We start from the raw sequence: 72089 nt of genomic DNA on the forward strand, positions 1-72089 counted from the left end.
GCCAGTTCTCTGTCTCTCTCTCTCTTTCTCTCTCTCCCTTTCCAAGAGAGATTTTTATAATGTGAAAGTGCTGGAATACACAAACAATTACACTTTGGAGGCTTTATTTTCTAAAGGAATCACAAAATGGGTGAGGTTGGAAGGGATCTCTGTGTTTCTCCACCTTGTGAATTGCCTGGCTACTGCCAGAGGTTTGCAGTTGAACATTCAGTGTGTATGATGTCCAGCAATTGAAGCAATTAAGCAAAGCCTGGGGTGAGGTGGAAGCCTCACAGGCCAATGTTGTTTCAAGTGAGTTGGGAAAACAACCTATCTCTGTACTGAACGTTGGCCTCACATCGTACCCCTCTTTTCTTTGTAACCGACAACACAACAAGCCTTGTTGAGAGCCAAATGGTACATGATTAATGACTTTGTCCCCCTCGCCAAAAGTATAAACCTGGCATTTGGAAAACTCCACTTTGAGGATGAGAGCTCCAGTTATCAGACAGGTCTATGGGCCTCAACCTTTCTCCTCACCAAGTAGGGACGCTTCTTTGGTAAGCCTCTCGCCTCCAACAATGTTGGATGTTACCCAGGAAAACATTGATAACTAAAGCACTGAACTATTAACTCAAGCTCAGTTATTGCCATAAATGAATTAAAAAACAGCAATTCTGAATCTGTTATATCTGTTGCCTTAATAAATTACATATCTTTTCAACTTCGTGAACCTGTCTCAGTGAAAGTCCTTGGTAGGGCTCTGAAACAGGCAACCATTGACTCTCATGAGTATCTATATCCATAATTCTTTACACATAAAGTGTTGACCAAGTCTGGGACTAGGATTGGATCCAGCCACACCTTGACTCCTCTCTGAGAAGGAGTTTGAAAGTGAAGTGGTCCTTTCTGAAACTCATGACTCAATGGGAGGGCCACCCTCAACCCTCAGGTATAACATAGAGAAACCACACAAGGACCCTGTCCTCATTTTAATAGACTCTAGAAAATGCTTCCTCCAGCATCTTTGGGGAAAGGTTTATATTTTGTTTTTGGTATAAAGTAAGGGCAGCTGCTATATGACTAGGAACATCTAAACTTGGAGAGTGGGGAAGGGCAAAAAATAAAATGGGACAGAGGTACACTTGAGGTTTTGCTTTCTGAATTTTTGGACTATTCTTGTTTATTTTTTGGTCTTTCATGAAAGAAGACTAACAAAAATGGTTACTGTACTGACATTTTTGTTAACATTTTTGCAGACACAATATAAGGAAAATATAAAGGTGGGTTTTTTTGTTTTTTTTGTTTTTAAATAAACCTTTTAAAATCACAACAAAAAAATTGTTTTAAATATGTGCAGTTTATACATATTTAATAATCATCAAAAAAATGTATCATACATTAAAACTATAATAATGACAAAGAATTGTGATAATACAATGTTACTTTACATAGACATTCATCAGTTAGAATGGTGAATTCATCATTTTCATCAAGATTTTAATATGGTTAAAAATATGCAATGTGCCTTTCATATACAAAATTACCAAATAACTGTGTACGTATTAGTTTACCTAATTTCAGTTAAAAATACTGAAAACAAAGGTAAAAGATATTGAAAAGAACAAGTCATGCTGTTGACTGAAAGTAATAAAGCTATAGTGCAACAGTTGAAGAAACCAGTGTGGGGTTTTCTAGGTCAACACAGAAGAATACATTCAGCATAACCAGATGTTCTACTTTGTCTTTGCAATAACATATTCTGAGATACTACAAAGGGTCCAGTTATGCTGAAAACTACACAATTCTTCAGTGGGCATTCCTGGATGAGAAGATTCCTATAGCCAGCTCCCGTGTTCTGCTCCATCATCTGCAGACTCTTTTATCTCAACAATTTCACCTGCATTGGTTGCATCTCCTAAAACTACTACTAAACTTGACAGAGTGGTGTGAGGATCAAGCAGTTTCGGGAGAGGTATGTCCACCTTTCTTTCTTGAAAGACACGGTTCTGAATTGTCAAAGCTAACATAGAGTCTATGCCTAATGATGAAAGATGTGTATTCATGGTTAGTTCGTCTGGGGTCAATCCAGTGAGCTCACCCACCAGTGAGGTAATATAGTCTTCAGACTTGACTAAAGCAGGACCTTGGTCTTGAGTTTTCTCAGATATTTCAGGCTTGTTCCTGAATTCTTCTATCATAAGTGACCTGAAGCGACTTTTGAGTGTTAAAATCCGAGAAAAAACATGATTAACTAAAGTTTGCAAATTGAACTTGACAACAGCTTGCTGTCGGTTATTTGTAAGTAAGCTCTTCCTGAGATACTCGTGAATTTCATGCACTTGGAGGACATCTATGCCCTTGGATGCCAGAATGTTCTGAATCTGGTCTTGATTGAACAATATGCCGAGGTTCAAAGCACCCCAGTTAATGGATTGGCCTGAAAGCCCACAGTTCCTCCTGTAGAGGCAGAAGACATCTAGGAAAGAGTTTGCAGCTGCATAGTTCGCCTGCGTGGCATTTCCCAGAAAGGAAGTAACAGAGGAGTAGCACACAAAGTAGTCAAGCTCATGGCCCTTGGTAGCCCAGTGAAGATTTACAGTCCCTGCCACTTTTGGGCTCAGAACTTTCTGAAAGTCAGCCAACTTCAGAACTTCAAGCCGACCATCGTGTAAAACCACAGCACTTTGAAAGACCCCTTTGATTGGACTGCCTACAAATAGTTTTACAATGGACTGGAAAGCTTTCTCAACTTCATTGGCTGAAGTAATATCACACTGCACAAACACTATTTTGCTCCCTTCATACTGCTGCTGCAAAGCCTTCATCTCTTCTTGCTTCTCATTACTTGGATTTTTCCTGGAAAGTATTGCAATACACCCTCCTCCATTCTTGGCAATAAATTTCACAGTTTCAAAGCCAAGTCCAGTGAGACCCCCTGCTACTACATAAACAGCATTCTGCTTAAATATCTTCTTCTGGGGTTCATACACCGGTATATCTGAAACCATGGTGATGTTCCTCTGCCTTCTCAGTACAGCAAGTGGGACAGATTTGCATGTAAAATATGACGCCAGAGAGTGCACACTTTCAAAGTTCTCATTTTGTTGAAAAACAGAAGCTGGCAGAGACTTAAACCGTTTCATATCTATTGAACTGAGCCACGCATGCATAGTCTTTCGCAATTCCTTTAGAGATGCTTTCTGGAAAATGCTGCTAAGTGTGAGGATATGAAAGCTGATATTTTCATGATCAAATCCACTGACATTCTGAATACATTCAGACTGTTGATTGCCACATACTACCACCACATCTTTAAGAAAGTTCATATGGGCCAAATCCTGCTGAGACAGTCTGTGTACTGGAGGAAGAACAACAAGGGCATGACATGAATTTATATACTGGAACTCACTGGGAGACGGCCTTGCAAATACTACTTTCCAGCCCATCTCTTCTGCTGCTGCAGAAAGAACTTGGCACAAAACTGACGATGGCTCCTTCGAAATAATACCCAAAATTCTGCCATGTTTCCCCTTCGGTAACCTCTGACTTAAGATTTCCCATGCAATTATAAAGTATGACACACAAGGAACATTCTGAAAGCAAGGAAATTTCTTTACATTGAAGCAAACTGTTCCTGGAATCTGAATTCTGGATGATGCAGCAGCTGGATAACATGAAACCACGTGATCTCCAACTTTAACTTTCTTCACATCAACACCTATTGCTGTTACAGTGCCACTGAAATCAAGAGCTAAAAGTCTGTGTTTGTCTATTGCTTGGGAATTCCAGTACAGTGTATTACCAAAGTTCCGACTAGAAACGCTAAGAGGAAAATAATCTTCTGAGTGGAGACACACTTTATCCACTTGAATTTCAATGCTCTGTTTTTCAAGCTGAGTAGCAGTGCTGGTGGATAACTCAGCAGACAAGTCTTTGGCTGTGTACGGATCAGCAGTGTACAAAGTGAACGTTTCTGAATTATGGAGAGATCTTACAGGTTGGCTGTAATCTGAATCTACAAACGGTGTGCGCCTGACTTCAGTCACATAAATTCTCCCTTGGCTGATGTAAAGTTCTGGGTATTCCTCACCTCTGTATTTGATAAGAATGTCTGATAACGCTGAGATGTCCAGGGAGCTGGAAGAGCTGAGGTCAATTAGCTGAAATGTAATTTCTGGAACTTCAACAATACAAGTTCTGGTCATGCCATAGAGTGCAAACGCACAGTTAATGTGGTCTACATTTCTTTCTGTCGTTCTGTAGCTGATAACTCTGATTGAACAGCGGGACCTCTTCTCTCTTAATGCCACAATAACTTGGCGATAGGCTTCACAACACTTTGCCAGTTGGTCTACCATTTTGCTTGGGAACTCTTCGTTTAACTTTTGAATTCCCCACAAGAACAGAATTTCATCATAATCCTTGACTTCTGCTTTCATTTTATTCTCTCTGTGGACTTCCAAGAGGGCTTCCCATTCCTCATACATAACATATCTGGAATAAGGATGCAAGTATTTTCTGAGCTGTTCAGCTATCCCCAGTTTGTCAGCAAACACTAGGACTCTGGGCGTTGCACCTAGATGTCCGATCACCTGTGAAGAAGAGACTTCTACCCACTTGTTTTCAAACATGAACTCGTTGTCTCTGGAAGATGCTTGCTTCATGAAAGTGATGGCAACACGTTTGAGTTCAGCCAAAACGGAGCCATGTTTGTCCATGAAGCATCCGCAGACCTCTAAGCAGTTCCCAATGGATTTACTTGTTCTCATATAAATCATCATTTCTTCCTCCAGCGGTCGGAGCACCACCAGGCTGCCTATCCCTGATGGAAAGCCTGCTCTGGACTGGAACGTCTTTGAGGTCATGACAGCAGTCATCTGCAGAAAACAGTCTAGCAGCACTGGATGAATACAGTAGCTGTACATCTCTTGGACAGTCTCCTTGTTCACCTTTATGCTTGTTATAGCTTCCTTTAGTTCTTGGCAATAATGCACATCGCTGAGCTGCCTGAATATGGAGCCGTACTGAAAGCCAACCTGAGACAGTGCTTCATAAACCTCCTCTGTGCTAATCACTGAACTGCATCTCTGATAGACGTCTTGGAAGGAGATGCTGCTTTCTTCCACAACAGCATCAGACGTTTTTGTAACTTGGCCTGAAGCATAAACTGCATTGGAGGACGAGAGTATCTCAAAGGCTGTCACTACGTTATCTGGACTCAGCTTGATATTCAAGACTTGGGAATTCTGTGTGAGAACACACGGTGCTGAAAAGCTGATACTCAACTGGCAAGAACTCAGAGGCACTTTAGGTCTTGAGCTGCTCATCACACAGGACAGACCAAGCTCTACATAAAAAGCACCAGGGACTAAAGCCACACCGTTGTTCTTATGCTCGTACAAGTAGGATGTCGTGTCCTGAGAGAGCAGGCAGCCAAATTCTGTGTTGTCACTGTTCATGTCATAAATCAAAGGATGACTGGAGCTGACACTTCTTTGGTTTGCTTGTGGACGGGTAGCTGGAGAGGTGAATTTTTTACGATCAAATTGGTACCGTGGAATGGCCACTGGAACACTTTGATAGCCATTATAAAAGTGCTGCCAGTTGGGATTATATCCCAGTTCAAACAGATTTCCTACCAGGCTAAAGAGTGCCTGATACTCCACATCAGACTGCAAAGAAGAGAACACAGGAGTGGCTTTCCCTAGAGTTTCTTTTATGCTTCGCTGCAATGCTCGGTGAGGACTTATTTCCACAAACACCACATTTTCCCTGTCTCTAGCTGCAGTTTCTATGGCTTGAGTGAAAGCAACAGGCTCGCGAGTATGCCGGGCCCAGAATTTGCCCTGAATGAAGTCATTTGCAGAAGCAGCCATCCCAGTCAGCGTTGAAATTACTTCAATTTCCCCCTTCTGTTTTTCTAAAGGCTGTATGGTCTCTTCCAACTCCCCAAGTATCATATCCATGCTGGGGCTGTGGTAGGCAGCTGGGACATTTAAAAGATGAAGAAAGATGTTTCTTTGGCTGAATGTTTGAGCTAAATCTTTCTGGACCGCATCCACAGCGTCCGGATTTCCAGACAAGGTGCACATAACTGGGCTGTTGAAAGCTGCAATGCACACCTTTCCTGAATAGGGATGCAGACATTCAGCTATCTCTTGAACAGGGATGTTTCCAACCACCAACATCCTGCCACTGGGAGTCTTTGCCTGCAGCCTGCTCCGGTGATAAATCACTTTGACAGCATCTGCCAGGGAAAGGTAGCCAGCAAAATGCGCTGCTGCAATTTCCCCCACTGAGTGGCCAACAGCAGCTACTGGCTTAATGCCCCAGTACTTCAGAAGGGAAGCTAGGGCAACCTGCAGGGTGAAAAGCATGGGCTGGGAGAGTTCTGGATTCAATAACTCCTTCGAGCTGTGACCTTTTCCTGGCAGGATGCTGATGGGGGCGTGTTTCTGAAAGAGCGCTTCTATTTCCTTACACTTGTCTCTGAACACTGGCTCTGAGCTCAGCATTGCCTCACTGAACTCCTTCAGTGTTACACCATTGCCGCAGAACACAAACACCAGCTGTGGCTCCACCTTCGACATGGCAAATTCAGTGCTTCTTGCTGACATAACCTCTTGCTGCAAGTGTTGGAGAGAGTTTGTGACAAATGCTTTTCGGTACCTGTAGCTGGCATGGCTTCTTCTGCAGGCAGACGTATAGGCCAGGCTTGGGAGAGTTATGGAGTTTCTCGTGCTCAGCTGGTCAGCTGTATCGGCGATTGTCATCTGAAGGGACTTAGTAGATGCTGCAGACAGCAGAACTAATTCCAGTGGCCTCTTAAAGGCAGGAAGAGGCTCTGGCTGCTTAACCTGCCTGACTACAACGTGGGCATTGGTTCCTCCAAATCCAAAGCAGTTGATGCCAGCTACCCTTCCGTACTCACCGGAGTCTTCCCAGGGCTCAACACTTGTGGGAACTGCAAGGTTTAACTTCTCTGTATCAATGCTGCTCATCTCCTTTGAGTAATGCAAAGATGGAACAATCTTTCCGTGATGCATCATCAGAAGCACTTTGATTAACGCTGCTGCTCCAGCAGCTGATTCTGTGTGGCCAATATTTCCTTTCACTGAACCAATTTTCAGAGTGGGAACTTGTGAAGATCTGTTTTTACAAATGACGCTACCTAGGCTTGCAGCTTCAGTAGGGTCTCCGGCAGCAGTTCCTGTACCGTGTGCTTCAATATACTGCACAATGGAGGGGTGGACATGAGTTTCATAAATGCTGCGCAGTAAGTTCTCTTGCTCTATTTGAGATGGCCTTGTGATTGGAGTTATAGACCTACCATTCTGATTTACTGCACTGATATTTATAACACCCCAGATTTTGCTGAAGTCTTCCATTGCCTGTTTCACAGGAAGAGAAAATTACCTTTAATAAGCGCATGCTTTTTCTGTATAGGACAAAAGAATCAAGAACAGACAGACGGTAATACTAACTTTTAAGTTTGTGATGTCTTTCCCATGCTAGGGGAAGTGCATAAATGTTTTCTTAATATTAATATAAAGCTTGACTTGGAAAAGCCTTTTTCCAGAGTAATTATTAGACTGGGAAATACAAAATTCAAGAAAGCAACCAGTCTTCTTTTAGGCTGCTTCACAATCTTACCTTTTTCAGTGGTTTGAGGAAAACAACACCGCAGCCTTCTCCCCTTCCATAGCCATCTGCCTTTTTAGAGAAGGGTTTACTTATTCCCTCTGGAGAGATCATTTTTGCTTTACTGAGAGATACAAAGGTGCTGGGCTCTATTATGCAGTTTACACCACCACAAATAGCTGCTTCACAATCTCCTGGAATAAAGCAGAAACATAGTCATGTTGAGACTTCCAAGATGATAGACAGAAACATTTTAATTATCTTTAAGTTAATGGATTGAAAAGACTGTTATTATAGACAGACTCTATTAATAACACTAACAGTTCTTTGAGATATTTTAATTTTCAGGATTGGAATCTGTCACTGAGGTACATCATTGAAAAAGTACCCAATACAGATCTCTAAAACTACATCAGGATATGGTTAAGAAAGTAACACTATTCCTTATAGGTTTTTTTCTACAGGTACGGTGGATATTTCTGAGGCACTAGAATCTTTTAGTTCTCTATCAGTAAAGATGCATCTGCAGAAAGTTTTATTAATTCACTGAAGCTATTTTAAAATATGAAGTAACAATACTAATTTCTTTGCCTACCATCTCTTCGGTCCCATTACCTGATTTAATTGCTTGCAAGGCATAGTGTAGAGCAAAAAAAAACGATGAACAAGCGGTGTCAATTGTCAGTGATGGTCCCGTCAGATTAAACGTGTAGGACACCCGGTTAGCAGCTATGCTCATTGCTGTTCCTGTACCAGCATAATGATTTATTTCTTCTGATGATCTGCTTCCTAAGATTTCATAGTCTCGATTCATAAGACCTATAAAAATATCAAATGTATGTCACATTAACCTTAGCAAACAAAAGGGATGTACAGCTCTGAGCTTGACAATGATTTTGTTTTTCTGTTTCAGTATTAACCTATATAGCATTAGGACTGCTGTGGTGATATTTTGCTTCTACTCAAAACAAAGGCCAGACTCCCAGCAATTTCCACTGGACCCAGCTTACGCAAATATACCTAACACATGATTTTTTTTTTATCTGGAAAAATACAGGTCTGTTCTGCTTGCTTAGCTCATTGTATGACACAGTTAAGGTGTGTGTAGCCTGTTTAGACCCTTGTATCTCAGTTTAAGCAAGGTTGGTTTCACTTCCTGTGATCCACTAAGCAAAGCAGTAAGAGAAAAGTACAAGGCCTGTGCCTCTGAAAGAAGTCATTTCCTCTCTCTGGAACACACATGCTTGGAGTACAGGGGATCTCGAGTCTATAGGCATGTGTGGAAAATGCAGTATGTTTATTCAAAATAGGTGTACTGTGTAAGGAGAGCATGTCCGAGACTAAGAGGCAATCTAACGAGTTTGTCTCTATAGTTTCATCAGCCTAACTATCCCAGAGAACTCCTCTTAAAACAGACACACATTTACACCAGGAAAAATGGGCTAGCTTCTTGACACAATCAGCAGTTGGACAAGTGCACCTTGGTAGCATGCTACTATTTACATGAGAATTTCTGCTGGTTTCAAAGGATCTTAACCTCTACAACACCTTAACCACCGTTATACTGCAAAACATCAAGGTGTTGTTGGTCTGAGTTGAGAGTATCAGTCCTGGAAAGGGTTGCTGTAGGTGGACAGTAACTTTTTCCTGCGTCAACTTCAGTGCTGCAAGACACTAACACAGACACAGACACCTAACAGTACATACATTAATTATATGATGATCTTCTAGACTAGCCTAATACTCTTTCTCCACCAAAAGTAACCAGTTGTGTCATAGTACTGTAGCCTTAAGTTCTCCAATGCCAGAGATACATATAAATTTTACAAAGGGGCATTCCATTCTTTATGAGGTTAAAATGGACATTATTCACCGTGAAATGTTCTTACCAATAAAAACACCTGTTTTGGTGCCACTGATGGCTTCTACAGGTACTCCTGCATCCTCCAGTGCTTTGTATGTGCATTCTAACAGTAACTTCTGTTGCGGATCCATGAATTCTGCTTCCATGTTATTAATTCCAAATAGGTGGTTGTCAAATGTATTAAATCTGTTAAAAATAGAAATCTCTTAGAAAATGGTACAATATGTATACAACATGCATTTATTTCTAGATCCAAAGTACGTATTTTTTGTAATGTCATGAAAAGCAAAGACCTAAGTGATGTTGAAACCACAGTTCCTATTTGTGAAATTCAGAAGGAAAAGATTATAGGCCAAGGATGCTTTATTTCCTGCCACAAGATATGTACTTTTATCAGCTATTCCACATTTCAGAGTTCTAAGGCCACCCCTCAAAATTCTTATTCACACGGGTGAATTATCCCACTGGTACCGATAGGACTCCTTCATTATGAAAATAATGAAAATAATGAAAATTGGCAGAGTAAGACTCTTCTGCAATGTCATCATAGGCAACAAATTTTAAATAGCTATTGTCTTCTAAGTTATATAAAGGCAATGTAGACCAATGGCTTTCTAGTTTAAAACCAATAGATATGGGACCAGCTCAGATGCTTCCAAGAGATGCCCATACCCCTCTAATAAGAAATTTAAAATAAATGTAAAATATTTTATGTGTTTATGTGTGGAGGCCATAAGTCCACACTTTCAAATAACCAAAGTCAGACTCAATGTTGTATCCTATGATGACATTCATATGGCCGTCCGTCTTTTCTTGATTTCAGTGGAAAATTAAATATCTAATACGAGACTATTTTCTTAAGTAATTCTGGGTCTTACAATCCATAACTGTTAAGTTTTGCTAAGTGTAAAACTGTTAAATGTTATTCTCAGGAGCCAATAAGATTACTTCTGTGCATGTCAGCTTCTAATTGGAAAAAAGGCATGAGGATTTTCAGGAAATGTGGATTTAAAACTAAAGACACTTATACTGATCTGACTGTAGCTTGATATTCTTAGCACTAGCAATATCTCTCATACAGCTGTGCTCATATCTCTGATATAATTTCACATGAGACATCAGGGCACAACTAAAGGGATACATACTGCAGGTTCCTTCTCCATGTCTTTTCTGTACACTAGGATCTTTACAAGATATTTATATATACATAATCCCCCAGTATGTTAAAGGACTGGCTCAAATAAAAAGAGTGAATAACAAAAAAAGTTTATTTTTGAATACGTAACAGTATGAGACTAAGTAAAAGCAGGATTATTATTAAATTATGAATAGTTCAGGTTTACAAGCAAGTGTAACACTCCAATCAAGCATAAGATCCCTTTCTTGACCATCTAGCAAGCAGACTTTCTTGTTTTGTCTCTAAATTCTCACACCTTCATTTAAATTAAAGCCAGCACAAGATTAGGTCCTAAGGTCCGGCAGAGCTGGCCAACCTTCAATCTGGAGCCTGACAAGATTCACCAGGCAGTTCATATAGCTCAGAGTCCATTCTCTGCCACCTTCCTCCAGAGTCTGTAAGTGGACATACAAATTCTCTGGCAGGCTGTAGCCCACCTCAGATCTGGTACATACCACCTCGTGCATAGTGCACTTGTACTTATGTATACCCAAAATGCATACACGTCCGCTGTGTGACAGGTGACATCTCAAGACACGATGAACTTACAAGTTGGATTATGCAACCAAAGATCCTATGTGGCCTGTGAATAAATGTGCTCATAAATGGCATATAACAGGAGCTCCTGCAAATTGATAACTGCAAGTTTGTCATGTGAGAAAACCTGTCATAAAAGAAAACCTGTTCCTAGGTCCAATTTGTAAGGTCTCCCTGTGGCTTGTACTCTCCGAAAGGCTGGACGCATTCGCCTCGTTACAGAAAAAGTCTGTGCCACAGCACAGGAGCAGACTTACTCATTGAGAAGAGCAGCGCGTGTTGTGCATGCTTTTCCTGGCTTGTTACTGTCTGGATCATACCACTCTTTGGTGTCAAACCTCTCTGGGGGTATTTCTACTGTGCAGTTTATGCCTTCCTCCAGGACTTTCCAGAAATTGTCAATTCCTTCACCTGTTGTACAAATATTTCAAAGAAGATTAAATTATGTGCTCCCTTTCTCCATGTATATGTAGAAGAGTACACAGAATTTTACATGGAACTCCCATGTATTTATCTGATTTACTGAAGAAGAAACACCACAGATAAAGAAATGAGCATTCTTTGGTGACAGAAGGATGGAAAGGAATATCTGATCTTAAGCACTTCATGCTTAAATGTAAAGTTACCCCACAAAATTCTTAACTTTTGTAAAACTCAAGAAGTTTTAAGATGTTTTTCCAAGCACGTAAAATATCTCTAGCAAGTTGGCCACCAAAGAATCAGTGAATGGAGTTTAATCCAGTTGGCAGTGAACCAGCAGTGACTCCAGATAGTCAAATGAAATGAGGTTTCAGCAAGGAAGGTGTCAGTCTCGTTCCTCAGGTGACAAGTGATAGAACGAAAGGGAACAATCTCACATTGTTCCAGGGGAAGTTTAGTTTGGATATTAGGAAGATTTTCTTCACAGAGAGGGTGGTCAAACATTGGAATGGGCTGCCCAGGGAAGTGGTCTCCATTCCTGGAATCATTTAAGAGACGGGTAAACATGACACTTGGGGACACTGTTAAGTGATGGGACTTGGTAGGTCATGTTGATAGTAGGATTTGATGATCATGAAGTTCTTTCCTGACCTAAATGATTCCATGACTCTGTGGTTGAGATCCAGAACTCCAACTATGGGCACTGAGGCTATGTCTATGCTATCCTCTTAGCCCTGAAACCAGCTATCACGGCATCCACACTGTGTCCCACATTTACCCTCCTCCCAGCTTCCACTTCCCTGTGGCTGACCTGTGGCATGGTGGTGCTAACCTCTGGCACGCTGACCAAGGGAGCTCTGATGTGGGCCAACACTGGGGCTGGAGACTGGGATAACAGTAACAATGCCTGCATGACAGCAATCCCACCTAAAGTTAATCATCCCTGGTTAGTCCATCATCATAGACAGCCAAGGACATTAGTTACACATGGAGTAATTTAAGAGTTCCCATCACTCAACTTCTTTTGAGGCAGGTTCTTTAAAAAAGCTCTGAAGATGTGCAGTGCAGGATCAGGACACGTTGCATGTATTGCATGGAGATGTAACTAAGAACAGTGTATCTGAAGAGAGGCTCTTTACTGGGATGTCTGGACCAAAACATGGCTTGAACCAAATTAGCGTTTAATGCTGCAGTATGAGACTGCTGCTACGGATTTTATAGAGCTTTACTAGAGTACTGACAGCTTCAGAGCAGCAGAAGAACCTAGCGAGCTCTCACAGCTATCTAAATATCTCCTACCATCTAATCTCAGAATGCAGAAACCTCAAATCACCCTTGACACAGTCTGTCTGCATGAGTTTCACTTATATAGCTCAATGCCCTGACCGCAGCCAGAACTGCAGGTCTCGCCCTCAGGGGACAAATTCAAACCAACTGATTCTCACCACAGTGTGACCTTTTAAAAAGATCCTACAAGTAGCAAAGCAATGAATTCTACAAAAGTAAGGGAGACATATATTCTTTTACATGTACATGTTCTTTTACATGAATTGCTCAACTTTAATAAGTGACGGTGCTTTTCAATGTTCATTCAGCATCCTGCTTTGTATTTACCCAAATCTTACCTCCAGGAAAGTTGCATGCTATTCCCACAATAGCAATTTCACCTCCAGTCTCCATCTCCATTCTCTGGGCTGTACAATACAGGTATAAACGTCAATCAGATCAATCAATTATACATTTCTCATTAGATAAATATTAGTTTAAAGGGTGAATTTCCCACAAGCACATACACTTGTTCAAAGGTAGATTAATCCTGGGTGATGTGCCTTTGGCTGTGATGACAAAGGACACTCTCCAAAGGTGACCAGACCTGCAGGGTATGTTTCTGTCACATTTAGAGGAAAATCCCAGACCAATTCCCCAGACTTCCTTATTCACAGACACTCCCTTTTTACTGTTTAACCTCTGCTACTCCCATCACCAGATAATCTGCTCTTGAGACTTTTCTCTGATCAGCCCTGCTTCGTACTTTGGGAACAGTAGGGAAATACGCATTGACCAAGGCACACTTTCAGCTCGATCATCTCCATCCTTTTCAGAAAATACAGTCCCCAAGCAGACTCTGCAAGTTATTGGTTAAAATCAGACAAGCTAAACAGGCAACAGGTGTCTAAATCACCCTCCTCTGTTTTCAGAGGTTAACCCCCACTGACCATGCTCAAAGACACCAACAGCTATGAGATTGCTGTTTTGACAATAATGAGCATTCTCCCAGTAGCACCACTACAGCCACACAATAACTTCCCTTTCATCTCATTTCTGGCTTCAAAGAGAAAGCTTATTGTTGGGAAGAAATACAAAATGAAAACGTGATATTTTTCAACAAATACAATGGCAAAGAAAAGGACATTACACATCACAAGAAATACCTCAGCATAGACTTTAAAGCTGATTTTTTTTTTTGTTTAATTCTGGTAAATTAAGTAGGGAGATAAAAATCAGTACAATATAATTAGAACTCACTAAGATGCCTACCTTAGAGCTCTTGCTGGACTTAATTCATCCTACAAAGGGAAGAAGGGAAACATTGAAAAGGATTTTTAGCAATGTTTGAGAATTATAAGAATCTTATCTCAGTGATTCCACGGTAGGTCCTAAAGGGCCCTTCAGCGTTACTGACTGCAGTGAAGCAGGGATGAGGCTGATTTACAGCCCCAGAGATCATCCATAGCTATGATTTCTAGAGGGTTAGTCTTGAAATGTGAAATTATAAGCCACTGTTCAGAATCATACTTTGAAAAATTTACTTCACAGTGCCGAGACAGAGTTGGAGGGCCACCTAGTAAAAATAAAGAGACTAGGATATGGTTTTCTAGGTGTAAGTTCTATTTTAAAAACAATAATTCTAAAATGCCATAAAAGTTGTTTCTTCTGGCTCGTTCAAATTCATCTCCATCTAGAAGAATGGAGATCTGTTCCAAGAAGTCAGAAGGAAATACGATCATACAAACATGTAAAAGTATTTGTGACTTAGGATCTTTTTTCCCACACTAGACTCAGATTTTAGTTTCTATTTCTATCAATTTCTTCTTTAATTTCTGTTTTGTATTTCAATTTCTATTTCATTGCTATTTCATACTTTAATGTATATTTAATTTGTAATTAAAATCCATTTAATTTCTACCTGTGATCTATTGATTTCTGTTATTTCTATTTCATATTTTAATTTCACTGCCAACCTGAAGCTGCAAAACTCAGCATAGATACTCTTACCACAAAAGTACTTTGAAGCATTTTTTTAAGTTAGCATCTAAAGAGCATATAATTGAAAAATAAGGGCATTCTGATTTTAAGATAAAATATGTCATTGGCATCTATAGAATTATCCAGTGAGATATTTAACTCTTACCTTATATCATCCCAGTAGGGTGTACTAACAGGATGAGTCCTTGGAAGTCCTTTATAAAGGGTTCTAGGAGGTTTCATATTCAAATCCATGCTAAAATGTTGTGAAATTGTGAACGCCTTTACAAGGAAAAAAATGAGTCATTGTTATTAATCATTAGGTCAGACTGAAGTTCAAAACCCCTTGCCAGAAACAGCAATCTTGTCCGTGATGGTACCATTAACATCCCCTGACAGAGCAGAATGTGGGACTTCAAGTGAACTAGTAATGCACTCTGGAATCTCCATTACATTTTCATAATTAATTCTGAAAACAAGAAATGCTAAGCAGTATTTGAAAGTATTGATCTGGTACTGGAAGAAGTATTGAAATGAATCCTGCACCTCTGTGAATTTCAATACAAGTTAAACAAGTCTGAACAGTAGTGCAATACAAAGAAAGTGCTGTTAATGTCACTGATTCAAAATATAAGACTGATGCAGTTATCAGTTTATGAGTGTTGATGACTTGCATGAGTTTTATCACAGTTGGTGTATATTTATAAACCCAAAGTAAGGCAGTAATTGCTCAATCCCTCTGAACAATGCCAATAACAGAAATATGAGCTCAGTATGGAAACACGTAGCAACAAAGGATCAAGTCGGTTATTGACATAGGCGACCTATTTAACATGAATTTACAAGAATTTCTTTTGGCAATTCATCAAGTTTATTACACAGTTTTACAAAAAGTTAAGTTTGAAATATTACCGCTGTTGTTGTTATTGCTATAGTAACAGTAATGATCCAATGCACATAGTGGAGCTCTGCTATGCCAGGAGATATACTAACCCTCAGGAGGGAAAAGACCTCACCACAAAGATCTGACACCCCTAGCTCTTCCTCGTCCTAGCTTCCAGTGCTGTGCACTATGAATCTAGTCACAGTACATAAACGGGAGAGGAATAGCTGCTTCGGGCCTCTGGCTTGTCCTGAATGAAGTCTGTTCCAGGTTAATAAACTGAGGACTGAGTCCTCAATTAACAGCTCAAACAGCTCAAAACTGTTTCTTTGGGAAAAACTGGTCTTCTCCCTGGTTCGAAAGACCTGTTGACAACCCTCAGCTCAAGCATACCTAAGAGCCTTTGCATACTGTCCGGTTCCTGTAGGATTACAGAAGGCAAACAAGCTTGTCAACTGGAAATTGTTGAGGCCTAAGGAGCCTAACCTGTTCAGGCCTGAGGCCTTAAAAATCAGACACTGAAGATATAACTAGGTATGTAGACTAACACTTCACTGTAGACATACCTGTGGGACTAAGGTGCGGGCAGACTAAGAGAGAGACAGAGTTTTCGGCTAATAAAGGAATTCCTAAAATGGATTATGTATTACTGGCTCCTAGCAAAGCAAGCTAAACATCTACCTCAGACTTTTGCAGCTGAAGGTATACTTCCAGCCTTTTTAATTCTTAACAGCACTGGCTCCAATACAAAGAACCAGCAGGTGTACAACAGATCGGAGAAAGACTATTGATGACTCTTCTGCTTAGCTGTGGGCATGCCTCCCTGATTTCTGACTTACCTGCAAGCACGATGAAGAGGCATGTCAACAAAAAGATGTGGGAAACACAATTTTCTGAAAATCTCAGCTCATAATACTATGCATGGATACTGGCTCTTACGTTAGTATGGTAACCAAATAGGTAGAGGAAAAGAGAGAGGAACAAACACAGCCACATGGAAAAGATGTTCCCGGGTGATTCCAGTAGCACTTTTTTTAATCGTATGGGAAGAATGTAGATAGCCTGTACATGTCAAGGCTGTGCTACTGTCATGCATCAGTTTCTTGATCCACAAACAAAATACGTTTGCGAAGGCACAAACAGAATTTCAATTAGCCCCACAATCTATGAGGCAAGGGAAGCAAGGAGGGATACTGGAGTGAGAAAGGCCAAATAAGAGTCATATTGTGTGACTGTCCGGAAACAAGCTCATAGCCCTTGATGTGGAAAGCTGATACAGTATATATTCAAGAGAAATATCATTAATAACTCTGTCATTCAGGTTATTTACAGTATATATTCAAGAGAAATATCATTAATAACTCTGTCATGGAGGTTATTTGAACCAGAAGACACATTACTGCCAAATTCCACTTTAATTTAGTAGCTGTTATAATGTGTGATCTTTCCTAAACCTATCACTGAAAGAAAATAGTACCATAAAACACAACATAAAAGCCAAAGAGCCCAGACCCTTTCTGTTCACATCAGACAACTAAACAAAATTGTTAAATGATAAATGTAAAAAGGGATATAAATAGGCTGCACTACAAACCAATAATTATGAAGTGCAAAGAAAATCACCGTAGTGAAAAAAATGCATAGCTAGCTCTTTTTAAATTGTAGGAGGCTTTTAAAATTCATTAATTGATCTATCAATGGCATTAGCCTGTTATTAAGTAAACAGAATATATCTGTATGTAATGAGAACAAGACAGAATATATCTGTACATAATGAAAACAAAACAAAGTATATCTGTACGTAATGAGAACAGTTAAGGAAAATCTTAAAACATTTGTCATTTGCCCTTCAAAAGATGTGTGTGTGTAATCTAAAAGAAATGAAGGACCGTTGACTCCATTAGTAAAGCTAATGGCTGTTTTTACCTATATCTACTATATGCAAAGTATTTGTATCAGCATATCAGCAAGCCTCTGATGATTCTCTCATGCACAGAAAAAAAAAAAAAAAAAAAAAAAAAAAGGATCAGCACTAATTCCCCATTTTTATTAAGGTTTGAAAAGCTACAGAAATTTTAGAACACTGTGAATGGTGATCACAAAGTAACATGAGGGTTGAAGTCGGAAGGGACCTATGGGTCCATCTGGTCCAAAACCCCTGCTCAAGCAGGGACACCTAGAGTCAGTTGCCCAGTACCTTGTCTGTTGGCCATTGGTAGCTTTGAGTATATCCTTTGCCTTGTTGCTGTACTTGAAAGGAATTTAGATGGGAGTTAGATATCAGGTGATTGAACCTGGATGTGGGATTATTCTGGGTTGTGCCTGCATGCACGAGGTGCAAAACCCCAGGATTCTTTACATGGTTTGCCTGGGGAAGCATTGTTGGGACGAGGGAGGTGGAATACTCCGCAGGAACAATTATTGCTGCCGCAAGCTGTGCTTATTGCCGCCACTGATTTGGGCTGCAGAGCATTAGAGCAGAAGAATGCTGTAGTCAGCCCGACTCCCAGTTATCTCCGTATTCGGCAAAAACCTGAGGAACATTTTGGGCGCTTTGCAGACAGGGTGCAGACAGCTGTGGCAAGCAGTAATTTACCACCAGAAGCGCAAGATGTTGTTTTGAGGGAATGCTTAAGAACGGGAGCTCTGCCTGAATTCAAGGCTGCTCTTGCAGCGCTTCCAGCTTCAGCAAGCGCGGGTGAGCTGATCGCTCGTGGCTGTGCGTTTGGCAAGGCTCAGGAAATGCAACCTCTTGCTGCTGCCCTCAGTGAGCAGATGATGGGAGTCACGTCTGCCTTCACAGAATCACAGAATCACAGAATTTCTAGGTTGGAAGAGACCTCAAGATCATCGAGTCCAACCTCTAACCTAACACAAACAGTCCCCACTAAACCATATCCCTAAGCTCTACATCTAAACATCTTTAAAAGACTTCCAGGGATGGTGACTCCACCACCTCCCTGGGCAGCCTGTTCCAGTGCCTAACAACCCTTTCGGTAAAGAAGTTCTTCCTAACATCTAACCTAAAACTCCCCTGGCGCAACTTTAGCCCATTCCCCCTCGTCCTGTCACCAGGCACGTGGGAGAACAGGCCAACCCCCACCTCACTACAGCCTCCTTTAAGGTATCTGTAAAGAGCATTAAGGTCACCCCTGAGCCTCTTCTTGTCCAGACTGAACAAGCCCAGCTCCCTCAGCCTCTCCTCGTAGGACTTGTTCTCCAGGCCCCTCAGAAGCTTCGCTGACCTTCTCTGGACCCGCTCAAGCACCTCGATGTCCTTCTTGTAGCGAGGGGCCCAAAACTGAACACAGTACTCGAGGTGCGGCCTCACCAGAGCCAAGTACAGGGGGACGATCACCTCCCTAGCCCTGCTGGTCACACTGTGACCATACAAACCAGGATGCCGTTGGCCTTCTTGGCCACCTGAGCACACTGCTGCCTCATATTCAGACGACTATCAACAATCACTCCCAGGTCCTTCTCTGCCTGGCAGCTCTCCAATCACTCATCTCCCAGCCTGTAGCTCTGCCTGGGGTTATTGCGCCCCAGGTGCAGGACCCAGCACTTGGCTTTGTTAAACTTCATGCAGTTGACCTCAGCCCATCGGTCCAGCCTATCCAGATCCTCCTGCAGAGCCTTCCTACCCTCGAGCAGATCGACACACGCACCTAGCTTGGTGTCATCTGCAAACTTACTGAGGGTGCGCTCTATGCCCTCGTCCAGATCATTGATGAAGATATTAAAGAGGACCGGCCCCAGCATCGAGCCCTGGGGGATGCCACTAGTGACTGGCCTCCAACTGGATTTGACTCCATTTATCACGACTCTTTGGGCCCGGCTGTCCAGCCAGTTTCCAACCCAACAAAGCGTGTGCCGGTCCAAGCCAAGAGCAGCCAGTTTCTTGAGGAGAATGCTGTGGGAAACGGTGTCAAAAGCCTTGCTGAAGTCAAGGTAGACCACATCCAGAGCCTTTCCCTCATCCACCCAGCGTGTCACTTTGTCATAGAAGGAGATCAGGTTCATCAAGCAGGACCTACCTTTCATAAACCCATGCTGACTGGGCCTGATCGCCTGCTTGCCCTGCAAGTGCCGCATGATGACTCTCAAGAGGATCCGCTCCATGAGCTTCCCTGGTACTGAGGTCAAACTGACAGGCCTGTAGTTTCCCGGGTCTGCCCTCCAGCCCTTCTTGTAGATGGGCGTCACGTTTTCTAGCCGCCAGTCAAAGACGTTTGCCCTCCAGATGCATCCTGGTGGTTGTTTTCGCTGCAGACAGTGTGGTCACGTAGCTCGTGAATGTCCCAAGAAAAGGGAACCCGTGGTCGATGACAGTCTTGTTCGTTGTTGGGTGTGTGGGCGGTCTGGCCACCGTGCTCAGGAGTGCTCGGGAGTGCTCACAACGCAAAGGGGAAGTGAAAGAGGGAAAAAGGGGTGGGCAGTCGGGAAACGCCAACGCCGGTACAAAAAGGGACCCGCCGTCTCGGCCCCAAGCATGGGTCCCAACCTCCATCAAGCAGGGGTGGACAAGTCCGCTGTCCAGTCTCTGGCCGGAAAAAAATTGGTACAGGGAGCTATTATTATTCTACATCAGGGCCAGCTGCAGCGCCTACTGCTTTTTGGCTACGTGTCTGTGCCCCACGTTGCGTTTCCGCAATGGGATGAACTCCTTGCCCTCGCTATAGAGTGGGCTCGAACGAAGTGACTCCTGCTTGTCCTCCCTCGCCTTGTGCCCTGCAGTGTACGGGGGCTGCTGGCAGGAGTATGCTGTGGGCCACCGGACCGCTCCACTATTGCCAACGCCATACGCTTACAACCTATGGTCTGCTGAGCCAGTACCCAACGGGACACTTTGTGGGCTGTTCCCGCCTGTTGCTTCCCGGGGAAGGAAACTGACTACCATCCGTATCAATGCCACCGTGCAGGCAGGTATCAATCTGACACATGAAACACACTTGTCATCGGACGGCACCACGCATGCGATGGAGGACAGAAAAGTAGCCGTTCTGTTGGGGACACAATTGTGCAGAAGACAAAATAAAAGAAGAGCAGCGTGACACAGAACAGAATTGGCTGGGGGCAACTCTCGAGGGGCTAGGCCTTCACCAAGGATGGCTTAAATCGCTTTTGCAAACAATATTGCTACTAGTAATAGAATTCATTGTGATAGGGCTATTATATGCATGTATTAAAGCAAAAGTAGCTAGAAGCAGTGTAATGAATTGCAGCATGCTGACCATTCTCACCAAAAATCATGAAGGGTTCCCATTATCACCACCTGTTCCTGGGACGGATACTCATCCCTAAGTAGTTATGATTGAATCACGCTTAGCGTAACGGGTTAAAGGGGGTGCATTACTGCATAAAGAGGGGGGAGATGTGGGATTATTATGGGTTGTGCCTGCGTGCATGACTTGAAGTGTCTGGGGTGCCTGTGAGCACAGTGTGAGGGGTCCTGGGTTCCTGGGTGGGACGCTTTGACACTATATAAGATAATGTCACGCAGCAATAAATTGGCTTACGGCACAGAACGCTGGTTGTTGTGTCTGTTTGTCCCAGGGCCTTTTGGTCGGGTTATCGGACACATGGATGCTGGTAGGCATGCTCAGAAATGCAAGAGTAAATGAGCTTTCATAGTAAAAAGAGAGCTCTATGGTCTCCTAGTTTGCCTGTAGATTTAGACACAAAGAATTAACATTTATTTCATGAGAATTGTGATGGCTGGTGACTACCTCTGATTTGCAATGCAGAAATTTAATTCTGGCAAATGTATGTATATCTTTCTTTTTTTCTTCTTTGATTGATTTGTTTTCTTTTGTGACTGTTCATTAGCTCATAAATTTCTCTTCCTACTTCTCTGGATAAGCTTCTTGTACTCCATAGCCTGTGATGAGTGAAGGATTGTCCCTTTCTTATGGCTGTGGTTCCCTGTATTTCCTACAAATGTAGGAGAAAGTTCTGTTTTGATGAATAAGTAACATTCAAATTGTTTGTATTTTTGGACCCCCAGAGATCTTGCTGAGAGGCAGGAAGAAGCTAAGTTGCTCATATCTGAGGGGCACTGGCTATCCCTCTCAGCTCTCTTCCACATATGTCAAGTATGTCTGCCTTTCTTGTCACTGTTTCATTATTATTAGGAAACATGAAGAAACGTGATATTGTGAATAATGAACCAGACTACATCCTGATACCACCTTTGCCTTTCCCTCTACCTTCATCTTCACTCTTTTGTTTTTCCTCACTGGTCACCTACTGAAATATTGTTCAAGGAAATCACTCCTGTTAGGTTAGGAATCTTTTGAAATTCCTAAGTTTAAAACAAAAACCTAATCCTGGCATTCCTACTTGCCATTTCCTTGTCTTGGATACAAATTATCCTTTTACTGAGAACCCTTTTCCTCCTTTTTCCAGACAGTTCCTCAAGTGCTCAATGACTCCACTTGGAACGGGATTGGTGACGTTAATGTCACCTAACTTTAGATGACTGAGGTGTTGTTTTATCTTTATGTTTTGTCTCTAAGTTTTATCTTAAATTTTTATCTTTATCTGAGTCAGCTGACAAAGAATGGACGCTTACCTGCATTGGTCAAATGACCAGCTCTCTGCAACACTCTGCTAACTTTGTTGACCAAATGTCCATTGACCGTAAAGGGCACTTAGATGCTCATCTCCCATACTAGTAAATGCCTACACTATCATCATCTAGAGGCGGTGGGCAATTCTAGGTAAAGACACTTAATTTTATGAGTGCTACATTTAGTATTTAAATCTACTGTTGACTCCCATCCTCACAATCCACCTGCCTGTCTACTGTTTCCATAATGTCTGTTCACAAAGAAAATTTCTTACAAAGGATAGGTCTGAGATTAAAGCAAATGTTAAGCTGTCCAAATTCTTCTGGCTTTTTCTAAGATTATGGAAGCAAACTTTCCGGAAGAACCAAATTGCCAGGAACTGTGTTGAATTCCTTTGATGTCTCTTGCATTACTGTGAATTGGCAAAGATAAGAAATCAATAAACAGAAGATGAGCAAAGCAATGCATTCTTCTTCTTTAGCAGGGACGACTGTATATTGTCAAGGAACAGAAGCTCAGGAGGCTGGCAAACATACTCTCTGAAGAAGGAGTGACGCTGTCATCACACTGAAATACATTGTCATACTTGACATACTTGACATACATGACAAATTTCCCTTGAACATACGCTGCACCTGTGCCAGGGAAATCCCATGCATGAGGACAAACTGGGAGAAGAACTCATGGAGAGTAGCCCTGCAGAGAAGAACTTGGGGTTCTGGTGGACAAAAAGCACGACATGAGCCAGCAGTGCGTGCTTGCAGCCCAGAAGGGCAACTGCATCCTGGGCTGCATCAACAGAGGGGTGGCCAGCAAGGGACGGAGGTGGTTGTGCCCCTCTGCTCCTCCCTTGTGAGGCCTCACTTGGAGTCCTGCAATCAGGTGTGGAGTTGTTAGAATGGGTCCAAAGGAGGGCCATGAAGAGGATCAGAAGGCTGGAGCACCTCTCCTAAAGGCTGAGAGAGCTGGGGATGGCCAGCCTGAAGAACAATAGGCTCTGGAGAGACCTTATTACAATTGAGAGACCTTATTGCAACGGAGTGCAACTTTTTGCTCAGGCAAACAATGACAGGACAAGGGGGAATGGTTTTAAACTAAAAGAGGGGAGATTTAGATTAGATGTTAGGAGAAAATTCTTCACTCAGAGGGTGGTAAGGCAGTGGAACGGCATGCCCAGAGGAGCTGTGGATGCCCCATCCCTGGAGGCGTTCAAGGCCAGGTTAAACAAGGCACTTGGCAATCTGATGTAGTGGCTACTTCCCTACCCATGGCAGAAGGGTTGGAACTGGATAATCTTTAAGGTCCCTTCCAACTCAAGCCTTTTTATGATTCTATGATGTCTTATTATCTGTCTTCCATTCTCAGTTTTCTGATTGCCCGTCTCACAGAATTCTTGTCATGCAAGATAGCATAACCCTAGTAGGGAGTGGGTGCTGAATATTAGAATATGTTTCAATCTAGGTTAATTTTCTATTAACTATAACACTGTAAGGTGTCAATAAATGCCATATCATTTGACACTTTGAACCTTTTTTACAGCTTTCAGAAGAAGACATTGTCCTGGTTTCAGTTAGGACAGAGTTAATTTTCTTCCTAGTAGCTGGTAGAATGCTATGTTTTGGCCTAGGATGAGAAGAGTGCCGATAACACCCTGATGTTTTAATTGTTGCAGGACAGTGCTTACACCAAGCCAAGGACGTCTCAGCTTTTTGCTCTGTCCTGCCAACAGGCAGGCTGGGGTGCAGCAAGAGCTGCGAGGGGACAGACCCAGGACAGGTGACCCAAACTAGCCAAATGGCTATTCCATACCATCTGACGTCATGCTAAACAATATATAGGGGTGGCTAGCCAGGGCAGGGGGACCGCACTGCTCGGGGTTAGGCTGGGCATCGGTCAGCAGGTGGTGAGCAATTGCATTGTGCATCATTTGTTTGTACACATTATTAGTAGTAGTAGTAGTATCATCATCATTGTTGTTGTTATTATTATTATTATTATTATTATTATTATTATTATTTTCCTGCCTTAATAAACTCTCTGTATCTGAATGCACGGGCTTACTTTCCCATTTCTCTCCCCCATCCCAGAGAGGGAGGGGGGAGGGTGACTCAACGGCTGTGTGGTGTTTAGCTGCCAACTGGGTTAAACTACGACAGACATAAAATGTTTGTACTTTGGTTGACATTTCTCTATAATAAGGTAAAGATATTCTTTGGTCTTTTCAGGAAGCTGTTTGATTTCATGTGACTTCAGTACCAACTCTGCAGTTACGGTCACAGGTAATTTTATGTTTATGATTTTTTATTTTTATTGATTATGAATTTTATGACTATGTTTTTGCACTTTCAAACTAGTTTTATTGATATTGGATGTTATAAATGATTTAAAAGGGAATCCCCCATTGAATTTGCAAACCAAAGTATGGCGTAACTTTATTTTACCTTCAAATAGAAACTTCTTACTTAGGGCAGGCACAGGCTTTCAAAGCAGCATAATGTGATTTCTGACCGTTTCCTGAATGCAGCAGAAAGAGTTTTTGTCCTCAGCCCAGCCATACCTTAGTTGCGTAAAAACCCCACCATGGACTGGAGAAAAAACTTCCAGTGAATTTTGGACAATGCAGGAAACCCTAGGCTTTTTTCATGTATACGGTATACTAAACCAAAAACTGTGGTATTACCTGAGGTCTGAACATTAAGAAGATTCAAGGCGACAAACAGCAGCAGAAGTAGAGCTTGTAGAACTGCTGCATCTTTTGCCCAAGACCCCCTTGACCACCCACTTCAGGCTGACTGCTGAGCTGAGCCCATACAGTGAGGCAGCTAGATCTTCCCCTGTACTTACATCCAAGGCTGCATGGAGCAAATTGCTTGCCCATCTTTTTTTCTGTCCTAAAGATTTACACTCTGTAGCAGACCTTTGTGTTGTGCTCATTACATGTAGCCATCACACTTTACCAAGGGTCTTAACCAAATACAAAGACAAATGTCCCTCTGACTTTGGCCCTGGAGCAGGAATTGAAGTCCACACTGTCACATTATGAGGGTGTGCTGGGTCTGGCTGGGATGGAGTTAACTTTCCCTGCCAGTATGGTTCATGAGGGGTAGGTCCTGTTTAACAGATTTGATTTCCTTTTATGATAAGATCACCCATCTAGTCGATCAAGGGAAACCAGATAATGTAATCTTTTTGGATTTCAGTAAAGCTTTTGACAGTTTCCCATAGGATCCTACTGGATAAAATGTCCAGCATACAGCTGGAAAAAACATCATATGATGGGTGAATAACTGGCTGACAGAGCTCAAAGTGTTATGGTAAATTGGGCCGCATCAGGCTGGCGGCCGGTCACCAGTGTGGGGAGCTCACTGCCCACTTCCCTGGACTGCCCATTCCAATGCCTCACAATCCTTTCAGTAAAGAAGTTCTTCCTAATATCCAACCTAAACCTCCCCTGGTGCAACTTTAGCCCATTTCCCCTCGTCCTGTTACTAGGCACGAGAACAGGCCAACCCCCACCTTGCTACAGCCTCCTTTAAGGTATCTGTAGAGAGCAATAAGGTCGCCCCTGAGCCTCCTCTTCTCCAGACTGAACAAGCCCAGCTCCCTCAGCCTCTCCTCGTAGGACTTGTTCTCCAGACCCCTCACCAGCTTCGTTGCCCTTCTCTGGACTCACTCGAGCACCTCGATGTCCTTCTCGTAGCGAGGGGCCCAAAACTGAACACAGTACTCGGGGTGCAGCCTCACCAGAGCCAAGTATGGGGGGACAATCATTTCCCCGTCCCTGCTGGCCACGCTGTTGCTTATGCAAGACAGGATGCTGTTGGCCTTCTTGGCCACCAGAGCACACGGCTGACTCATTCAGCCAAATATCAACCATCACTCCCAGGTCCTTCTCCTCCAGGCAGCTTTCTAACCACTCCTCTCCCAGCCTGTAGCTCTGCTTGGGGTTATTGCACCCCAGGTGCAGGACCCAGCACTTGGCCTTACTGAACTTCATGCAGTTGACCTCAGCCCATCGGTGCAGCCTATCCAGGCGCTGAGCTCTGCTCTCTGGGGACAGCAATAAGACCCAAGGAAATGGCTTGAAGCTGCGACAGGGGTGGTTCAGGCTGGATATTTGGGGACCTAGGAATTGGACTCAATGATCCTTGTGGGTCCCTTCCTATTCGGGATATTCTATGGCTCTATGATTCTCTGATTCTTTTTCCCAGTGCAGCAGAAATTTCCAGATATTCCAAGCACTGTCTGAATTCTAGAGGCAGACCCCACTGACTGCTAGAAGCCTCATGGTTGGAGCCACACACTGGTGATGGTGAGGAGGCCGGCAGGCAGGTGTTTTCACAGCTCTTGCTCAGCCTCAGGTCCAGACCTCAGGGAGCTCCTTCACCAGAGCACTGTCATCTGGCCCACAGACGGGAGTGGCTTCCCCTGTGTTTAAGGAGCCAAACTCACTGAGGGAGCAGATGAGTGTCGGCATGCACAAGGGGAAGAGTTAGGGGGAAAGGTCACAGGAGGAACAAAAACAAGACCATGCCAGCCAGCGACAAACAGTTGTTGGGCTGGCACAGTTGTCACAGGAAAGCTTACGTCTAGTGCAGAGCTGAGGCTACAGGTCACTGTGGGGCTGGTGTTTGGGATCCTGTGCCTGAAATTCCCTGCAGCAAGCCAGGTTGATGTGAGCCCTGGGTGTGTGGACAGTAAACAGGCCGGGGAAGAGACTTTCGCAGTGTATATAATGGAAGTGATTGTAATATACAACAGGCTGACATTACTGGATTAAATCCAGACCTAGCTTCTGGGTTCTGAGGAGGCCGTGGGTGCCCCGCCCAGGTCCCTCTCCGCCTGTGTTCAAGGAGCTGATGAGCTCACTGAGGGGTGGAGGAATGTGGCGAGCACGAGGGGAAGCGTTGGGCAGGCAACGAGCAGCTGTTGGGCTGGCACAGTTGTCTGAGGGAAGTTCAGGCAGAGTGCAGAGCTGAGGCTACAGGTCACTGTGGGGTTGGTGTTTGGGATCTGGTGCCTCAAGCTCCCTGTACGCTGCTACACTGCATGCTCAGCCTGACCGTCAGGCTGCGTTGTGCTGCACAATCCCCTTGGCTGCAGGATAAGCCCGCTCTGCTCATGGCGACAGAGGAGCCTGCAGGCAGCCCCCGATCGCTTTCAGTGATCCTGCAACCTACACTTCATCCTTTAGACCTCCTCCTCTTGGCCAGTCTTGGCCATTCCTTCCCCCCAGTCTGCTGCTCTTGTTCCTTCAGTAGTAGCATTCTGCCCGGGAGCACAGCATATAACCTGCTGATGTGCTTCTTACTGTGCTTCCTCGTGTGGTAAACAAGTTTACAAAACCGGCACGAGAACCGAATAAATAAAGGACTTGGGAACAAGGTTTAGTGAGTGCAGTGGGCAAGCCACAAAAATCTCAATGTTACGGTACTCGGGAGTTTCGTGCAGTAACAATGATGGAAAGCATCTTCCCAAGCCCAAGAAATGCCCTGCAGCCTGCTATTCTTCACTCTCTTAAGTGATGCTGATTTGAGTGTCCCCTGGCCGAGGAGAAAATTAAGCATGGATGTGACACTGCAGCATAAGCATACAGCCAAATAACTCGCATGTCACAAACAGGCACTTCTTCTTGCCTTTCCTTCTTTGAAGGAAGCAACTGTCTCCTCTCCTACCAGTACTCCCAAAGAAGTTACCTGATGTCATGCAGACGCTTGATAAATTATTGGCAAAAGGATCCTCTCTGACATGGAGATTAACTCCAGAGGAAAATAGAGCTGTATATGCAAATAAGCTTCAGATATGCTTGTGTTGTGGGTTTACATGGCAAGGTTTTGGTAGTGGAGGAGGCATAAGGGTAACTTCTGCAAGAAGAATCCAGAAGCTGCCCCATGTTAGATAAGGGCACTGTCGTTGGCAAGAGCCGAGCCAATAAGAGATGTTGTTTGCACCTCTGTGAGAGCATATTTAAGAAAGGGGAAAAAAACTGCTTGGGAACAGCAGCTGAGAGAAAGAGAGGAGTGAGAAAACAGCCTTGCAGACACCAAGCTCGCTGCAGAAGGAGGGCAGGAGGTGCTCCAGGCACCAGAGCCGAAGTTCGCCTGCGGCCTGTGGAGAGGCCCCTGGTGGAGCAGGCTGTCCCCCTGCAGCCCATGGTGTACCATGGTGGAGCAAAGTTCCATGCTGCAGCCCATGGAGGAGACCACGGTGGAGCAGATGGATCTACACTGGAGAAGGCTGTGGCCCGTGGAGGACACCCGCAGGAGCAGGCCCTGGGCCAGAGCTGCAGCCTGTGGAGAGGAGCCCACACAGGAGCAGGTGACCTGGCAGGAGCTGCCGCTCGTGGGGGATCCAGGTAGGAGCAGTGTGCTTCTGACGGATGGACCCCGTGGTACAGACCCATATCTGGAGCAATTCTTGGATTGCTGCTGCCTGTGGAAAACCCACTCAGGATGAGTTCGGGAAGGACTGCATCCCGTGGGAGATGGGGAAGAGAGTGGTGGAGGAGAAGCACTTTAGTCTGACCGCAGCCCCCATTTCCCCGTTCCCCTGTGCTGCACGGGGGTGAGGAGGTGGCAGAGGGTAGATGGGAAAATATGTTTTTGTTTGTTTGTTTGTTTGTTTTTCCTTTGTTTGATTTTCCTTTGTTTCTCACTCCTCTAGCTTGTTAGCAATAGGCAATAAATCTTACTATCTCCCTGCTCTGAGTCCGTTTTGCCCGTCATGATAATTGTTGAGTGATATCCCCATCCTTATCTCAACCCTTGAGCCCGCCAAGTCAGAAAGCTTTGAATATTTTGCCAAGCCATTCACCCAGCCCTGAATTTAGAACTGATATCAGGAAAGTCACTGGAGGAAAATGCAAGCAACTGTGGGCTGTGGAACAGCCAATGTCAATTCTTTGAGGATAATTTTTACCATATTAATTTTATCAATGTGGTTCACAGACAAACACTTCTGATCCACAGTAAGATATTCATATTGATGAGCAGCTTTGGAAACATGCAACCCATACAGTTTCATAATAAATATACATTAGCAAAATATTTTTGGTGAGTAAAAAAGACCTTCGGAATTGAGTCATCAGCAAGTGGTAAATATGAAACAAAACAAGTTGCTCAATGTTTTAAGAAATCAAATATAGGGCTTCAAAGCTTCACATAAATAAAGAACTAAACTATTCCATGAAAACAGCCAGAATTACAGCAAAAAGGGAGGTATGGAGAAGGAGTGCAAAGCACTAGGAAAAGGTTTTTACACTAAGTGTAAGTGCTGAAACAGGTTACTTAAGGGTGCTGTGGAGTTGCCATTGCTGGAATTTTTCAAGGATCAGCTACACAAGTATCTGTCAAGAAAGGCTTCAGGAGAAAGCACCCTGCTTTGGATTCTCTCTTAGGATCTTGTCTTTGATTTTCTTCTGTACGCTAAAGAGAAGAAAAAATCCTGGAACAAAACTCTTCTACATTTCCACACACCGTCAAGGGCTGAGTTTGCTTTTAGTTAGAGGTTTTATAGTTGCTTCTCCTGCTAGACCCTGCTAGCCTCCCTTCTTGTTTTTGTTTCCCCAGTTTTGACATGTCTGGTTCTAGCCAACGTTTTCAGTATTTACTTTTCATCTGGCTTGTCTGCTCATGACAGCTACCCCAAGCTTCAGCCATCAGATAAAGTGCTGCCAAGGCCTCAGTGGCAAATAAACATCAAATTAAAAACAGAAAAAAGAAAAAAAAAAAAGGAAAAAAAAAAAAGAAAAAAAAAAAGGTTATAGAAAATAATAATAATAATAATAATAATAAAAAGAAAAAAGAAAATCAAGCTACTGACAGCTAAAATGTTTTCAGGAACTTTGTTTCCTCGAGCCAGCATCTCATCATTCTTACACCCAGCTAATGGGCTGCCTGCCCAGTGCTAGTGTGAGGAAGAAGTGCCTGTAGTGGAAAGTTAAGGGGGAAAATGAGGTGGGAATGGTTTGCCTGGCCCATTGCCACCGTTCAGCGCCGGGTAAGGCTCCGTCAGCAGCTCTACAAGGTGGCGTCAGCCTGCACCCAGCCCCAGGCTCCGCATGCTGCCGACCTAAACGGACTCCTCCAAACAGGTAAAGCAGTGTTTTCCTTCCAAAACTGTAAGTTTGCCCTGGGGAAGTGATGCAGCTCAAGTGTCCTCTCAGCTCTTCCATCCCACTGAACGGCATGTCCCAGCTGCTCCCCAGAGTCTCTCACCACACTTCCTTAATTGTGAGGAGGACTAAAATCATTGAAAAATACAAACAAAACAAAAATTAAAGAAAAAAAAAAGGGGGGGGGGGGGTCAGAAAGGTAGCTTGGGAACAAAAAGTAAGGGTGAAAGATAAGATGGAGAGCTGGAAGAAGACAGACTCGTGGCCACACAGCTGAGACGTCCGCCCGCAGACCTTTCCAGGCAAGCGGGCTGGGAGTCGGGGATGGTTTTAACTTTGTTTAACATGGCACACAAAACAAGCTGGTCTATTCATCTGTCTCACTCTCTCCCCCCTCTCTGAGACCTATCCTTTTATTGCATATTGAACATTTCATTCTGTGGTTTTTGTTCTTTTTCGAAGGTGAGTTAGCCAAATTTATTTTAAACGGATAAACAGTCAACAGAGTAAGGCTTCAGATGCAAAGCAGGTTTTAAGAATTCACTTTTCCTTGCAAGACGGTCCAGAATCATGCAAGAATTAAAACCTCGTGGTGCCACGGGGAGTATGTGAATTCCAGGACTACCAAAGTAATTTTCCTTGAGGTTTCTGGGCAGTTTCTCTGAGGACAACTCAGCAGAAAGCAGTTCACCAGACCAGCGTTGCCATACCACCTTCGCTGCTGGTTATTTCACTAACACGGGGAAGCTGGAGCCCAGGAGAACAGCAAAAATGCACGGCATCTCCCAGAGAAATGAGGAAAGCATCACAGGAGGAAGGAAGATGTGCATGGTCGAACAGGTCACGTTATGCTCCTCAGTGGAGTGGAAAGAAGCAAGAGTTGGAAGCCCTCTGCCTGTTGCTGTACATTAACTTTCTTCGTGGTTCATTGCCATAGAAGTTCCTCTCCGTTGACATGCAGGGAGCTCTGAAACCTGCTTCAGAAGTGGACACCTATGTTCTTAGTCAAATGAACCCATCAGCCCAGGCAAAGCTCGCTCATGGGTGAGAACCGGATTTGAGTCCACCGTTTCAGCAGGTTTGATATATGATGTGATGTTAACTCAGTCTCAGTTTACCCCTCGTTTTAGCCCCCATTCCCCGACCCTCCCACATCTCCGTGCTTCCCCTGCACATTGCCCAGCAAAGTGCTGTCCATGGAATTTCACGGTTCAGACCCTGGCACACCAAGCTAAACCTTGGCCTCACACATGCTACTTTGCGTCTTGGCAGCACTAATTCACATTGTTATGTCCATCAGGCGCAGCTGCAGCATTTTGTGAACGCTGCAAAAATTGTGGAGGAAATCAGGTTTCAGGAGACAGATCTAGGTGATGCTACAAGCACTGGCAGTAGTGAAAATTTTCAGGTTTCATTTCTGTTCCATAAAAGCACCCTAACTGTTCAACAAATTGTATTTTGACATTCAGATGTTCTGCACCTGTTATTTCTCTTTATTTGATGAATGCAGTAATGGAATTTATGCTAAGCAAAATGCCAATTTGTATTTAGCTTTTGTATTTTTGCAGCTGCAGCCTCTGTCTTTGAAGTCCAGAACCGGTGATGTAAGAACCTTTGACAGTTCAGCAGTCAGTCCTCCTCAGCAGCAGAAAAGTCCAGACAGGCCATGAGTTTTTTTATGATCACAGCGGTGCATTGGAATGGCCACTGACACTCTCAGAAATGATTCAGGTAAAGAGCACGGACATGCTGCCTATCAGGATTACCTCCCACCTCAGACTTCTTATATTCAGAGTTAGTGTTCATGGAGGAGCAATCTTTTTTCATCAAGTTTCTGTTACATATCACGTACCCACTCTTTGAGGACATGTTTTCTCTGTTTGTCTCCTATATTTGTGTGCTATTTCTGGTCTGAAAACAAGAGAACCTCAAGTCTTTCGTGCATTGCTTGCTGACCTCCTCAGCAGTTGCAGCCATCCTAGGCAGCATCGAATCCAATTCTGTTGCGTTAAATTCAGTTTTCTTTTTCCATAGTTTCCAGTACTTGATTCAAGTTGTGGAATACAACTGGGACATGTAAAAATGAAGAAAGGCATTTCTTCAGCTGAGTGCTAAAGCCAATTATTTTTAAAAAGAGCTAGCAAATGTGGCATTTCCATGGGCAAGCAACTTGGCAAGTCAAGAGCCAGTGATTGATTTCTTGTGTTCAGCTACTCAGCTGTGTTTTCTATGCTCAATTTGAGGTATTAACTGGCAGTGCAGAAAGGAGAAATAATTCCATTGGTTTTCTAGAGGGATGGGCAGCCTGTGTTTTCATTCTCAGACATTGTTTCTCCTAAACCTAGCACAGCTCATGGCCATACTCATAGAGTCATAGAATCATTTAGGTTGGAAAAGACCCTTAAGATCGTAAATTTCAACTGCCTGCCTAACTACCTAGTCTGCCAGTAAACCATGTCCCTAAACACCATAAACACACATTTCTTAAATACCTCCACCATTTCCCTCGGCAGCCTGTCCCAATGCCCAACCACTCTTTCCATGAAGGAATTCTTCCTGATATCCAATCTAAACCTCCCCGGTGCAACTTGAGGCTGTTTCATCATGTCCTATTTTACTCTCCCAAACTCTCTACCTCCTTCTCATTTGTGTAGAGATGCTTAAAACAGGAGGCTTCACTCCATGCTCAAAATCTAATGTAGAGTTTGAGATCATAGTAACAGATTTCATCATGAGGAAGACAGCTCACATTGGGCACATTTTTCCCTGTGTAGTTCTTACCTGGATCATAATATTTTGACGCTAAATCTTTCAAATCGCATTTCCATAAAATGAATTGTATCTGCTTCCAGAAATTGTCAGTTCCACTACCTATTGGCTTAATTACTGAAAAAGGAGAAGAACTAGAGACTTTCTCCTCAGTTCATATAGCGACATAAAGGCCTAGTGTGTCGATATGAAACACTGCATTATTTGTATTCCCAAATGGCTTAGCAATAAATTGAACTGATGGTGAGAAATTACAGTTCTGCACAGGATCCTGTTCTTCCTATCTTTATTATTGGCAAGAAGTCCAACACCTGGATGAAGTCTTCCTGTGTTTCTACTCTGAGAAATGTAGGGGTGTTTTTCTAAACCAGCACAATGGCTCAGGTGGGTCCTTTGTCAGACATGTCATGAGTAAATAAAGTTACTTTCCTGCTGAGGGCTGACACATGTAGACTTGACATTAGTAACACCATCATGCATTTTGTCTGGGATTTCCCATGCACAGCCCCCAGCGCATACCCTATGCACAGTTGCATAGATTTTTGCCAAATGCAGGCCATAAGCCTAGAAATATTTTATCCATGTCTACATAGGCTGCATTTTCCTGAATGTTCAACAAAATCAGTTTGGCTGTCTCCACAGGAGCAACAAACATCAGCTAACTGCACTGGTTTCTTGTTACACTGGGGAAAACGGGTTACTGAGAGAGGGGGGTCATCATACCTATTGTAGATCTCCCCTTCTGGATCAGATAATCACGCCTTATAGTGCCTGTTAGTCACAAGTGACTATAAGGGGAGCCCAGGCTTATCAGCTGGGATGGAGACATCAATTTTGGAGCACAGGCATTTGCTCAGATCAATCACACCTTCATTTGCTCTGTCAAAATGGCTCCAAGAGTCGGTCTGTGCGAACTCTCCTCAAACTGTCTTTTATCATACAAACATGGAGCATCTTCCCCTGCATGAGGAGAATTCACACATCTCGGTAGTCCTTCTGGACTTGTACAGATTTTTCATCATGTCTGAAAAGCCCTTTCATTGTTGCTCCAGGTGCTGCCATTTGTTCTTTAGTGGCCCTACAAAACCCGTTCCTCTTTTTCTTTCACATCACCCCCTACCTGTGTTTCACACCTCCAGACTCCTTGCCAAAAAATTGACTCCTGCCTCATGTGTTTTGAAGGTGTCCTGGTTTAAGCTTTGTTTTCAGCTTAAATCCTGGCTACAAAATGGGGATGCATGGGGATGCATGGCCTACAGGGGGTGCCAGACACAGTGATCCCAGTGGGACTACAGTTCTAGCGAGTAAGGTGCATTTATGTGCTGTTTCCAACTGTCTTAGGACAGTCGTTTGAGCCCAGAACTGGTAAAGACTGTCGGGATAGATACCGTCCACAGACACTGAGAACAGAATAGAATATAGATTTCAGAACTGCAGTCATGGGGTTTATCTACTTACTTTCCCTCAAAGTCCTTAAAATTTTTCCCCCACTTTGGAGGAAGGGGATGTTATTATTTATTGTTATACTATTATATATTATTATTGTTATTATTGTTGTTTTGTTGTTGTTGTTGTTGTTGTTGTTGTTATTGTTATTGTTATTGTTATTGTTATTGTTATTGTTATTATTATTATTTTAACACGGCGATTAGTAAACACTTCCAAAGGAAGAGAAGGAGCTTCTTCAATAAAGAGCAAACATTTTGCACTTCACCTACAACTCAGTCTGTTTCATTCCTCTTGGATGTATAATCGTATGATATTAATGGTGATTTTCTGAAACAAAGTTATTTGTACATAATTTGGTGAGAAGATTTGGAATATATCTCTTATACATAATTTTCTGAGAACATTTAACACTCAGTTTCTTTTACAGCATAGGATTAAGGACCTTTTAGAGGAAAAGATACATCTAAAATATTGATTCCTACTTGATCAAATGAATTTAAAATGTCTCCTGTGTAATACAAAGTACTGTTCTCACCATAAACTAATCAGGAATGATTTGATCTGAGCTGAGGAAATGAACTGAGGAGGATCTGTATCTGAACCAGTAGATAAGACTGATATCTGTTAATGGACTTCAGGCATTATACAGAGTCACAGATAATGACTACCTGCATAAAAATTGTACCCTGTGTTTGACTTATAGTGTTTGCTTTTAGGTTTGCAGTAGACAAAGCTTCCGTACAAGTATGAAAATGTTATATTATGGTGAAATTTGAAACTGAATACAATGCTATGATTTTTAACTAAAATACTTCTAAAAGTATGCTGGGATTTCCAGAATTCACTCACTGCTACATAAGCATCAATGGAGAAATAAACAAAAACAAACAAACAAAATTTCTGACATGTCCCAAAGAGTGCTACACATGCCTCCCTTCAATTTGCCTCTCTGGGCTCTGCTTTCAAAAATGTGGGGTAAGACTTCCCCTAGAGCATGAAGGGTGGTCAGAAGGGAAGTAACGAGGAGGAGGGAGTGAGACAGGGACTTCTGAATGGTTGTGTTCTTTTTTTATTATTTTTTTTTAATGAGACTCTATTTAAGGTGGAAATGTCAAAGGTTTCCCAAAATTTGAACTAATGGAGGTGATCAAACCCACCTCCCAATGGATTAGAGGCATCCATTTGTATTTGGTTTGGCTGCCTGGGCTCAGGGCCAAGGCAGCTCAGCTGCTCAGTGGGAAGAGGCTCGTAGAGGTGCCATGGGGAATCATGGCCACAGCCAGCCCTAGTCTTGGTGGTGCTGCTTTTAAACCAAGGCTTCACCACCTGGGCCTCACCACAGCTACAACCACCACTGTGTCATGAGCTTGGCCTGGCCACAGCCCCTGATGTTCTTCTGGACTATATCTGCAGGCTGACCTGCATGTTGTAAGGTGTTATATGATCCAGGCAAAACAAGACATTGGTGTACTTGCATGAAAGTGAGGTTGTTGGTTCGGGCAGAAGAGTCCTTCCATACAACGGGTAGATGTTTTGATGAATTGCCTGGGGCAGAAAGCAAACTGTACCTCTGTGAGCAGGTTTTCTAAAGAAATGTTGGGTCTCTTTCTCATTAATCATGTTTTTATGTCTCAACTGCTGTTGAGAACATATCTAATTGCATTTCTGGGTGTACACAGAGAAAAGGAGGTAGGCATATTAGCAGTTTGGCTAAATAAATCATTTCAGGATCTGATTGGAAAAAATAATCTTTTTCCATGTACTGTGCTAGAGTCATGATTATCTTATTATTGATATGCATCCCGCTAATGGGATCCTTCCTCTGATAATGGGATTGAGAGTTTGGAGGCTGAGAGTACAGAATGTGTAGAAATAGACCCCATGTGCTTAACATTATCTGAGATTAATTGCAAAGACCAAACAACGTTGTCACTAAAAGGCTTCTGTTAAACATAGACTTCTTTAACAAATAATTTATCTAATTACAATCCAGATTTTGAGCAGAACACTATTTTTCAGGTGGAAAGGACAGCTGCAGCTTTCTTCAAACTATCATATGTTTGCCAGTAGCTGATGAAGAAAAGAAGACAAAAAAAGGAAAAAAAAATCAAATTCAGAGGCCTGAGCAAGATCTGCAAGGTCCTGATTATATGCTCCAGCTATGATATTTGGTACTACAGAACAGCACGCAAGCCATGATCACTGCTCCTAGAACAGTGCAAGTTGTTTTTGTGGTTTTCTCAATCCATTTTTTTTTTCTTGGATAACCTTTCCTTCACTTCCAGCTGCTTCCAGGTTTCAGGATGTCAAAGATCTGATCTAGCGTGTCATCTGCATGCATTTTCCATGCTATCTTTCTACTCCCATGCCCTACATATTTGTCAGACAAAGCTGTCGGATAGTCAGTGCTCTGCCACTGCTGGGTTACCCTGCACTGCAACCTGCTGCTGCCAGGATGGTCAAATGCTCATTGCCCCAGCTGCAGCTAAAACCCACATCTCCAGAGCATTCTTCAAGATCAGGTTTCTTACTATACTTCTGGGGACTGGCAATGGTCTTGGTTTTATTCAAACATTCTGGCCCCTTGGACCTTCATGGTAGATCCAGTGAAGCAGTCAAAAGCAAAGCACGTAGAAGACAGGAGCTGCTTTAGCATCACCTCAATGCAAGTGCCATCACTAGCAATGGAAACCCAGTTTTTGAAGTGCGTGGCTGGGCAGTGCTGACCAACATTGAGAGTTCGGGCAATAGAAAGCCAGAAAGCAGCAATGGCTGCATTCAGACAGAGTTGGTGCTTCTGCTTCACAGAATCAGAGCTGCCTTGCTCAAGACTTCAGTCAATCGATTCAGTTGCAAGTACACGGTGGGGAGATGTATGGGAGATTCCCACATACAGTTAATGTAACTTGAATGCCTGCATTGCTCAACGAATTGCCAGGAGCTGGGGATACAAGCTCTGGAGTCAGTGTGACCCCCTTGCACAGGGGACAAATAAAACACCCAGCCAGGGCAGGAGCAGGGGCATGATGGTAGCCAGTTCTCTGTCTCTCTCTCTCTTTCTCTCTCTCCCTTTCCAAGAGAGATTTTTATAATGTGAAAGTGCTGGAATACACAACCAATTACACTTTGGAGGCTTTATTTTCTAAAGGAATCACAAAATGGGTGAGGTTGGAAGGGATCTCTGTGTTTCTCCACCTTGTGAGTTGCCTGGCTACTGCCAGAGGTTCCCAGGCAGGGCAGGAGCAGGAGCATGATGGTAGCCAGCAAAAGCACTGAACTATTAACTCAAGCTCAGTTATTGCCGTAAGTGAATTTGTCAACAGCAATTCTCAATGTCTTGGCCATTGACCAAGGCGATCGGCTCCGGGGCAGACACGTTCTGCAGCGGAGCGGGGGATCCGGCCAGGAAGGGCTCATTTTCCGGCATCGAGCCTACTTCAGGGAGCCGCCAGGACCCGGCAGCCCTCGTGAGGGAGGCTGACGAGGCGAAGGCGGAACCAGCAGCGCCCCCTCCCCGGCCGTTCAAAAGCTGCCCCTAGGGAGCGCGAGCGACCAGGAGCGCGTCGAACAGGACAGGCAAACAGGGCGTGGCGCGTCAGAAGGGAGTAGCGCGGCAGTTAGCGCGGCAGTTCGCGCAGGCAGGGCGAGCAGGAAGGGCGGAGAGCAACCCCCGCCCACACGAACACCTCTTAATGACAGCCGTTAGCTAGGTGATAATGGTCTCCACCAGGCACGGTGCGCTCTCCAGGAGGTCGGTACACACCCAGACCGACTGCCCGTTAAAGAATGCGGCGGTTCAGGTCACCGGATGCAGGGAGTGTCAGAGCCTGCTGCTGCCATCGGCGGGAGGCAGAGACACTGCGTGCGTGAGGTGCGAGCAGGTGGAGGACCTGATCCGCATGGTGGCGGAGCTCAAGGAGGAGGTGGAGAGGTTGAGGGCCATCAGGGAGTGTGAGCAGGAGATAGACTTGTGGAGTAACTCCCTGCAGGGCCTCAAGGAGAGGTATCGAGGTGAGACACCCCAAATGGGGGTGGACCCCCTGCCCTGTCGCTGTCGGGCAGAGGGAGGGGATCTGGGAGTTGAGGAGGAATGGAAACAGGTCTCTGCTCGACATGGCAGGCGATGCCCTCCCCTTCCAGCCCCACCTTCCCAGGTGCCCTTACGAAACAGGTTTGAGGCCCTGGAGCTTGACAGACCAGTAGCTGAGGAAGAGGTAGCAAGTGTTCCCAGGAGGAAGCCTAGGGCGAGGAGGTCGACTCCACGCCTCAGGACTGCCTCCATCAAGAAAGACAGGAGGGTTATTGTTGTGGGAGACTCTATCCTTAGGGGAACAGAGGGCCCTATTTGTCAGCCTGACCCTACCCGTAGGGAAGTCTGCTGCCTCCCTGGGGCTCGGGTGAGAGACTTGGCCAGGAAAGTCAAGCGCCTGGTACGGCCCACTGATTACTACCCGCTACTGGTCTTTCAGGCTGGTAGCGATGAAGTTGCAACGAGAAGTCCGAAGGCGATCAAAAGAGACTTTAAGGATTTGGGGCGACTACTTAGAGGATCAGGGGCGCAGGTTGTGTTTGCCTCTGTCCTTCCGATAGGGGGGATCGAAGCTGAAAGGTGCGCTGTTCACATAAACTCGTGGCTTCGAGACTGGTGTGACCGGCAGAACTTTGGGTTCTTTGATCACGGGAAGGTCTATGCTACACCGGGCCTCATGGCACCGGATGGGATGCGCCTCTCTCAGAGAGGGGTAAGGATCTTTGGTCAGGAGTTGGCAGGGCTGATAGATAGGGCTTTAAACTAGAGTCGAAGGGGGAAGGGGCTAAAACCAGGCACGCCAGTGAAGACCTAAGGGATGGTACGCTAGAATCAGAGGGGCTGTGTGCCAGTGAGGTCCTTCGGTTAGATCCACAAGGTGCTGGGTGTAAGGAGACGCACCTGAAATGCTTCTACACGAACGCACGCAGTATGAGGAATAAAATGGATGAGCTAGAAGTCCTGGCCCAGTCCCGCAACTACGACATCATCGGCATAAGCGAAACCTGGTGGGATGAGTCCTGTGACTGGGGTGTTGCGATAGATGGTTACAGGCTCTTCAGGAGGGACAGGCAGGGTAGGCGAGGTGGTGGGGTGGTGATGTATGTGAAGCAGGGGCTGGACTGTGTGGAACTTCAGGTCGGCGATGGCAAAGTTGAGAGCCTCTGGGTAAGGATCAAGGGATGAACGAATAAAGGGGATGTCATTGTGGGAGTCTATTACAGACCGCCTGGCCAGGACGATAGCGCCGATAACTTATTCTTTACAGAACTAAGAGAGGCCTCGAGATTAACTCCCCTTGTCCTTATGGGGGACTTCAACTTGCCAGACGTTAACTGGGAGTGCCACACGGCTGACACGAGCAAGTCCAGGAGGTTCATGAAGCACCTAGATGATAACTTCTTGGCGCAGGTGCTAACGGAGCCAACTAGGAAAGGTGCCCTCCTAGACCTGTTGCTAGAAAACAGAGAGGGTCTGGTGGGAGATGTGGTGATCGGTGGCTGCCTCGGTCATAGCGACCATGAAGTGGTTGAGTTCAAAATTTACGGTGACAGAAGGAAAAGTGCCACCAAAACCTCATCCCTAGATATGGGGAAAGCGGACTTCAGGCTGCTCAGGGAACTAGTCAGCAAGGTCCCCTGGGAAACTGCTCTTGAAGGCCTCGATGTCCACCAGTGCTGGTCATTCTTTAAGCGATGCCTCCTAGAAGCACAAGATCAGGCAATTCCTAAATATCGCAAGTCAGGCAGGCGGGGCAGGAGGCCGGCGTGGCTAATCAGGAACATTCTAATGGAGATTAGGCGGAAACAGAGAGTGTTTCGCTACTGGAAGGAGGGCCAGGTGTCATGGAAAGAATACAGGGATGCTGTTCGTGTTTGTAGGGAGAAAATTTGTGTGGCTAAAGCACACCTAGAGTTGAAGCTGGCTGTGTCTGTGATAGAAAATAAAAAGGTTTTTTTTAGATACGTGAATGGAAAAAGGAGAACTAAAGAATACATAGGGCCGCTCCTTGATAGGGAAGGTCTCCTCACAGACAATGACATAGGCAAAGCAGAGACGCTTAACGCCTTCTTTGCCTCTGTCTTCAATGCCGATGATGGGCTTCGGGACCCAGGGTGCCCTGAGCTGGAGGACCGGGACGGTGGGGATGACAAACTCCCAACCGACCCTGAACGTGTGCGGGGTTTGCTACTCCACCTGGATCCCTACAAGTCCGTGGGTCCGGATGGGATTCATACCCGGGTGCTGAAAGAGCTGGCGGACATCATCGCGGAACCTCTCTCAATTATTTTTCAATGATCCTGGGAATCTGGAGAGGTCCCGGTAGACTGGAAGCTGGCAAATGTTGTGCCGATTTTCAAGAAGGGTCAGAAAGAAGACCCTAGCAATTACAGGCCTGTCAGTCTCACGTCAGTGCCTGGTAAAATCATGGAGAAGATGGTTCTCGAACGTATTGAGGCGCACCTGGGACAAAGCAGTCATTGGTCCCAGCCAGCATGGGTTTGTGAAGGGTAGGTCCTGCCTAACTAACCTGATTTCCTTTTATGATAAGATCACCCATATGGTGGACCAAGGGAAACCAGCTGATGTGATTTTTTTGGACTTCAGCAAGGCTTTTGACATGGTTTCCCATAGGCTCCTACTGGACAAAATGTCCAGCATACAGCTAAATAAAAACATCATACGATGGGTGAGCAATTGGCTAATGGGCAGGGCCCAAAGGGTTATGGTGAATGGGGCTGCGTCAGGCTGGCAGGCGGTCACCAGTGGGGTCCCTCAAGGCTCCATTTTAGGACCATTACTTTTCAATATTTTTATAAACGATCTGGATGTAGGAATAGAAGGTATTTTGAGCAAGTTTGCTGATGACACCAAACTTGGAGGAGTTGTGGACTCGAATGAGGGTGGAAAGGCCTTGCAGAGGGATCTGGATAGGTTGGAGAGCTGGGCGATCACCAACTGCATGAAGTTCAATAAGAGCAAGTGCCGGGTCCTGCACCTGGGACGGGGAAACCCTGGCTGCACATACAGACTGGGCGATGAGACGCTGGAGAGCAGCCTAGAAGAGAGGGATCTGGGGGTCGTGGTAGACAGCAAGTTGAATATGAGCCAGCAGTGTGCCCTGGCAGCCAGGAGGGCCAACCGTGTCCTGGGGTGCATCAAGCACGGCATCGCTAGTAGGTCAAGGGAGGTGATTGTCCCGCTCTACTCTGCGCTGGTGTGGCCTCACCTCGAGTACTGTGTGCAGTTCTGGGCACCACAGTATAAAAAGGACATGAAACTGTTGGAGAGTGTCCAGAGGAGGGCTACGAAGATGGTGAAAGGCCTGGAGGGGAAGACGTACAAGGAACGGCTGAGGGCACTGGGCCTGTTCAGCCTGGAGAAGAGGAGGCTGAGGGGAGACCTCATCGCAGTCTACAACTTCCTCGTAAGGGGGTGTCGAGAGGCAGGAGACCTTTTCTCCATTAACACCAGTGACAGGACCCGCGGGAACAGGGTTAAGCTGAGGCAGGGGAAATTTAGGCTTGACATCAGGAGGGGGTTCTTCACAGAGAGGGTGGTTGCACACTGGAACAGGCTACCCAGGGAAGTGGTCACTGCAGCGAGCCTGTCTGAATTTAAGAAGAGATTGGACTGTGCACTTAGTCACATGGTCTGAACTTTTGGGTAGACCTGTGCGGTGTCAAGAGTTGGACTTGATGATCCTTAAGGGTCCCTTCCAACTCAGGATATTCTATGATTCTATGATATCTGTTCCCTTAATAAATTACATATCTTTTCAACTTTGTGAAACTGTCATAGTGAAAGTCCTAGGTAGGGCTCTGAAACAGGCAACCATTGACTCTCATGAGTATCTATATCCATAATTCTTTACATATAAAGTGTTGACCAAGTCTGGGACTAGGATTGGATCCAACCACACCTTGACTCCTCTCTGAGAAGGAGATTGAAAGTGAAGGGGTCCTTTCTGAACCTCACGACTCAACGGGAGGGTCTCCCTCAGCCATATACCCTTAACACAACAAGTACCTTGTACAACAAGGTGAGGGGAGTGCAGAGAATGTTATTTACCTTCTTTGTAGGTGTTCAGATGAGCTTCTGTCACATAACCTAACACAAGTGACCTGGGCAGGCTACAGGAATGAGCTGAAAGGAACTTCATCTGGCATGCATAAAAAGGAGCGTGGCCAGCAGGTCAAGGGAGGTGATCCTCCCCCTCTACTCTGCCCGGGTCAGGCCTCACATGGAGTACTGTGTCCAGTACTGGGCTCCCCAGTACAAAAAAAAGACAGGGATCTCCTGGAGAGTCCAGCGGAGGGCAACAAGGATGATGCAGGAACTGGAGCATCTTCCCTGTGAGGAAAGGCTGAGAGACCTGGGTCTGTTCAGCCTTGAGAAGACTGAGAGGGGATCTTAACAATGTTTACAAATACCTTAAGTGTGGGACACAGAGGGATTTGCCCAACCTCTTTTCAGTGGTTTGTGGGGACAGGACCGGGGCAGTAGCCACTAAATGGAGCACAGAAGTTCTGCACCAACAGTAGAAAGAACTTCTTCATGGTGAGGGTGACGGAGCACTGGGACAGGCTGCCCAGGGTGGTTGTGGAGTCTCCTTCTCTGGAGATATTCAAGGCCCGTCTGGATGCCTACCTGGGCAGCCTACTCTAGGGAACCTACTTTGGCAGGGGGGTTGGACCCGATGATCTCTTGAGGTCCCTTCCAACCCCTACAATTCTGTGATTCATGAAATTCAGTGGAGACATGCCAAGTCCTGCACAAGAAACAGACTAAGCCCTGCAGTAGTACAGGCTGAGGACTGACTGGCTGGTGAGCAGCTGGGATGAAAAGGACCTGGGAGTCCTGGCAGGAAGTGAACTTAAATAGGTCCTCGGTGCATGCTGGCACTGACAAAGGCTAACAGCATCCTGGACTGCAGCAGCAAGAGCACAGCCTGTAGATCCAGGGAAATTATTCTCTCGATTTACTCACCACTCTTTACACATCTGGAACAATGGTCCAGTTTCGGACACCCCACCTCCACCCACCCAGTATGAGAAACATATTGATAATCTTGAGTGAGTTCAGCAGAGGGCCTTCAAGAGGATTGGCGGCTGGAGCACCAGAGCTCTGAGGAGAGGCTGAGGGAACAGGACTTGTTCAGCCTGGAGAAGAGAGCTTCAGGAGCACCTAATACCAGCCTCTTAATATGTAAGATGTTACCAAAAAGAGAAAGGAAGGCGCTTTATGGAGGTACATGGTGGATGAACATTCACCTGATTATAAGGGGAGAAAAGTCACTATGAGGATAATTAAGGACTAGAACATGTTGCTCAAAGAAGCAGTCGCATCTCCATCCTTGAACATTTTCCTGACTTGACTAGACAAAGCCATCAGCAAACTTGTCTGAATTTGGTATTGATCCTCCCTGAGCAAGAGACTGGACATAGCAACCTTCTGAGGGCTCTTCCAGCCACTTACTTTAATGACGCTATGAATAAAGGCTATTCCTCCCCAACCATTTGATCCTGATGTGTTGTCCCTCTAGGTGAAGTCAGCGCTCCTTAACAAAGCAAGCAAACCATGCCTTTGTTCTGTTATTTCAGAGGTCCCCTTCCTTCCCAGCCAGGTGCTGTGCTGTCCCTGTGTTAGGGTACAACTCGATACTCCATGCACCGGGGAAAACTGCTGGAACTTCCAGGAACATCTGAGAGAGGAATGGTAATTAGGTATAACATAGAGAAACAACACAAGGACCCTGTTCTCATTTTAATAGACTCTAGAAAATGCTTCCTTGCATCTTTGGGGAAAAGTTGATATTTTCTTTTTGGTGTAAAGTAAGGGCAGCTGCTGTATGACTAGGAACATTTAAACTTGGAGAGTGGGGAAGGGCAAAAAATAAAATAGGACAGAGGTACACTTGAGGTTTTGCTTTCTGAATTTTTGGACTATTCTTGTTTATTTTTTGGTCTTTCATGAAAGAAGATTAACAAAAATGGTTACTGTACTGACATTTTTGTTAACATTTTTGCAGAAACAATATAAGGAAAATACAAAGGTTTTCCTTTTTTTTTTTTTTAATAAACCTTTTAAATTCACATCTAAAAGAGTGTTTTAAATATGTTCAGTTTATACATATTTAATAATCATCAAAAAAAGTATCATACATTAAAACTATAATAATGACAAAGAATTGTGATAATACAATGTTATTTACATAGACATTCATCAGTTAGAATGGTGAATTCATCATTTTCATCAAGATTTTAATATGGTTAAAAATATGCAATGTGCCTTTCATATACAAAATTACCAAATAACTGTGTACGTATTAGTTTACCTAATTTCAGTTAAAAATACTGAAAACAAAGGTAAAAGATATTGAAAAGAACAAGTCATGCTGTTGACTGAAAGTAATAAAGCTATAGTGCAACAGTTGAAGAAACCAGTGTGGGGTTTTCTAGGTCAACACAGAAGAATACATTCAGCATAACCAGATGTTCTACTTTGTCTTTGCAATAACATATTCTGAGATACTACAAAGGGTCCAGTTATGCTGAAAACTACACAAAGTGGGCATTCCTGGATGAGAAGATTCCTATAGCCAGCTCCCATGTTCTGCTCCATCATCTGCAGAATTTTGTTCCTCAACAATTTCACCTGCATTGGTTGCATCTCCTAAAACTACTACTAAACTTGACAGAGTGGTGTGAGGATCAAGCAGTTTCAGGAGAGGTATGTCGACCTTTCTTTCTTGAAAGACGCGGTTCTGAATTGTCATAGCTAACATAGAGTCTATGCCTAATGATGAAAGATGTGTATTCATGGTTAGTTCGTCTGGGGTCAATCCAGTGAGCTCACTCACCAGTGAGGTAATATAGTCTTCAGACTTGACTAAAGCAGGACCTTGGTCTTGAGTTTTCTCAGATATTTCAGGCTTGTTCCTGAATTCTTCTGACATAAGTGACCTGAAGCGACTTTTGAGTGTTAAAATCCGAGAAAAAACGTGATTAAATAAAGTTTGAAAATTGAACTTGACAACAGCTTGCTGTCGGTTATTTGTAAGTAAGCTCTTCCTGAGATACTCATGAATTTCATGCACTTGGAGGACATCTATGCCCTTGGATGCCAGAATGTTCTGAATCTGGTCTTGATTGAACAATATGCCGAGGTTCAAAGCACCCCAGTTAATGGATTGGCCTGAAAGCCCACAGTTCCTCCTGTAGAGGCAGAAGACATCTAGGAAAGAGTTTGCAGCTGCATAGTTTGTCTGCGTGGCATTTCCCAGAAAGGAAGTAACAGAGGAGTAGCACACAAAGTAGTCAAGCTCATGGCCTTTGGTAGCCCAGTGAAGATTTACAGTCCCTGCCACTTTTGGGCTCAGAACTTTCTGAAAGTCAGCCAGCTTCAGAACTTCAAGCCGACCATCGTGTAAAACCACAGCACTTTGAAAGACACCTTTGATTGGACTGCCTACAAATAGTTTTACAATGGACTGGAAAGCTTTCTCAACTTCATTGGCTGAAGTAATATCACACTGCACAAACACTATTTTGCTCCCTTCATACTGCTGCTGCAAAGCCTTCATCTCTTCTTGCTTCTCATTACTTGGATTTTTCCTGGAAAGTATTGCAATACACCCTCCTCCATTCTTGGCAATAAATTTCACAGTTTCAAAGCCAAGTCCAGTGAGACCCCCTGCTACTACATAAACAGCATTCTGCTTAAATATCTTCTTCTGGGGTTCATACACTGGTATATCTGAAACCATGGTGATGTTCCTCTGCCTTCTCAGTACAGCAAGTGGGACAGATTTGCATGTAAAATATGACGCCAGAGAGTGCACTCTTTCAAAGTTCTCGTTTTGTTGAAAAACAGAAGCTGGCAGAGATTTAAACCGTTTCATATCTATTGAACTGAGCCACGCATGCATAGTCTTTCGCAATTCCTTTAGAGATGCTTTCTGGAAAATGCTGCTAAGTGTGAGGATATGAAAGCTGATATTTTCATGATCAAATCCACTGACATTCTGAATACATTCAGACTGTTGATTGCCACATACTACCACCACATCTTTAAGAAAGTTCATGTGGGCCAAATCCTGCTGAGACAGTCTGTGTACTGGAGGAAGAACAACAAGGGCATGACATGAATTTATATACTGGAACTCACTGGGAGACGGCCTTGCAAATACTACTTTCCAACCCATCTCTTCTGCTGCTGCAGAAAGAACTTGGCACAAAACTGACAATGGCTCCCTCGAAATAATACCCAAAATTCTGCCATGTTTCCCCTTGGGTAACCTCTGACTTAAGATTTCCCATGCAATTATAAAGTATGACACACAAGGAACATTCTGAAAGCAAGGAAATTTCTTTACATTGAAGCAAACTGTTCCTGGAATCTGAATTCTGGATGACGCAGCAGCTGGATAACATGAAACCACGTGATCTCCAACTTTAACTTTCTTCACATCAACACCTATTGCTGTTACAGTGCCACTGAAATCAAGAGCTAAAAGTCTGTGTTTGTCTATTGCTTGGGAATTCCAGTACAGTGTATTACCAAAGTTCCGACTAGAAACGCTAAGAGGAAAATAATCTTCTGAGTGGAGACACACTTTATCCACTTGAATTTCAATGCTCTGTTTTTCAAGCTGAGTAGCAGTGCTGGTGGATAACTCAGCAGACAAGTCTTTGGCTGTGTACGGATCAGCAGTGTACAAAGTGAATGTTTCTGAATTATGGAGAGATCTTACAGGTTGGCTGTAATCTGAATCTACAAACGGTGTGCGCCTGACTTCAGTCACATAAATTCTCCCTTGGCTGATGTAAAGTTCTGGGTATTCCTCACCTCTGTATTTGATAAGAATGTCTGATAACGCTGAGATGTCCAGGGAGCTGGAAGAGCTGAGGTCAATTAGCTGAAATGTAATTTCTGGAACTTCAACAATACAAGTTCTGGTCATGCCATAGAGTGCAAACGCACAGTTAATGTGGTCTACATTTCTTTCTGTCGTTCTGTAGCTGATAACTCTGATTGAACAGCGGGACCTCTTCTCTCTTAATGCCACAATAACTTGGCGATAGGCTTCACAACACTTTGCCAGTTGGTCTACCATTTTGCTTGGGAACTCTTCGTTTAACTTTTGAATTCCCCACAAGAACAGAATTTCATCATAATCCTTGACTTCTGCTTTCATTTTATTCTCTCTGTGGACTTCCAAGAGGGCTTCCCATTCCTCATACATAACATATCTGGAATAAGGATGCAAGTATTTTCTGAGCTGTTCAGCTATCCCCAGTTTGTCAGCAAACACTAGGACTCTGGGCGTTGCACCTAGATGTCCGATCACCTGTGAAGAAGAGACTTCTACCCACTTGTTTTCAAACATGAACTCGTTGTCTCTGGAAGATGCTTGCTTCATGAAAGTGATGGCAACACGTTTGAGTTCAGCCAAAACGGAGCCGTGTTTGTCCATGAAGCATCCGCAGACCTCTAAGCAGTTCCCAATGGATTTACTTGTTCTCATATAAATCATCATTTCTTCCTCCAGCGGTCGGAGCACCACCAGGCTGCCTATCCCTGATGGAAAGCCTGCTCTGGACTGGAACGTCTTTGAGGTCATGACAGCAGTCATCTGCAGAAAACAGTCTAGCAGCACTGGATGAATACAGTAGCTGTGCATCTCTTGGACAGTCTCCTTGTTCACCTTTATGCTTGTTATAGCTTCCTTTAGTTCTTGGCAATAATGCACATCGCTGAGCTGCCTGAATATGGAGCCGTACTGAAAGCCAACCTGAGACAGTGCTTCATAAACCTCCTCTGTGCTAATCACTGAACTGCATCTCTGATAGACGTCTTGGAAGGAGATGCTGCTTTCTTCCACAACAGCATCAGACGTTTTTGTAACTTGGCCTGAAGCATAAACTGCATTGGAGGACGAGAGTATCTCAAAGGCTGTCACTACGTTATCTGGACTCAGCTTGATATTCAAGACTTGGGAATTCTGTGTGAGAACACACGGTGCTGAAAAGCTGATACTCAACTGGCAAGTACTCAGAGGGACTTTAGGCCTTGAGCTGCTCATCACACAGGACAGACCAAGCTCTACATAAAAAGCACCAGGGACTAAAGCCACACCATTGTTCTTATGCTCGTACAAGTAGGATGTCGTGTCCTGAGAGAGCAGGCAGCCAAATTCTGTGTTGTCACTGTTCATGTCATAAATCAAAGGATGACTGGAGCTGACACTTCTTTGGTTTGCTTGTGGACGGGTAGCTGGAGAAGTGAATTTTTTACGATCAAATTGGTACCGTGGAATGGCCACTGGAACACTTTGATAGCCATTATAAAAGTGCTGCCAGTTGGGATTATAACCCAGTTCAAACAGATTTCCTACCAGGCTAAAGAGTGTCTGATACTCCACATCAGACTGCAAAGAAGAGAACACAGGAGTGGCTTTCCCTAGAGTTTCTTTTATGCTTCGCTGCAATGCTCGGTGAGGACTTATTTCCACAAACACCACATTTTCCCTGTCTCTAGCTGCAGTTTCTATGGCTTGAGTGAAAGCAACAGGCTCGCGAGTATGCCGGGCCCAGAATTTGCCCTGAATGAAGTCATTTGCAGAAGCAGCCATCCCAGTCAGCGTTGAAATTACTTCAATTTCCCCCTTCTGTTTTTCTAAAGGCTGTATGGTCTCTTCCAACTCCCCAAGTATCATATCCATGCTGGGGCTGTGGTAGGCAGCTGGGACATTTAAAACATGAAGAAAGATGTTTCTTTGGCTGAATGTTTGAGCTAAATCTTTCTGGACCGCATCCACAGCGTCCGGATTTCCAGACAAGGTGCACGTAATTGGGCTGTTGAAAGCTGCAATGCACACCTTTCCTGAATAGGGATGCAGACATTCAGCTATCTCTTGAACAGGGATGTTTCCAACCACCAACATCCTGCCACTGGGAGTCTTTGCCTGCAGCCTGCTCCGGTGATAAATCACTTTGACAGCATCTGCCAGGGAAAGGTAGCCAGCAAAATGCGCTGCTGCAATTTCCCCCACTGAGTGGCCAACAGCAGCTACTGGCTTAATGCCCCAGTACTTCAGAAGGGAAGCTAGGGCAACCTGCAGGGTGAAAAGCATGGGCTGGGAGAGTTCCGGATTCAATAACTCCTTCGAGCTGCGGCCTTTTGCTGGCAGGATGCTGATGGGGGCGTGTTTCTGAAAGAGCGCTTCTATTTCCTTACACTTGTCTCTGAACACTGGCTCTGAGCTCAGCATTGCCTCACTGAACTCCTTCAGTGTTACACCATTGCCGCAGAACACAAACACCAGCTGTGGCTCCACCTTCGACATGGCAAATTCAGTGCTTCTTGCTGACATAACCTCTTGCTGCAAGTGTTGGAGAGAGTTTGTGACAAATGCTTTTCGGTACCTGTAGCTGGCATGGCTTCTTCTGCAGGCAGACGTATAGGCCAGGCTTGGGAGAGTTATGGAGTTTCTCGTGCTCAGCTGGTCAGCTGTATCGGCGATTGTCATCTGAAGGGACTTAGTAGATGCTGCAGACAGCAGAACTAATTCCAGTGGCCTCTTAAAGGCAGGAAGAGGCTCTGGCTGCTTAACCTGCCTGACTACAACGTGGGCATTGGTTCCTCCAAATCCAAAGCAGTTGATGCCAGCTACCCTTCCGTACTCACCGGAGTCTTCCCAGGGCTCAACACTTGTGGGAACTGCAAGGTTTAACTTCTCTGTATCAATGCTGCTCATCTCTTCTGAGTAATGCAAAGATGGAACAATCTTTCCGTGATGCATCATCAGAAGCACTTTGATTAACGCTGCTGCTCCAGCAGCTGATTCTGTGTGGCCAATATTTCCTTTCACTGAACCAATTTTCAGAGTGGGAACTTGTGAAGATCTGTTTTTACAAATGACGCTACCTAGGCTTGCAGCTTCAGTAGGGTCTCCAGCAGCAGTTCCTGTACCGTGTGCTTCAATATACTGCACAATGGAGGGGTGGACATGAGTTTCATAAATGCTGCGCAGTAAGTTCTCTTGCTCTATTTGAGATGGCCTTGTGATTGGAGTTATAGACCTACCATTCTGATTTACTGCACTGATATTTATAACACCCCAGATTTTGCTGAAGTCTTCCATTGCCTGTTTCACAGGAAGAGAAAATTACCTTTAATAAGCGCATGCTTTTTCTGTATAGGACAAAAGAATCAAGAACAGACAGACGGTAATACTAACTTTTAAGTTTGTGATGTCTTTCCCATGCTAGGGGAAGTGCATAAATGTTTTCTTAATATTAATATAAAGCTTGACTTGGAAAAGTCTTTTTCTAGTGTAATTATTAGACTGGGAAATACAAAATTCAAGAAAGCAACCAGTCTTCTTTTAGGCTGCTTCACAATCTTACCTTTTTCAGTGGTTTGAGGAAAACAACACCGCAGCCTTCTCCCCTTCCATAGCCATCTGCCTTTTTAGAGAAGGGTTTACTTATTCCCTCTGGAGAGATCATTTTTGCTTTACTGAGAGATACAAAGGTGCTGGGCTCTATTATGCAGTTTACACCACCACAAATAGCTGCTTCACAATCTCCTGGAATAAAGCAGAAACATAGTCATGTTGAGACTTCCAAGATGATAGACAGAAACATTTTAATTATCTTTAAGTTAATGGATTGAAAAGACTGTTATTATAGACCGACTCTATTAATAACACTAACAATTCTTTGAGATATTTTAATTTTCAGGATTGGAATCTGTCACTGAGGTACATCATTGAAAAAGTACCCAATACAGATCTCTAAAACTACATCAGGATATGGTTAAGAAAGTAACACTATTCCTTATAGGTTTTCTTCTACGGGTATGGTGGATATTTCTGAGGCACTAGAACCTTTTAGTTCTATATCAGTAAAGATGCATCTGCAGAAAGTTTTATTAATTCACTGAAGCTATTTTAAAATATGAAGTATCAATCCTAATTTCTTTGCCTACCATCTCTTCGGTCCCATTACCTGATTTAATTGCTCGCAAGGCATAGTGTAGAGCAAAAAGAAACGATGAACAGGCAGTGTCAATTGTCAGTGATGGTCCCGTCAGATTAAACGTGTAGGACACCCGGTTAGCAGCTATGCTCATTGCTGTTCCTGTACCAGCATAATGATTTATTTCATCTGATGATCTGCTTCTTATGATTTCATAGTCTCGATTCATAAGACCTATCAAAATATCAAATATGTGTCACATTAACCTGAGCAAACAAAAGGGATGTACAGCTCTGAGCTTGACAATGATTTTGTTTTTCTGTTTCAGTATTAACCTACATAGCATTAGGACTGCTGTGGTGATATTTTGCTTCTACTCAAAACAAAGGCCAGACTCCCAGCAATTTCCACTGGACCCAGCTTACTCATATATACCTAACACATGATTTTTTTTTTATCTGGAAAAATACAGGTCTGTTCTGCTTGCTTAGCTCATTGTATGACACAGTTAAGGTGTGTGTAGCCTGTTTAGACCCTTGTATCTCAGTTTAAGCAAGGTTGGTTTCACTTCCTGTGATCCACTAAGCAAAGCAGTAAGAGAAAAGAACAAGTTCCATTGTCTCTGAAAAACAATTGTTCCTCTCTCTGGAACACACATGCTTGGAGTACAGGGGATCTCGAGTCTATAGGCATGTGTGGAAAATGCAGTATGTTTATTCAAAATAGGTGTACTGTGTAAGGAGAGCATGTCCGAGACTAAGAGGCAATCTAACGAGTTTGTCTCTGTAGTTTCATCAGCCTAACTATCCCAGAGAACTCCTCTTAAAACAGACACACATTTACACCAGCAAAAACGGGCTAGCTTCTTGACACAATCAGCACTTGGACAAGTGCACCTTGGTAGCATGCTACTATTTACATGAGAATTTCTGCTGGTTTCAAAGGATCTTAACCTTTACAACACCTTAACCACCGTTATACTGCAAAACATGAAGGTGTCGTCGGTCTGAGTTGAGAGTATCAGTCCTGGCAAGGGTTGGTCTAGGTGGACAGTTTAACTTTTTCCTGCGTCAATTTCAGTGCTGCAAGACACTAACACAGACACAGACACCTAACAGTACATACATTAATTATATGATGATCTTCTAGACTAGCCTAATACTCTTTCTCCACCAAAAATAACCAGTTGTGTCATAGTACTGTAGCCTTAAGTTCTCCAATGCCAGAGATAACATATAAATTTTACAAAGGGGCATTCCATTCTTTATGAGGTTAAAATGGACATAATTCACCATGAAATGTTCTTACCAATAAAAACACCTGTTTTGGTGCCACTGATGACTTCAACAGGTACTCCTGCATCCTCCAGTGCTTTGTATGTGCATTCTACCAGTAACTTCTGTTGCGGATCCATTGCTTCAGCTTCCATGTTATTAATTCCAAACAGGTGGTTGTCAAATGTATTAAATCTGTTAAAAATAGAAATCTCTTAGAAAATGGTACAATATGTATACAACATGCATTTATTTCTAGATCCAAAGTACACATTTTTTGTAATGTCATGAAAAGCAAAGACCTAAGTGATGTTGAAACCACAGTTCCTATTTGTGAAATTCAGAAGGAAAAGATTATAGGCCAAGGATGCTTTATTTCCTGCCACAAGATATGTACTTTTATCAGCTATTCCACATTTCAGAGTTCTAAGGCCACCCCTCAAAATTCTTATTCACACGGGTGAATTATCCCACTGGTACCGATAGGACTCCTTCATTATGAAAATAATGAAAATAATGAAAATTGGCAGAGTAAGACTCTTCTGCAATGTCACCATAGGCAACAAATTTTAAATAGCTATTGTCTTCTAAGTTATATAAAGGCAATGTTGACCAATGGCTTTCTAGTTTAAAACCAATAGATATGGGACCAGCTCAGATGCTTCCAAGAGATGCCCATACCCCTCTAATAAGAAATGTAAAATATTTTATGTGTTTATGTGTGGGGGCCGTATGCCCACACTTTCATACAACCAAAGCCAGACTCAATGTTGTATCCCACGATCACATTCATATGGCCTTCCGTCTTTTCTTGATTTCAGTGAAAAATTAAATATCTATTAGGACACTATTTTCTTAAGTAATTCTGGGTCTTACAATCCAAAACTGTTAACTTTTGTTAGGTGTAAAACTTTTAAATGTTATTCTCAGCAGCCAATAAGTTTACTTCTGTGCATGTCAGCTTCTAATTGGAAAAATGGCATGAGGATTTTCAGGAAATGTGGATTTAAAACTAAAGACACTTATGCTGATCTGACTGTAGCTTGATATTCTTAGCACTAGCAATATCTCTCATACAGCTGTGCTCATATCTCTGATATAATTTCACATGAGACATCAGGGCACAACTAAAGGGATACATACTGCAGGTTCCTTCTCCATGTCTTTTCTGTACACTAGGATCTTTCCCCGATGTTTATATATACATAATCCCCCAGTATGATAAAGGACTGACTCAAATAAAAAGAGTGAATAACAGGAAAGAAAGAAAGAAAAAAGTTTATTTTTGAATACGTAACAGTATGAGACTAAGTAAAAGCAGGATTATTATTAAATTATGAATAGTTCAGGTTTACAAGCAAGTGTAACACTCCAATCAAGCATAAGATCCCTTTCTTGACCATCTAGCAAGCAGACTTTCTTATTTTATCTCTGAATTGTCACAGCTTCATTTAAATTAAAGCCAGCACAGGATTAGGTCCTAAGGTCCGGCAGAGCTGGCCAACGTTCAATCTGGAGCTGGACAAGATTCACCAGGCAGTTCATATAGCTCAGAGTCCATTCTCTGCCACCTTCCTCCAGAGTCCGTAAGTGGACATACAAATTCTCTGGCAGGCTGTAGCCCACCTCAGATCTGGTACATACCACCTCGTGCATAGTGCACTTGTACTTGTGTATACCCAAAATGCATACACGTCCGCTGTGTGACAGGTGACATCTCAAGACACGATGAACTTACAAGTTGGATTATGCAACCAAAGATCCTATGTGGCCTGTGAATAAATGTGCTCATAAATGGCATATAACAGGAGCTCCTGCAAATTGATAACTGCAAGTTTGTCGTGTGAGAAAACCTGTCATAAAAGAAAACCTGTTCCTAGGTCCAATTTGTAAGGTCTCCCTGTGGCTTGTACTCTCCGAAAGGCTGGACGCATTCGCCTCGTTACAGAAAAAGTCTGTGCCACAGCACAGGAGCAGACTTACTCATTGAGAAGAGCAGCGCGTGTTGTGCATGCTTTTCCTGGCTTGTTACTGTCTGGATCATACCACTCTTTGGTGTCAAACCTCTCTGGGGGTATTTCTACTGTGCAGTTTATGCCTTCCTCCAGGACTTTCCAGAAATTGTCAATTCCTTCACCTGTTGTACAAATATTTCAAAGAAGATTAAATTATGTGCTCCCTTTCTCCATGTATATGTAGAAAAGTACACGGAATGCTACATGGAACTCCCATGTATATATCTAATTTACTGAAGAAGAAACACCACAGATAAAGAAATGAGTATTCGTTGGTGACAGAAGGATGGAAAGGAATATCTGATCTTAAGCACTTCATGCTTAAATGTAAAGTTACCCCAAAAAATTCTTAACTTTTTTAAAACCCAAGAAGTTTAAAATGTTTTTCCAAGCACGTAAAATATCTCTAGCAAGTTGGCCACCAAAGAATCAGTGAATGGAGTTTAATCCAGTTGGCAGTGAGCCAGCAGTGACTCCAGATGGTCAAGTGAAATGAGGTTTCAGCGAGGAAGGTGTCAGTCTCATTCCTCAGGTGACAAGTGATAGAACACGAGGGAACAATCTCACATTGTTCCAGGGGAAGTTTAGTTTGGATATTAGGAAGACTTTCTTCACAGAGAGGGTGGTCAAACATTGGAATGGGCTGCCCAGAGAAGTGGTCCCCATTCCTGGAAGCATTTAAGAGACGTGTAGACGTGACACTTGGGGACGCTGTTAAGTGATGGGACTTGGTAGGTCATGTTGAAAGTAGGATTTGATGATCATGAAGTTCTTTTCTGACCTAAATGATTCCATGACTCTGTGGTTGAGATCCAGAACTCCAACTATGGGCACTGAGGCTATGTCTATGCTATCCTCTTAGCCCTGAAACCAGCTATCACGGCATCCACACTGTGTCCCACATTTACCCTCCTCCCAGCTTCCACTTCCCTGTGGCTGACCTGTGGCATGGTGGTGCTAACCTCTGGCACGCTGACCAAGGGAGCTCTGATGTGGGCCAACACTGGGGCTGGAGACTGGGATAACAGTAACAATGCCTGCATGACAGCAATCCCACCTAAAGTTAATCATCCCTGGTTAGTCCATCCTCATAGACAGCCAAGGACATTAGTTACACATGGAGTAATTTAAGAGTTCCCATCACTCAACTCCTTTTGAGGCGAGTTCATTAAAAAAGCTCTGAAGATGTGCAGTGCAGGATCAGGACACGTTGCATGTGTTGCATGGAGATGTAACTAAGAACAGTGTATCTGAAGAGAGGCTCTTTACTGGGATGTCTGACCAAAAAATGGCTTGAACCAATTTAGCCTTTAATGCTGCAGTATGAGACTGCTGCTACAGATTTTATAGAGCTTTACTAGAGTACTGACAGCTTCAGAGCAGCAGAAGAACCTAGGGAGCTCTCACAGCTATCTAAATATCTCCTACCATCTAATCTCAGAATGCAGAAACCTCAAATCACCCTTGACACACCCAGTCTGTCTGCATGAGTTTCACTTACATAGCTCAATGCCCTGCCCACCACCAGAACTGCAGGTCTCGCCCTCAGGGGACAAATTCAAACCAACTGATTCTCACCACAGTGTGACCTTTTAAAAAAATCCTACAAGTAGCAAAGCAATGAATTCTACAAAAGTAAGGGAGACATATATTCTTTTACATATACATGTTCTTTTACATGAATTGCTCAACTTTAATAAGTGACGGTGCTTTTCAATGTTCATTCAGCATCCTGCTTTGTATTTACCCAAATCTTACCTCCAGGAAAGTTGCATGCTATTCCCACAATAGCAATTTCACCTCCAGTCTCCATCTCCATTCTCTGGGCTGTACAATACAGGTATAAACGTCAATCAGATCAATCAATTATACATTTCTCATTAGATAAATATTAGTTTAAAGGGTGAATTTCCCACAAGCACATACACTTGTTCAAAGGTAGATTAATCCTGAGTGATGTGCCTTTGGCTGTGATGACAAAGGACACTCTCCAAAGGTGACCAGACCTGCAGGGTATGTTTCTGTCACATTTAGAGGAAAATCCCAGACCAATTCCCCAGACTTCCTTATTCACAGACACTCCCTTTTTACTGTTTAACCTCTGCTACTCCCATCACCAGATAATCTGCTCTTGAGACTTTTCTCTGATCAGCCCTGCTTCGTACTTTGGGAACAGTAGGGAAATACGCATTGACCAAGGCACACTTTCAGCTCGATCATCTCCATCCTTTTCAGAAAATACAGTCCCCAAGCAGACTCTGCAAGTTATTGGTTAAAATCAGACAAGCTAAACAGGCAACAGGTGTCTAAATCACCCTCCTCTGTTTTCAGAGGTTAACCCCTACTGACCATGCTCAAAGACACCAACAGCTATGAGATTGCTGTTTTGACAATAATGAGCATTCTCCCAGTAGCACCACTACAGCCACACAATAACTTCCCTTTCATCTCATTTCTGGCTTCAAAGAGAAAGCTTATTGTTGGGAAGAAATACAAAATGAAAACGCGATATTTTTCAACAAATACAATGGCAAAGAAAAGGACATTACACATCACAAGAAATACCTCAGCATAGACTTTAAAGCTGATTTTTTTAAATTCTGGTAAATGAATTTGGGGGATAAAAATCAGTACAATGCAATTAAGTAGAACTCACTAAGATGCCTACCTTAGAGCTCTTGTTGGACTTAATTCATCCTACAAAGGGAAGAAGGGAAACATTGAAAAGGATTTTTAGCAATGTTTGAGAATTATAAGAATCTTATCTCAGTGATACCACGGTAGGTCCTAAAGGGCCCTTCAGCGTTACTGACTGCAGTGAAGCAGGGATGAGGCTGATTTACAGCCCCAGAGACCATCCATAGCTATGATTTCTAGAGGGTTAGTCTTGAAATGTGAAATTAAAAACCACTGTTCAGAATCATACTTTGAAAAATTTACTTCGCAGTGCCAAGACGGAGTTGGAGGGCTAGTAAAAATAAAGAGACTAGGATATGGTTTTCTAGGTGTAAGTTCTATTTTAAAAACAATAATTCTAAAATGCCATGAAAGTTGTTTCTTCTGGCTCGTTCAAATTCATCTCCATCTAGAAGAATGGAGATCCGTTCCAAGAAGTCAGAAAGAAATACGATCATACAAACATGTAAAAGTATTTGTGACTTAGGATCTTTTTTCCCACACTAGACTCAGATTTTAGTTTCTATTTCTATCAATTTCTTCTTTAATTTCTATTTTGAATTTCAATTTCTATTCCATTGCTATTTCATACTTTAATGTTTATTTAATTTGTAATTAAAATCTGTTTAATTTCTACCTGTGATCTATTGATTTCTATGTTATTTCTATTTCATATTTTAATTTCGCTGCCAACCTGAAGCTGCAAAACTCAACATAGATACTCTTACCACAAAGGTGCTTTGAAACATTTTTTAAGTTAGCATCTAAATAGCATATAATAGAAAAATAAGGGCATTCTGATTTTAAGATAAAATATGTCATTGGCATCTATAGAATTATCCAGTGAGATATTTAACTCTTACCTTATATCATCCCAGTAGGGTGTACTAACAGGATGAGTCCTTGGAAGTCCTTTATATAGGGTTCTAGGAGGTTTCATATTCAAATCCATGCTAAAATGTTGTGAAAATGTGAACGCCTTTTAAAGGAAAAAAATGAGTCATTATCATTAATCAGTAGCTCAGACTAAAGTTCAAAACTCCTTCCTTGGTGTAGTACATTCTTGACGAAATCAAGTTTTATACTAGGATAAAAGGAAAGTCTGTCTTATCTTATGTAATTGCAGATACTTACATAATTGCAGATACTACCCTTGCCATGAGATTGCCCAAAGGGGTTGTAAGAACATGTTTTAAAAGGCTCTGTCTTTAACATAACATGTCAATCTGTTTTGTTATTTATTTCAATAAATCTGAACAACTATTTGAAGCCCTGTTTGTTTCCTGGAGGCACCAACTGTGAAAACTAAGCATAAACTATTAAAACTTGTGTGTCATGTATGATGCTACTGTTGCAGAGCAGTAGTGTTTAAATATTCAAGTATAAAAAGCCTTGTCAAAAGACAAATAGTTACAAAATATTTGAGCTCACCAAGAAATCAAAAGCAATGTTGAGCTCTCCTTCTACATACTCTTTTCTTAAAAGCAGAACTTACATTAGAATACCCAGAAGCAAGCTCTAAAGACAACAAGTCCATCAGACTGTTTGATGCCTTTAGAGCTCTTCCTCATCAGATTTCATATCAACTACTCAAACTCACGTTTCTCCTTTTCTTATTTGCTAATTGAAGTATAACCTTGGATGAGTCATATGTTGTTTGTTACTGTCTTCCCTGGCTGTGGGACCCAATTCTTTCCAAAAATAACAAGACAGCCACTGTCCTGAGGGGGAAAAAAATACTGTCACTGAATAGCCTTGAAATCTGCTCTGAAATCTCAAATTCTGCATTCATTTTCATAGTTGTAAATCTAAGTCAATCACTTTTCTGAATTCTGAGCTTATTGGGACTTATTTATGGACTTCAACTAAATTAACCCACATGCTGTTTCCACAGCGTCATGACAAGGCTGATTCACAAGGTGGTTACTCTGAAGCTAACTTGACAAGCTTCAGAAGTGCGCCCACGTAAACCAAATGGGGTTCAACAAATCCAAGTGCAAGGTGCGGCACCTGGGCTGGGGCAGTCCCAAACATGAGGACAAACTGGGAGAAGAACTCATGGAGAGCAGTCTTGCAGAGAAGCACTTGGGGTTCTGGTGGACAAAAAGCACGACACGAGCCAGCAGTGCGCGCTTGCAGCCCAGAAGGGCAACTGCATCCTAGGCTACATCAACAGAGGGGTGGCCAGCACGGGAGGGAGGTAGTTGTGCCCCTCTGCTCTGCCCTTGTGAGGCCTCACTTGAGTCCTGCAATCCGGTGTGGGGCCCCCGGCACAAGAAGGATGTGGAGTTGTTAGAATGGGTCCAAAGGAGGGCAACGAAGATGATCAGAGGGCTGGAGCACCTCTCCTACAAAGAAAGGCTGAGAGAGCTGGGGCTGTTCAGCCTACAGAACAGAAGGTTCTGTGGTGACCACATTGCAACCTTTCAGTACTTGAAGGGGACTCAGAGGGGATTTAGACTAGATGTTAAGAGAAAATTCTTCACTCAGAGGGTGGTAAGGCACTGGCACAGGTTGACCAGAGAGGCTGTGGATGCCCCATCCCTGGAGGTGTTCAAGAACAGGTTAGATGAGGCCCTGAGCAACCTGCTCCAGTGGGTGGCATCCCTGCTCATGGGAGGGGGTTTGGAACTAGATGATCTTTGAGGCCCATTCCAACCCAGGCCATTCTATCATTTTATGATTGAGTATCCTTGTATTCTACACATGTCTAAACAGCAATCTTGTCCGTGATGCCACCATTAACATCCCCTGACAGAGCAGAATGTGGGACTTCAGGTGAACTAGTAATGCACTCTGGAATCTCCATTACATTTTCATAATCAATTCTGAAAGCAAGAAATGCTAAGCAGTATTTCAAAGTATTGGACTGGAATTGGAAGAAGTATTGAAATGAATCCTGCACCTCTGTGAATTTCAATACAAGTTAAACAAGTCTGAACAGTAGTGCAATACAAAGAAAGTGCTGTTAATATCACTGATTCAAAATATAAGACTGATGCAGTTATCAGTTTATGAGTGTTGATGACTTGCATGAGTTTTATCACAGTTGGTATATATTTATAAACCCAAAGTAAGGCAGTAATTGCTCGATCCCTCTGAACAATGCCAGTAACAGAAATATGAGCTAAGTACGGAAACACTAGCAACAAAGGATCAAGTCAATTATTGACAGAGGCGACCTATTTAACATGAAATTACAAGAATTTCTTTTGGCAATTCATCAAGTTTATTACACAGTTCTACAAAAAGTTAAGTTTGAAATATTACCGCTGTTGTTGTTATTGTTATAGTAACAGTAATGATCCAATGCACATAGTGGAGCTCTGCTATGCCAGGAGATATACTAACCCTCAGGAAGGAAAAGACCTCACCACAAAGATCTGACACCCCTAGCTCTTCCTCGTCCTAGCTTCCAGTGCTGTGCACTATGAATCTAGTCACAGTACATAAACGGGAGAGGAATAGCTGCTTCGGGCCTCTGGCTTGTCCTGAATGAAGTCTGTTCCAGGTTAATAAACTGAGGACTGAGTCCTCAATTAACAGCTCAAACAGCTCAAAACTGTTTCTTCGGGAAAAACTGGTCTTCTCCCTGGTTCGAAAGACCTGTTGACAACCCTCAGCTCAAGCGTACCTAAGAGCCTTTGCATACTGTCCGGTTCCTGTAGGATTACAGAAGGCAAACAAGCTTGTCAGCTGGAAATTGTTGAGGCCTAAGGAGCATAACCTGTTGAGGCCTGAGGGGCCTAAGACCCTTATGACTCCTGGCAAGTCAGAAGGCTCTTAGGCAGGTGGTGAGACCACCGTGTAACTCTGTTTAAACACACATATGCATTACTGAAGTGAGTTTCTAACTGGCCAAACGGACAGGTTGCTTTTCCAGTCTTGTAGACAGCAACATAACATTTCTCTCCTTTAAGAAACTTCACACATATTCACACACAAGACATGCATGCACACACCCCAACCATACACCAGCTTATGACGTGCAGATAACTAATGCTAGCCTATAAACAGGTAACTAAAATCAAAGGACTTAAATAATCCACTTGCAGGATCTCAGGTACACTATGACTACACATTCATGTTGACAGATTAAAAATCAGACACTGAAGATACAACTAGGTATGTAAATTAACACTTCACTGTAGACATACCTGTGGGACTAAGGTGCGGGCAGACTAAGAGAGAGACAGAGTTTTCGGCTAATAAAGGAATTCCTAAAATGGATTATGTATTACTGGCTCCTAGCAAAGCAAGTTAAACATCTACCTCAGACTTTTGCAGCTGAAGGTATACTTCCAGCCTTTTTAATTCTTAACAGCACTGGCTCCAATACAAAGAACCAGCAGGTGTACAACAGATCGGAGAAAGACTATTGATGACTCTTCTGCTTAGCTGTGGGCTTGCCTCCCTGATTTCTGACTTACCTGCAAGCACGATGAAGAGGCATGTCAACAAAAAGATGTGGGAAACACAATTTTCTGAAAATCTCAGCTCATAATACTATGCATGGATACTGGCTCTTACGTTAGTATGGTAACCAAATAGGGAGAGGAAAAGAGAGAGGAACAAACACAGCCACATGGAAAAGATGTTCCCGGGTGATTCCAGTAGCACTTTTTTTAATCGTATGGGAAGAATGTAGATAGCCTGTACATGTCAAGGCTGTGTTACTGTCATGCATCAGTTTCTTGATCCACAAACAAAATACGCTTGCCAAGGCACAAACAGAATTTCAATTAGCCCCACAATCTATGAGGCAAGGGAAGCAAGGAGGGATACTGGAATGAGAAAGGCCAAATAAGAGTCATATTGTGTGACTGTCCGGAAACAAGCTCATAGCCCTTGATGCGGAAAGCTGATACAGTATATATTCAAGAGAAATATCATTAATAACTCTGTCATTCAGGTTATTTGAACCAGAAGACACATTACTGCCAAATTCCACTTTAATTTAGTAGCTCTTATAATGTGTGATCTTTCCTAAATCTATCACTGAAAGAAAATAGTACCATAAAACACAACATAAAAGCCAAAGAGCCCAGACCCTTTCTGTTCACATCAGACAACTAAACAAAATTGTTAAATGATAAATGTAAAAAGGGATATCAATAGGCTGCACTACAAACCAATAATTATGAAGTGCAAAGAAAATCAACGTAGTGAAAAAAATGCATAGCTAGCTCTTTTTAAATTGTAGGAGGCTTTTAAAATTCACTAATTGATCTATCAATGGCATTAGCCTGTTATTAAGTAAACAGAATATATCTGTATGTAATGAGAACAAGACAGAATATATCTGTACATAATGAAAACAAAACAAAGTATATCTGTACGTAATGAGAAGAGTTAAGGAAAATCTTAAAACATTTGTCATTTGCCCTTCAAAAGATGTGTGTGTGTAATCTAAAAGAAATGAAGGACCGTTGACTCCATTAGTAAAGCTAATGGCTGTTTTTACCTATATCTACTATCTGCAAAGTATTTGTATCAGCAAGACTCTGATGATTCTCTCACACACAAAGAAAAAAAAAAAAAAAAAAAAAAAAAAAAAGGATCAGCACTAATTCCCCATTTTTATTAAAGTTTGAAAAACTACAGAAAGTTTAGAACACTGGGAATGGTGATCACAAAGTAACATGAGGGTTGAAGTCGGAAGGGACCTATGGGTCCATCTGGTCCAAACCCCCTGCTCAAGCAGGGACACCTAGAGTCAGTTGCCCAGCACCTTGTCTGTTGGCCATTGGTAGCTTTGAATACATCCTTTGCCTTGTTGCTGTACTTGAAAGGAATTTAGATGGGAGTTAGATATCAGGTGATGGAACCTGGATGCTGGTGGGCATGCTCAGAAATGCAAGAGTAAATGAGAGTTTGTAGTAAAAAGAGAGCTCTCTTGTCTCCTAGTTTGCCTGTTTTTCTTTTGTTTTTCCTTACTGGTCACCTACTGAAATATTGTTCAAGGAAATAACTCCTGTTAGGTTAGGAATCTTTTGAAATTCCTAAGTTTAAAACAAAAACCTAATCCTGGCATTCCTACTTGCCATTTCCTTGTCTTGGATACGAATTATCCTTTTACTGAGAACCCTTTTCCTCCTTTTTCCAGACAGTTCCTCAAGTGCTCAATGACTCCACTTGGAACGGGATTGGTGACGTTAATGTCACCTAACTTTAGATGACTGAGGTGTCATTTTATCTTTAAGTTTTGTCTTTAAGTTTTGTCTCTAAGTTTTATCTTAAATTTTTATCTTTATCTGAGTAAGCTGACAAAGAATGGATGCTTACCTGCATTGGTCAAAACACCAGCTCTCTGCAACACTCTGCTAACTTTGTTGACCAAATGTCCATTGACCGTAAAGGGCACTTAGATGCTCATCTCCCATGCTAGTAAATGCCTACACTATCATCATCTAGAGGGGGTGGGCAATTCTAGGTAAAGACACTTAATTTTATGAGTGCTACATTTAGTATTTAAATCTACTGTTGACTCCCATCCTCACAATCCACCTGCCTGTCTACCGTTTCAATAATATCTGTTTACAAAGAAAATTTCTTACAAAGGATAGGTCTGAGATTAAAGCAAATGTTAAGCTGTCCAAATTCTTCTGGCTTTTTCTAAGATTATGGAAGCAAACTTTCCGGAAGAACCAAATTGCCAGGAACTGTGTTGAATTCCTTTGATGTCTCTTGCATTACTGTGAATTGGCAAAGATAAGAAATCAATAAACAGAAGATCAGCAAAGCAATGCATTCTTCTTCTTTAGCAGGGACGACTGTATATTGTCAAGGAACAGAAGCTCAGGAGGCTGGCAAACATACTCTCTGAAGAAGGAGTGAAGCTGTCATCACACTGAAATACATTGTCATACTTCTGACAAATTTCCCTTGAACATACACTGCACCTGTGCCAGGGAAATCCCATGCATGAGGACAAACTGGGAGAAGAACTCATGGAGAGTAGCCCTGCAGAGAAGCACTTGGGGTTCTGGTGGACAAAAAGCTCGACATGAGCCAGCAGTGCGTGCTTGCAGCCCAGAAGGGCAACTGCATCCTGGGCTGCATCAACAGAGGGATGGCCAGCAGGGGAGGGAGGTGGTTGTGCCCCTCTGCTCCTCCCTTGTGAGGCTTCACTCAGAGTCCTGCAATCAGGTGTGGAGTTGTCAGAATGGGTCCAATGGAGGGCCACGAAGAGGATCAAGAGGGCTGGAGCACCTCTCCTACAAAGAAAGGCTGAGAGAGCTGGGGATGGCCAGCTTGAAGAACAGTAGGCTCTGGAGAGACCTTATTGCAATTTTTCAATACTTAAAGGGGGCTTATAAAAAAGACAGAGTGCAACTTTTTGGTCAGGCAAACAATGACAGGACAAGGGGGAACGGTTTTAAACTAAAAGAGGGGAGATTTAGATTAGATGTTAGGAGAAAATTCTTCACTCAGAGGGTGGTAAGGCAGTGGAACGGCATGCCCAGAGGAGCTGTGGATGCCCCATCCCTGGAGGCGTTCAAGGCCAGGTTAAACAAGGCACTTGGCAATCTGATGTAGTGGCTACTTTCCCTAACCATGGCAGAAGGGTTGGAACTGGATAATCTTTAAGGTCCCTTCCAACCCAAGCCTTTTTATGATTCTATGATGTGTTATTATCTGTCTTCCATTCTTAGTTTTCTGATTGCCCGTCTCACAGAATTCTTGTCATGCAAGATAGCATAACCCTAGTAGGGAGTGGGTGCTGAATATTAGAATATGTTTCAATCTAAGTTAATTTTCTATTAACTATAACACTGTAAGGTGTCAATAAATGCCATGTCATTTGACACTTTGAACCTTTTTTACAGCTTTCAGAAGAAGAAATACATTGTACTTTGGTTGATATTTCTCTATAATAAGGTAAAGATATTCTTTGGTCTTTTCAGGAAGCTGTTTGATTTCATGTGACTTCGGTACCAACTCTGCAGTTACGGTCACAGGTAATTTTATGTTTATGATTTTTTATTTTTATTGATTATGAATTTTATGACTATGTTTTTGCACTTTCAAACTAGTTTTATTGATATTGGATGTTATAAATGGTTTAAAAGGGAATCCCCCATTGAATTTGCAAACCAAAGTATGGTATAACTTTATTTTACCTTCAAATAGAAACTTTTTACTTAGGGCACGCACAGGCTTTCAAAGCAGCATAATGTGATTTCTGACTGTTTCCTGAATGCAGCAGAAAGAGTTTTTGTCCTCCGCCCAGCCATACCTTAGTTGCGTAAAAACCCCACCATGGACTGGAGAAAAAAATTCCAGTGAATTTTGGACAATGCAGGAAACCCTAGGCTTTTTTCATGTATACGGTATACTAAACCAAAAACTGTGGTACTACCTGAGGTCTGAACATTAAGAAGATTCAAGATAACAAACAACAGCAAAAGTAGAACTTGTAGAACTGCTGCATCTTTTGCCCAAGACCCCCTTGACCACCCACTTCAGGGTGACTGCTGAGCTGAGCCCATACAGTGAGGCAGCTAGATATTCCCCTGTAGTTACATCCAGGGCTGCATGGAGCAATTGCTTGCCCATCTTCTTTTCTGTCCTAAAGATTTACACTCTGTAGCAGACCTCTGTGTTGTGCTCGTTACATGTATGTACCCTGATATGCAGCTGAACTCCACCACAACCACCCCCTCACTCCTCTTCCTCAAGGAAAAAGGAGAGAATATATGACAGAAAGGGCTCAAGGGTTGAGGTAAGAACATGAAGGTCACTCACCAGTTACTGTCACTCAGCATAGGGAGATTCACACAATTTATTACCTAGATAATACCTACCATAATTTATTACTGCTAGAGCAGTGAGAAACAAAAAGCAAACTGAAAATACCTTCTTGCCATCCACCCTCTTCTACCTCCTCCCCCCAAGTGTCAAAGGCGAACAGGGCATGGGGGCTGCGGTCAGTCCTTAACACTTTGACTCCGCTGATCCTTCACGGTCCCTTTCTGCCCCTGCTCCCCATGGGATCCCTCCCACGGGATGCCGTCCTTCCCGAACTGAGCCTGTGGGGGCTGCCCTCAGGCAGCAGCTCTTCAAGAACTGCTCCCACACGGCTCCGTACCACAGGGTCCATCCCCCTGGAGCAAACTGCTCCAGCACGGGTCCCCCACGGGTGGGCGGCAGCTCCCCCCAAACTCCCTGCTCCACCGGGGGCTCCTCCACGGGCTGCAGCGTGGAGATCTGCTCCATGTGGGACCCATGGGCTGCAGGGGGACAGCCTGCTCCACCAGGGGCTTCTCCACTGGCTGCTGGGGAAATGCTGTTCTGGTGCCTGGAGCACCTCCTCCCCTCCTGCTGCAGCGACCTTGGTGTCTGTGGGGTTGGTTCTCACTCCTGTCTCCCACCTGCTGTGGCACAGCAGGGTTTTTTTTGTTGTTGTTGTTGTTGTTGTTTTCCCCCTTTCTTGAATCTGCCCTCACAGAGGCAGAAAAAAATGTTGCTCACTGGTTCAGCTCTTGGGGCCTGCTGGAGTCAGCTCTACTCTGACATGGGGCAGCTTCTGGGCTCTGCTCGCAGAGGACACCCCTGTAGCCCCTCTCCCCACACCCTCCACTCCTCCCCAACCTTCACCCTCCCCCAGAAACCTTGTTACTTAAACCCAAGGCAATATATAAGTGTCAGAAGTGGTCAGAATTACAGGAACATACATTATTCAAGGGTTATCTTTGTAAGAGGAAGAGAACCTGTGGTAAAGTACGGTTTCATTTCTGAAAATTTATTATTTACATGATTGCTAAGGCAGAATTTGTGGTGATAATCTATATGAGGATTCGTGGTCAGTATGTGAGATTAAGTCAAATAGAGCTGCATGTGTAGATCATGATGGTTCACACACACACACACACACACACACACACACAAAATCCTATTGCTTCTTGTAACAATCAAGATGATGATCAACAGCCAGATGCAAAACAAAACTATTTTTTTCTGTTGAAATACCCATTTCACATAGAATCATAAAATATCCTAAGATGGAAGGGACTCATAGAGATCATCTAGTCCATCTCTTGGTACCACACATGTCTACCCAAAAATTCGAACCACATGACTAAGTGCACAGTCCAAACGCTTCTTCAACTCCGACAGGCTTGGTGCTGTGACCATGTCCCTGGGGAGCCTGTTTCAGTCCATGACCTCCCTCTCAGTGAAGAACCTCTTCCTATGTCTAGCCTGAACCTCCCCCGTTGCAGCTTGACACCATTCCCGTGGGTCCTATCACTGGTCACTAAAAAGAATAGATCGGTGCCTGCCCCTCCACTCCCCCTCATGAGGACGCTGTAGACCATGATGATTTCTCCCCTCAGCCTCCTCTTTTCCAGGCTGAACAGGCCAAGTGACCTCAGCCACTCCTCATACGTCTTCCTCTCTAGGCCCTTCACCATCTTTGTAGCCTTCCTCTGCACACTCACCAACAGTTTCACATCCTTTTTGTACTGTGGTGCCCAGAACTGCACACAGTACTCGAGGTGAGGCTGCGCCAATGCACAGCAGAGTGGGACAATTACTTCCCTCAACCGACTAGCAATGCCGCGCCTGATGCAACCCCAGGATATGGTTGGCTGCCAGGGCACACTGCTGACTCATATTCAGCTTGCCATCAGCCACAACCTCCAGATCCCTGATGTGAGACTGACAGGCCTGTAATTGCCAGGGTCTTCTTTATTGTCCTTGAAAACTGGTGCAACATTTGCCAGCTTCCAGTCTACTGGGACCTCTCCAGATTCCCCAGACCATTGAAAAATAATTGAGAGAGGTCCCGTGATGATGTCAGCCAGCTGTCTAAGTAACCTGGGATGAATCCCATCTGGACCCATGAGCTTGTATGGATCCAGGTGGAGCAGCAAATCCCACACACGTGCAGGGTCGGTTGGGAGTTTGTCATTCCCACCACCACAGTCCTCCAGCTCAGGGCACCCAGGGTCCCGAAACCCACCACCAGGTGTTGCAGATGGAGGCAAAGAAGGCACTAAATGTCTCTGCTTTGCCTATGTCCTTGTCTGTGAAGTGACCTTCCCAATCAAGTAGCGGACCTATGTTTTCTTTGGTCCTCTTTTTTCTGTTCACATATTTAAAAACAAAACAAAACAAAATTTTTAGTGTCTCCCACAGACCTAGCCAGCTTCAACTCTAATTAGGCTTTGGCAGCACGAATTTTCTCCTTACAAACATGAACAGCATCCATGTACATGTATTCCTTCACATTGCCTGACTCTAGCTTCCAGGCCTCCAGCAGCCGTACACATAATTATGTTGGTTGAAACTAAAGCAAGAAAGCAAAATGCTGTTCTGCTGTTCTTCTAAGAAATTAATTAGGATGAGGGTTTGCCTGGCATCAGAGTGTGCTGAGTGCTGTTAGTTGAAGGAGGACACAGCACCTTGGCTGTGCCATAAGTGCTTGTTCAGGTTTCAGGAAAGGATTAGTTGTGTTAACTGTGCCAGCCAAGATGCTATGGTGTATTGGGTTTACATGGCAAGGCTTTTGTTGCAGGGGGCTGCAATGGGTGGACTCTGTGAGAATAATCCAGAAGCAGCCCCATGTTAAATAAGGGGCACTTTCAGCTGGCTGCAAAAGGGAGCTGCTGCTGGCCAGAACTCAGCCAATAAGAGATGTTGTTGGCGCCTCTGTGAGAGCAGATTTAAGAAAGGGAAAAAAAAAAAAAACTGCTGCGCCAGAGTGAGAACCAACTCCACAGACACCAAGGTCGCTGCAGAAGGAGGTCAGGAAGTGCTCCAGGCACCAGAGCCAAAGTTCCCCTGCAGCCTGTGGAGAGGCCCCTGGTGGAGCAGGCTGTCCCCCTGCAGCCCATGGGTCCCACATGGAGCAGATCTCCACGCTGCAGCCCCCCCATGGGTGGAGGAGCACCTGGTGGAGCAGGTGTCCATCATTCTGATGTACAATAAAAATGGCTTATTGACTAGTCAGTTAAAATGCTTCATGAAACTTCATTCTTCCTAAAAAATAAAAAGAAAACTCAACTAAACATAGACATTCCTAAAAAGCCCCACTCCATGCCTAATACATGTTGACAACTCTGACATATCATATAAGGCAGTCACATCTTTTCTTACAACACGACTGCCTCTGTGTTGACACCATCTCCTCTTGCATCCAGCTCACTCACATTTGCTGCCCTTATTCACAGCAAATACCAGTCTCATCGTCAAGCAGAAGAACAACCACTTGCTCCAAAGAGCAAGAAGAGCAACCCCTTGCTCCAAAATCGAATAGCAGTTTCTTCAACCTGAATCAGCATGTTGCTTCCAGGTCCTGGTGCCAGAATATTGCACCAGGCTTTCTTCAGAATTGTATAATTGAAGCAGATAAGCTGCTGTGGTAGAAACCAGGAATTCATCTCTCATCTGGTTGCCCTACACACCAGGCCACCTCCCTATCATTCCTTTGTGTGCACTTTTCTGAAGGTCTGTGAACAGCAGTTCTTTCTTGCACACTGGCTGGTGAGGGCACAGAGGGAACGCTTCTCCTAGCAGACACACACAGCTTGACAGCCAGACTGCTTGCTTTGGATATATGGATATATGGCGAAGTGTTAAGGACTGACTGCAGCCCCCATGCCCTGTTCCCCTTTGACACTTGGGGGAAGGAGGTAGAAGTGGGTGGATGGCAAGAAGGTGTTTTCAGTTTGCTTTTCATTTCTCACTGCTTTAGACTGCTAGGAATGGGTAATAAATTATGTGCATAATCTCCCTGTGCTGAGTGTGTTTTGCCCGTGACAATAACCAGTGAGTGACCTCCCTGTTCTTACCTCAACCCTTGAGCCCTTTCTATCATATACATGTATTCTCTCCTTTTTCCTTGAGGAAGAGGAGTGAGGGAGAGGTTGTGGTGGAGTTCAGCTGCATATCAGGGTAAAAGCACACCATATCATTTGCGTCCAGCTTTTCCCTTTTCTAACCTTTGGTACATCACAAACACTGCTAATGCTTCTCCTGAGGTGAGACCTTCTCTGTTCTTTCTGGAGGAGTAAACCAAAGAGACATGGCCAAGTCCAGAAAACTCCAGGATGAGACCTGGAGTAACTAGTTGTTCAGCGATTGAGTTGCATGAAAAATTCAATCCCTGTTGCATAACAAGTGGTTTTTGAGACTCTTTATCTGGCCATCAGCTGAGCATTAAAGGCCTTTATAAAGCAGAAGGACAACAAAAAATAAATTTTAGAACAGAAACTGGGATATTTTGATTGCTAGGTGCTTTGTTCAGTGCCTTTTCACCAGCAAGATGACAGGGCAATGACCTTCAGGGCAGGCAGCTAGGAATTCAGTAGTTAGAAACACATTACAAAGAAGGTGGCGACTGAAGAAAATATGCCACCAAGTTTTGCTCTAATACATTTTGCACGTCTGAAAACTGATCATTTTCTGGTAAATTCTTATTTCTCCCATGCTGTTTGTCAGCTCAGGCTCTTGTATTAGGTTTCATGCACCCTTTCCTCATTCACAAGTTTAGCACCCTCAGGAGTGCATTTCTATGCCTGTCTTCCTGCTGATAGTTCAGATCCGATGAGTAAAGCACACTACAAAACAGAACCTATCTGATCGTCAGCCATCTCTAAACCCAGCAACTCTTGGCTCTGATGCTCCCCTCTGACAGGGCCCAGTGAGGGCAAGGAACTTCCTGGGGGCATCAGGACAGGGCCTGGCAGCTCCATGGCCCAAGCCAGGGAGGAGGGCAGGGCAGGGGCTGTGGGGGGCAGGGGGTACAGCCCCAGGCCCAGGCTTCGGGCACCGCTATGGGGACTGGGATGGGCTAAGGCCAGGCTGGGATGTTGGCCCGCAGGTGGAGTCTGGACCCAGATCAAGGCCATGGCCAGGCACAGGCACAGTTTCCCCAGTCAGGTCAGGGCCCTGGCCATGGCTTCCCCACAGTCCTGCTGGGAGCCTCTGCCCACCTCCCCAGGGAATGGGGCTGTTGTCTGCTGTGCCATCACTTCGTGTGTCCAGGGCCCTGCCAGCCAAACTCCTCAGGCGGATGCACTCAGGGCCTGCACAGACTCTTTCTCATCATCCTGTCTCTCACCCAAATCTGTGCAAGAGCTAAGGTTTCAAACTGGACAGGTTTTGGGAAGATCTCAGTTTTGCTATCTGTGGGACTTAGGCTTCAGGCAGGGTACAAATCACCTGGTCAGCTTTTATTTAGTTTTTCAAATGACTTCCCATAGCAGGTGATGGTAGAGTAGGTTTCCATAGCACATTTTGGTTACTTCTGGATCTTTAGCTCTTCTTTCTCACTATCAGTGCATGTCAGGTAAAGAGTAGAGCAGGAACGTTGCCTTACAAGAACTTTAGCTAATTTGAAAGAATGAACTATTTCACTTTTAGAGTGCTCCTGTGAGACAGTTATTCTACTAACAGAAACCTTAGGAAACCTCCTCATTCTTGGTGTACGACATCCTTCCTAACCACA

The 72089-nt window shown here is 43.7% G+C and overlaps 2 protein-coding genes across 2 annotated transcripts; both read right to left on the bottom strand.

Moving 5' to 3' along the window:
- Window positions 1-1373: 1373 nt before the first annotated feature.
- Window positions 1374-19808, bottom strand: LOC137852196 (phthioceranic/hydroxyphthioceranic acid synthase-like). Its single transcript, XM_068673651.1, has 9 exons — window positions 19788-19808; window positions 15034-15149; window positions 14160-14188; window positions 13247-13315; window positions 11459-11612; window positions 9513-9673; window positions 8239-8442; window positions 7636-7817; window positions 1374-7373 (listed from the first exon to the last, which is right to left on the bottom strand). The coding sequence occupies exons 4-9, from the start codon at window positions 13305-13307 to the stop codon at window positions 1818-1820; spliced, it is 6318 nt and encodes a 2105-aa protein (XP_068529752.1). The 5' UTR covers window positions 13308-13315; window positions 14160-14188; window positions 15034-15149; window positions 19788-19808; the 3' UTR covers window positions 1374-1817.
- Window positions 19809-44606: 24798 nt separating this feature from the next.
- On the bottom strand, window positions 44607-58514 carry LOC137852197 (phthioceranic/hydroxyphthioceranic acid synthase-like). The gene is made up of 8 exons (XM_068673652.1): window positions 58498-58514; window positions 57627-57655; window positions 56717-56785; window positions 54927-55080; window positions 52978-53138; window positions 51700-51903; window positions 51097-51278; window positions 44607-50834 (listed from the first exon to the last, which is right to left on the bottom strand). The coding sequence occupies exons 3-8, from the start codon at window positions 56775-56777 to the stop codon at window positions 45279-45281; spliced, it is 6318 nt and encodes a 2105-aa protein (XP_068529753.1). The 5' UTR covers window positions 56778-56785; window positions 57627-57655; window positions 58498-58514; the 3' UTR covers window positions 44607-45278.
- Window positions 58515-72089: the final 13575 nt, after the last annotated feature.

The sequence above is a fragment of the Anas acuta genome, chromosome 2, assembly GCF_963932015.1.
Source record: "Anas acuta chromosome 2, bAnaAcu1.1, whole genome shotgun sequence".
In the NCBI taxonomy this organism is placed as follows: Eukaryota; Metazoa; Chordata; class Aves; order Anseriformes; family Anatidae; genus Anas; species Anas acuta.

Excerpts from the sequence above, each read along its gene's own strand:
- LOC137852196 (XM_068673651.1), bottom strand. The coding sequence starts at position 13,307 with ATGGAGATGGAGACTGGAGGTGAAATTGCTATTGTGGGAATAGCATGC. Across the intron at positions 11,613-13,246 it reads AGCATGCAACTTTCCTGGAG|GTGAAGGAATTGACAATTTC; the intron begins GTAAGATTTGGG and ends TTTGTACAACAG. Across the intron at positions 7,374-7,635 it reads TCCTCAAACCACTGAAAAAG|GCAATGGAAGACTTCAGCAA; the intron begins GTAAGATTGTGA and ends CCTGTGAAACAG.
- LOC137852197 (XM_068673652.1), bottom strand. The coding sequence starts at position 56,777 with ATGGAGATGGAGACTGGAGGTGAAATTGCTATTGTGGGAATAGCATGC. Across the intron at positions 53,139-54,926 it reads CGCGCTGCTCTTCTCAATGA|ATTTAATACATTTGACAACC; the intron begins GTAAGTCTGCTC and ends TATTTTTAACAG. Across the intron at positions 51,904-52,977 it reads CAAAACAGGTGTTTTTATTG|GTCTTATGAATCGAGACTAT; the intron begins GTAAGAACATTT and ends ATATTTTGATAG.